The sequence below is a fragment of the Panicum hallii genome, chromosome 8 (genome assembly GCF_002211085.1).
Source record: "Panicum hallii strain FIL2 chromosome 8, PHallii_v3.1, whole genome shotgun sequence".
In the NCBI taxonomy this organism is placed as follows: domain Eukaryota; kingdom Viridiplantae; phylum Streptophyta; class Magnoliopsida; order Poales; family Poaceae; genus Panicum; species Panicum hallii.
In genome coordinates this window covers 36,075,184-36,147,272 of record NC_038049.1, presented here as the reverse complement: position 1 = coordinate 36,147,272, position 72,089 = coordinate 36,075,184, and the positions used below count along the sequence as shown (strand labels likewise).

The following is a 72,089-nucleotide window of genomic DNA, read 5'->3' as shown; positions in this document are numbered from 1 at the left end:
CCGGCGGCGGCTGCACGCTGGAGACAGGTGCGACCGGCAGTGGCTGCGCCGCCGGCCGCCGCCGCGAGCAGGAGCAGCAGCAAATTTGGCAATACAATCCAATGTGTGACTGATACATGATGGCTGCAAATTGCAAGTGCATTGGGCATCTTCTGTTTGAGGCTTTTAAAATGCTTAATGCATATATAGCTAAGTTGTATAGTCTTTTTAGGACGGAGTAGCAAGGGTGTGTGATATGCTATCTGGAGGAGTTAGGTACTATCATCCCCGCAGTTCATATGGATTAGAGCACCAAAATACAAAGAATTGTGATACAGGTTATAGAAAAGGGCTGAGGAAGGACAGAAGCCTGCAAACCTTTATTCTCATTTGCTTGCTAATAATAGTTTACTGGATTGAATCATTGACAATGTATTTGAGCACTTAAGGAACCCTGTGTGATGCTTGTTGATGTTTAGATACAATTGTTATTTGCATTATGCATAGATGATGTTATAAAAATGTGTGCTTATTTTATAATTCTGAATTTTCCATGGTACCAAGGTCGTTGCCAATTTTTTTCCACATTGTGCCTGCTTAACCTTTTGGCGTATGCAAGACTGTTCATGCTACTGCATATTCTTCAGTTTATCTTTGCACACAGATATGGTTTTGAAAAATAAAAGTATAATGGTTTATTTCCTGTTAATTGTCATATCAGTTCTGTTATGTATTGGACTATGCGTACATGTTCTCAATTTTATGTAGAAGAGAGTGAGTCGTGGCACGAGATGTGATTAATCAATTGCATTATGCAATCTCTTTTGCAGGTGGAAGTTTTGGATCTAGAGTTCCAGAGCCTAGCTAAGGGTTAAATAAAAAGTGGAGTGCCTATTTATTACTTAGTAGGCAGTGGAATGATTAAAGTTTGTGACCTAAATGATCAGTCAAAGTAGAATACTATAAATACACCTTCTATCCAGATGGTGCTTTGAGAATCTGATGAGTTTTACCTGCTTTCGTTATCCTTTGTTCTTTCTTTGACTGGCCATTGTATTTTGTTCTAATGGTTTTTGGTGGCGTGCTTGTCCTCTCATTTCAATCGTCGTTAATATTTGCGCGCCTCATGTTCTAGTTGGATAATCACTTCCAATCCGTCATAGTTTAACCGAACAAGCCTCAAGCATTCACTCGGTAACTAGTACATTATAAACCATGATTCGTCCACCAACTTGGCGTATTTCCAAAGTTTACGAAGAACTGGTAGATTCATAGTGAATGCACTGGCACCTGCTTTTTAGTTTTTGTCTCATAGTTATACTTACAAGTTACGCTGCTTTATTTTGTAGGTTGGTTCTATATAGGGCTTGTGCAACCATGACGCAGGCTGAAGGATCTACTAGTTATTTGTTGATGTGGAGATTAATTCTCCAACCACGCAAAAAACAGAAAAAAGTTACAAAAATTTAAAACTAAAAGTAAAAAGAAAATTGTTGCTTCATGAAGGGTGTATTCTGCTAGGTACTTTTGGTATATAAAAACAAAAAATAAAAAGAAAAACTGAAAATTTAAAAATAGTGTAGGTACTTTGATGTGTTTATTATCAAGTTTCTTCATTTCACTTAAGATCAAATTAACTTTCAAGTCTATCAGTTTGTAGAATGATTGTTGTAAGATTATAAGTTCCAAAAAACTAAAAAAAGAAAAATCTTAATTTACTTACCAGGTGGCCAGAACATTTAATATATATTAACGTTACAAGAAAAAATAAAGACATATAATTTTGACCATATCAAGAAAAACGAAAATGATAAAAAATAAATACTCTAAAATCCATAAAAAATATTTTCTTATGTATGCTATCCTTTTTATTTGTACATCTTTTATATTAAAACTCCCTGCCGTTTCCTCGCACAGGAGCGGCCACGTCGGCAGCGGCCGCGTCCCGTGCCGACGCGTGCCTGCGCGCTGGCTCCCGTGGATGGCCGCCCCGGAGCCGGCGATTTCGCAAAAAAGCCCTCACATTTAGTGGGAATTGTGCTTTCCTCCTGGAGGCGCAGACCCAATCCGCATCTCTCTCTCCCGTTGCCCCTCGATTCCGCATGGCCGCCGGCGCCGCTGCCGCTCCGCGCGCCAGCGCCGTCGTCCCGTCCGCGTCCCCGCCACGCCGCCGGTGTCCGCCTCCGCGCCCTCTCTCACGCAGGCGTTTTTCTGCTCCACCCCGCCTGCCGCTCCCCATTGCCCCTCGATTCCGCACGGCCGCCGGCGGCGCTGCCGCTCCGCGCGCCGCTCGCACGCCGGCGCCGTCTTCCCGTCCGCGCCCCCGCCACGTCGCCGGTGCCCGCCTCCGCGCCCTCTCTCCCATGGATGTTTCTGCTCCACCCCCGCCTGCGGCTCCCCTTCGGTCGTACCTCCCAGATCCTGGTCCCGGCACAGCTGCTGCCGCCGCCGCTGCACGCGCTGCTCCCGCGCCGCCGCAGCCGTCCCATCCGCGCGTTCCCGTCCCGCCGCCGATGCCCACCTCCGCTGCTCCTCACGCCGATGTTGGTGGCCTCCGAGCCGTGTCGATCTCCGGCGGCGGGTAACACTGTGCAGGTTGCACGCGGTCCCATCTGCAGTGGCCGTACGCAGGCGTGGATGGTCAAAGCGAGGGGTCGGCTTCACCGGTGATTAGGTCAGGAGGATGGGTAGCGTGCCTAATCACCTCGGCTACTTCCTGTTACGGGTTCCATCGGCGTAGTTGGTAACGCGCCGCCCATTCCTCCCGTACACGCGCCCTTGCTGTGCCCGCCGCCCATTCCTCCCGTACACGCGCCCTTGCTGTGCAGTGGCTTCGGTGACGCCTGCACAGTTCCCCTTTGGAGCTGTTCCCAACCCTCCTCCTTTATCTACCTGTTCTGAGGGCTGCTTTCCTCCTCTCCCTCCCTCCATTGCTTGCCTCCTTAACCGTCCCGTGGCCTGTTTCTGTAGTTTCAAGGAAACTCCTTTTCGCCATTGCCATTTTCTTGCTATATCTAGGTTCGATGCCTCGGAACGTTGCAACCCCTTCTGTTTTGCAGTGTTCGTTCTGGTTCTTCTCGTGATTTGCTGGTATGTTGTTGCAATTTGTAGCCCTGGTGCCACTGAATCATGGCGTAGGTGACATAGCCTGCCTGGACACTCTGGAGTCTTTGTCTCCTTGCTTTTATACCAGGTAGGTTCCTGCTCGCCCTTATCATGCTAAATGGGCGATTGTGGTCTGGGTTGTCTCTTATTCTTAGATGTGGTCCTCTTTTTTGGTATTTTCCATGTGCGTAGAAAGCAGCAGCAGCATCAGCTTCTCGAAAGGGAGTTTGAATATTATTGGTTACTTGTTAGGGAGCACGGTTTATTCTGGTTCTAGCGCTTATCTTACATGTGTAGCCACACTACGGTTTTTTTATCCGTATATTCGATGTATTGGTTATCTTGAGTCTCTCAAGTGTTGCCTTCTTGATGGACTGTAACGCAGATGATGTTCTATTTATGTTCAAACATGTTATGTTGTATCTGCTTGCTGATTTATGTATAATAAAGGGACTCTTGAATGATTAGTAAAATATATTTGTGATGACTGAATGCATTGGTTCTATTTACAGGTTGTCTTTTGATCTGTGACTGCTTACAATATACTAGGTGGGCTGTTATCCAAATGTGTGAGGTTAGTTACATTTCTTGATGAACTCACACATGTAATTTGTTGTCTTCGAAAGATGCAATGAAATCTAATTTAAATACAGATCTTTTCTTCTGAGCTTGTGGCTTCTCTGTTGCGCATTGTTATTTTTTTGGTAGGCCTGGTACAATGGCAGTGGCATCGGTCACGTGAAGCTGTAGAGAACAAGGTGATCTGCATGTACAAGCAGGTTAGACGAATCAGCTGTGTTGGTAAGATAACCAAATGCTTCCTCTTTGCAAATGCTTCCCCGTTTAGTCCTTTCTTTAGAATTGTATGCCTGGCATTTGGATAGGCAGAGTATTTACCTTGTGACATGTAATGTATGACTCATTGTTTTTTTTTATGTTCTTTCTAAAGGACTGGTCATTGTGTGATACACCCTAAAAATAAAGTCCTGAGTCTCTAGAATGTGGTCAAGAGAGGGAGGGTCTATCTGGATCCATTCGTATCCATGAAAATAATGTTTGAAACACCCTGTACATAAGCATGTAAGAGGATGTCTTGCGGAATAATGAACAGAATTCTGACCCTGTACTCCTGTTGCTAGCAAGCATTGGATTAGGTCTTGCTTGGATTTTTTTTTTGGTGTGCTATTTGTTTGCTTGCATTATAGTGGATTCGTGTGGTGACAAGCTTAATCCATTGCTGTGGGCACTTAATCTAGCTTGTCCTATTAGTGCTTAGTAGGTTGATTGCATTCTTGTTTTCTGTTTACATTAGTCGTAGGGCAGCACTTGGGGTCAACTAATTTTCCTTGCTTTGGTCCGGTGCATATGTGTTGAGCTCAATGGTGGTCAGCTCCAGCCTTTTATTGTTAGTGCCATTTTTTTCTTTGCTTAGGTGTTAACATCTTATTTGTGAAGAATTTGACAGATTTAAGCAACAAAAATCTGTTGACAATTCTTAATCTATATTTACAAGTGATCGAGTGAAAGAAAAGGTTACCTTTGACCATTCAAACTTTGAAACTAAACTTGTTGTGGGGTCATAGAAAAGGTAGCACGACCCACATGCAAAAATAGTTTTTTTCTTGAAGCTTGAGCACAGACAATCAAAGAAATACTGCCTTTTCAATCTAGTAGTGAATGAAGTCCTACTGCAGCTTCTTAAAGAGTAATGTTAGCCATGGTTAGTCCTTATGAAATTCACGAATCATTTGACAACCTCATTCACTAAGAGGAAATAATAGAAGTACATCTACCATAGCATTGTGCGCACATGCACGGATCAAATTATAAACAATACAGGTGCTTCATTTGAGTCAGGAACCACAGTTGTTCAGTTGAGTAGGAAAAAATATGTGTGTTTATTTATTGTGGCTTGTGCTTCTCTTTGGAATAATAGCAAACATTTTAGCTAAGCATTGTTTAAATGCATGGGCTAGCTGAACATTTTGAAAATTGTCTACTGAATATTACTAAATTGCTAGCTCAGTACTACTTAAATAACATTTGAATATTGTTGAACTACTTTGTTACTGCACAAGAATGTGAGGATATGACTCTAAAATATCCTTGAAAGGGCTGATATTAATGTGCAATATTAGCTGCAGTTTCTACTGGGCATGGTACGCTAGCTGTATGGTGGATATAGAAAAAGAAACTAAAGGTCCTGCTGCACCTCCACAGAGAGAAAAAAAAGGAGGAATGCTGCTATTTGTCTATAAAAATAGATCAGATCATTCTAAAAAAACTGAACAATAGATCTGAAGAACTTTCTTGTAGATCTATACTATGAAGAATTTGCTTTACTGTAAAGACACCAAGACATTAATAGATTTAGTTTACTGAAAAGTTTACAAGTACAAGTCCAAAGCACTAACAATTGGTTCCACAGTCCCTTGACGAATACAGTTTCGATGAGGTGTATCTGATGGCTGTGTTCCAATCATGTTGGAGTCACAAGGCCAGCATACAACTTTTGCACATGTTCACCTCTTGTAAGGCTTGATGTGATAAAGTTTGATCTGATCACCAAATTCTGCTGCTTCTTGGTCAACTCTGTGCTTCAGCCTTCTCCAGGTCCTTAGCGTATCTGCCTGTATCAGTCCACAATACAGCGTTTCAAAGGTCATCCTCTGGGGAAGGAAACCTTTCTCTATTATTTCCTTAAAAGAATGGCACGCCTCTCTCCATTTCTGGCTGTCGCAAAAACCATGGATCAGCGAGGTGTCCGAACCTTTTTTGATTTTTAGGCTGATAAGTAGTGCAGGGCCCAGCATGTGCCTAACGGCATTTCCTTTATACAATTAGAGACGATGAATCTGCCACTTGTGCTTCCTTATATACCGGTTTTTATATTTTCTTACATCCACTCGGTTGATCCCGTATGGATAAATGCTGTACCCAGTTAGAATTAGAATATAGATGCTTCAGAGATGCCGTTTTCTTCAAAGATGCCACATTATTATGCATAGACAAAACCAGTAAATTATGTGGATTCCTGAATGGCTGACGAATTGTATTTGCGATGTCTAAATACATGAGTTTTATTTACCGGGTTTGTGTCATCATCTTCTGAACTATCCCTGCTTACAAGCTACTAGGTGGTTAGTTATTAAAAAGGTGTGAGGTTAGTTACATTTCTTGATGAACTTATATATGTAGGTTGTTGTTTTCGAAATATGCATTGAAATCTAATTTAAATACAGCTCTTCTCTTCAGCCCTTGCGGTTTCTGTTTCGTTTGACGCTGCTCATACAAGCAAGCTAGACAAGTTGCAACTGAAAAGGTATGTACTTAGTTTCGTAGCTTGCTTCTGCTATCAAACGCATTTGTCCCTTATCGTGTCAATGTTTATCTTGTTGCATAATGTGTTCTTTTCCCTTGCTATGTGCTTGTGATGATGCGATTGTCACCTTTGTTTTGCCTTCGTTTCTTTCTGGTATATGTGCTGCTTACTTGTGGTTGCGCTACGGTCTTCCTTAGCTTTATACGATCTGATTCTTGATGGCTGGAACTCCATCTGAGAGGGTTGCGCGTTGCCGTGAAAAGGCGAAGAAGAGGAAACTCTTGGGGCACGGTCGGTTTTATTCTTAGGAATTCCCTTTTTCTTGAAAAAAAAGACCTTTGAGGGGTAATCAAATGCTCTATTTTTCCTGTCATCAGCCTGCGATAAGCCTTCTTATGAGGCTGGTCAGCCCAGCACCTCTGCTCAAGTAGCGGTGCCTGATCAGCAGACGACGCTCAGTTGGCCGTTTTTTAGTCCAAAGAAAGCAGGTTAGTTTGGGTTAGGCCCCATGTCTCCTTCATTTGACCTTTGAATATAAAAAAGTACTGGAATACCGTATACCATAATTATACCTATTTGCTACTCCCTTGTGCTACACAGGACATAGGTCTCCGATGGACTTCCCTAGGGATGTTGCTAGCTCAAATAGACGTCATCGACTTCACATACGTAGGGTGCATCGTAGGATATGCATCAACCCTTCTTTGACCTCTCTCGGAGGTGGTTTCCTCTGTCCTGCTTTGGAATTTGAGCTTCTATCCTTTCCTACTTTGCCGGCATAACATTGTCTATTCTTAACTATTTGGATCTGTGGCAGCCTCCAGTGCTACACCAGCTGCCCTGCTTCCTCTTAGTACAGAATATATTGAGACTCTTAAAGGTGCCTAAACACTTTCTCTATGTCATACAAGATTTAACATTTCTTTTGTGAGTTGCACACAAACATTTTTCAATTCTATGTTGTAGAGAACTACCCCGACCGGTCATATTATGGTGGCCCTACGCATGAGTGCGCGTACTGTGGAGCTGTTTTTTGGTTCCAAGAGCGTGTTAAGCGTACCTCCGCTGTGACACAACGGAAAATTATTTACAACCTTTGCTGTAAAGGAGGGAAGATCAGGTTGGAAACTTACAAAAAACCGCCAGAGCCTTTGTGTACCCTTTTGCAATTCGATGGTGATGCACGATCAAAGAGGTTCTTGCGCCAGATTCGATCATACAACTCCCTTTTTGCATTCACTTCACTAGGTGCGGCTGTCGATAGGACGATAAACAGTGGTCATGCACCTTATGTGTTCAAAATTAATGGAGTAGTTCATCATCGTATCGGTATACTGTTGCCCCACCAAGGAACACGACCTAGATTTGCGCAGCTCTATATTTACGATACTAAAAACGAGATACAAAACAGGCTTAATTTATTTGAGAGTGATGACAACACTCGTGTTCAGCCAGATCCTGATACTGCCCTTTCTTTGATGAATATGCTAAATGAAAATAACCAACTTGTCAAGGCGTTTCGATATGCTAGAGAACGTATAGAAGAAGAACCTGGTAAGGAGGTTACACTTCGTTTGTTAGGGTGCAACACACGAGATGATGTTCGATACAATTTGCCATCGAGCGGCGAGATTGCAGCTGTAATTATAGGCGATTATTCTGCTGCTGAATACACCTACGATGTTCTTGTGCATGATAAAAAATCTGGACTCAAACGTGTTTCATACCTACATCCATGTTATATGGCCTTGCAGTACCCATTATTATTTCCTTACGGTGAACATGGCTTTCATTTGGGCATTAAATATAATGAAGATGAGGGTGACGGGAAGAAACGTAGATATGTCACAATGCTTGAGTTTGTTAGATACCATGTGCATTATAGGTTGAACGTCCCCAATCCATACACTTGCTATGGACGGCTAAGTGATCAGATAGATGTTGATGCGTACTCGACAATAGAAGGATCGAGATTGCAATTCATTGCAAACCACCAAAATGAGCTACGTGTGAGTCAGTGCAAGGAATAGCCGATGCTATTGATAAGGGTATGACTAGCGCTGATTCTGTTGGTAGAAGGATGATTGTGCCCCCCTCTTTTACTGGCGGTATGAGGTACTATGTCATGAACTACCAGGATGCAATGGCCATCTGTAGAGTATATCGTCCTCCCTGTAACATTACTGTAATTAGAATATAGACACTAGGTATTAGTGTGTTGTATTAAGGTTTGTACAGAGAATTAGGGGTGTATTTGTAAATTATGAATTTTATAAGTCCCTATGTACAATTGTGTGAAAATGTTCTTAAATGTCAAATTCAAATGGCTATAGAAAAGAAAAGTACAAATACTAGGTTAAAACCTAAAAGAAATAAACTTTGTATGAAACCAAGGGCCTATGTGTAATTAACACAAATATAAGGGTTACATTTGAAATAGTTGGAATATAAAAGGTGAATTCAAATTTACTTAAGGGTTAAGGTGTAAATATACAAGTAATCATGACAGGTCAGAAAATTTGTAAACATGCCCAAAATTTGATCAAATTTAGGTGGGCAAAGATAAATTAACTTGAATTCCATCTTGTTTCAAAATATAATCCAAATAGCTATAGACTTTGAGTTTCTGAACCTAAGCCCTAAAACAATATTGTAGAGTTTGAAAAACTCTACAACTTTCATGTTGAACACTTTTTCATTTGACCTTTGTAGCAGTGAGAAGTTTTAGTTTATAGAGAGGCCCCTGAAGTTTTTAGGAATTGCAAACTAGTCCCCCTGACACCTCCCTGCTTCGTCTTCCTCTGGCACGCCGCTTCCCGCTCTGCTCGCTGCACCTGCCACCGCCGGTGCAGGCCCCCGAGCTCCACCTCCAGCTGCAGCACATGTCCACGCGTCATCTTCCCTTGATCCCGACCTCTTTCCTCTCCCCTGGTGGTCTCGCGCGTGCGCGCCACGACACCCCGAGCCATTGCCGGCCGCCACCTCCTCGTCGTCGTGGACAGCTCACTGCCGCGCCTTAACCTTCTCTCTCTCGCGCGCAGCAGCACCACTTCAACACCTACGTGCTGTTCTGCTACTCCCAGCACTCAATTTCGAGCATCTGAGCCACATTTCCCCGCCGCCGTCCTCCTCCGCTCCGGCCGCGCACGGCACGCCCGTGGGCAGCCCTCACCAGCTCACCCCCGCCCCAATCAACACCTACACAAGCTTCCCCGTTACTTGCTCGTGCTCGATGACCAACTGTTCTCCTCCAATTTCCACTGGAACTTCGTTTCCGACGAAGCGCCGCCGCCACCACCTTCGGCCTCACCGTGGGCAGCTCGCTCTGAGCCTCTCCACGCCACCATGATACCCTAGCCAGCACCACATCATCCCTGTGAAGCTCCCCGACCCATCCAGTGACTCTCTAGTCCACCACTGCGCCTCCCCGACGCTCGCCGGCGTTCTTCTTCGTCGCCGCCGCCTCTGTCTCCGTCGGTCACCTCTGATCCAGTACGTTTTCGTTCAATTGGTTGCACGTACACGTTCCCCGTGTCTCACTGAAGCTCGTGCGCAGGCTTGCTGCCGACGTTCACCGCCGGAGCACTGCCGTTGACGGTGACCCCTCCGCCGCCGCCTCGGGTCCTCGTCGAGCTCTTCTGTTCCGGCCCTCCCAGTCCTCGACAAGTAGCGCAACAAGACCACAGTAAGCCCCTGAGTTTTTCCCTGCCCTTGGACCTCGCCGCCGGTGACCACCGTCGCCGGAACACGGCCGCCCCCGCCTTGCTCTGCTTCGGTTCCCCAGCCAAGGACCTCGGTTTAGAAGAATCAAAACTTCAGGGGGTTATGTGCATAGCCTTAGACTCAGAGAAATAGTAACCAGGGACCCCCTTGTGTAAATATTGCTGTCAACTTAGAAATGCTATATCTATTCGAGGAAAAATGATAAAATTGTAAACTAAATTTTGTTGGAATCCTTAGATAAAGATCTACAACTTTACTTAAAGGGTCAACTTCAGTTTCTGAATGTTTGATAATCAAATTTAATTGTTAAGTTCAATGACTTGTAGGCTTAAGAAATGCATAGTAATTTATAGAAAAATGATAAATTAGTGAAACCAGTTGAGTTAATTTTCTTTTTACATGTAGAATTGAAGAAAAATAATTATCATGGTATTCTATTATTATTTCCTTAATGTACAAGTTTTATTAGAAATAAGGTGTAGTTTTCTTTGTATAATTAATAATTACACTTTTAAATGTTCCAAAAATCATGAAAAATATATTAGGGTTCTGTTCTATAATATTATAACATGTTATTAAGTTTCCAACCAAGAATTAGGTGATAAATAAATTGGATATAATATAATTGATCTATAATGTAATAGTAACATAAGTTCCATGTGAATAATTAATATAACAAATAATTATAGTTATGTAAAATAAGTGTTAGGAACCACCCCACTTTGTTGCTCCGTGCTACTAGTTAGATAATTAATGTAATCAACCCCGTTGTCTAATGGGTTTAGATAAAATAACTAGTACTCGATAAATGACTGCCCAGTGCAGTGTAGTTAGATCATTGTCGTAATGTAATGTTCTTTATTTTGGATTGCAACTTTATCGTGAATTAAAATAAAAGTGTATGCACCCATTAAACTTCATTTTGCATATCATGTAGACTCGACCACTCTCGCCGACGGAGATTATCAGCTGATCCCGGAACAAGAAGAAGTTTATTCTGAAGACCCCGGGAATCTCGTCGCGGATTTCTCTGAAGCCCCGAACCAAGGTTCGGAAGAAAATAATTTGACTAACCCCAACCCCATCAGCGAAGGCAAGCCCCGGACATAACCCCTACTTTAATAAACTGCAACCTATATTATTTATATATATATTTTTATGCATTAGGTTCTTAGGAGTTGTTTGGAAACCTTAGTTGCATTATTCCAGGAACCAATGTATTGAACACTAGAACTTGAGTCCGACTAGTTGCTCTGCTTATAGGACCGGTAGAAGTCGAGTGATTTCCTGTCACTCGCGCGATATAGGAATTGTGATGTTTACATTCTTGTTATCATTATAAGGATGACAGATGGGAGTTTGTGAGGTATCATGGTCAAGATGATACCCCGTCTGTATTGTTGAATTGGATAAGGTCGCAGTGTGTGGTAGCGGTGGTTAAGCGTTTGAAAGTACTAGCCACATGCCGTGAAATATGGTAAGCGGTAAGCCTAGTAACCGATCGGCCCGAGGAGTGGACATACCCCCCACCACATGTATTTGCTTCTTTTGGTTACTTAGTTCGACGTGTAGGCATACGTGTTGCTGGGCAACCAGGAGTACGGGTTTTGTAGTCGCGCTACAGACGTACGTCCTGCACTTTGGAAGTGCGTATGACCTGCAGTCGCTTGTGGTGGATCTGATCCACGAGTCGGAATGAAAGGTAAACGGTTGCTTCGGAACGACCCTGTGGTGTTCCAAGCGTGTGTGTTAGGTTTACCTTGCAAGGTTTGAATCTCGATTCAGAATCGTCCGCCTCTCACGATGAATGAGACTGCTTATTCCCTTTACCACATAGAGTAACAAGAGCAATTATGTGATTATGAAAGATGATGTTTGAGTAAAGATTTTACCTTGTTTGAATAGTTATAGGTGCTTACCTAGAATGGTTAATCAACTAGAACCTGAAAGTTAAAAGTTGAAAATAAGGACCTACTCCTTGTTGCTTTTCAGCTGAAAACTCTACCCAAAGCTAAAAGCCATCATGAGTCTAGTTATGGGCTAAGGTATACCCAATTCCGGGTAAGTCTTGCTGAGTATTAGTATACTCAGCCTTGCTTTCGTTGATTTACTTCAGGTAATCCTCCTGACGAGCCAGCGTTCATTACACCGTGGCCCTACCCCTTGCCTGATGGTTGGTCCGTGGAATGGGATCCGTCCCCGACCAACACAGATTCCGCCGAGTGATATCATGACAGGGCTAGCATGATATCTGTAATAACGACGTGTACAATGTCTACGTTTTCCAAAACTCCGCTGCTTGACTGAAAACTTAAACCTGTCTTGTAATAATCTCTCCTCAGTGGGAGCTAATGATACTTTGTATATTTTTGTAATATAACTGCCTGTGGTGTAAAATATTTTTGGCATTGTATCTCTGGACTCACCTTCGTGTGAGGTACCTTGTTGGATCCTGCGTTCGGTGGTTTATCGGGACGTTACCCGACAGACCAATAGTTTTATACCGTTTGAAGTACAAGGTAGCCCTCCGGTGAGGACTCGCGTACTTGAGCCGGTATAATTCAGGTTGGTTCTGCCACACTCCCGACCTCTTTGTTACTTTCACTTGCAACCCGAAGTGGAAAGAAATATCAGATGCATTGCATTTTGAACCTAGACAGCAACCATGTGACCTTCTGAACTGGTTGTTCGGGTTTTCCATATGAAAGTTGAAGAATTTATAGTAGACATTCGAGAGGGGAAGACATTTGGTCCGTGCTGGTATGATATTCTAATGTCATGCCTCATCCCTTTAGTCTACCTCCTATTCTATTTTGACTGATCCTTACTTTTGCCTACTTTATGTAGTTCTATATACCGTTGAATTTCAAAAGCGTGGCCTCCCACATATACACTGCCTTGTGTGGCTAGCGACCAGCAATTCCGAGTTTAATGCCTCTGCTATTGACAATATAATTTGTGCTGAAATCCCCGATGTGAACGCAGATCCATTGGGATATGCTTTGGTCGATGAATTCATGATACATGGTCCCTGTGGTACTTACAATAAAAGATGCCCATGTATGAAAATGACAAGTGCTCCAAAAATTTTCCTAAAACATTTCAAGACGAGACCATCATAGATAACTTTGGGTTTACGATATATAAAAGACGTGATGATGGCAGGTCTGTTTTAAAAAACAGCATTAAATTGGATAACAAGAGCGTCGTTCCACACAACATGTCGCTACTGAAGAAGTATAATGCGCATATTAATGTTGAATGGTGCAACAAAACGAACATGATTAAATACCTCTTCAAATATATTAACAAGGGGAGCGACCGAGCGAAGGTGTATTTTGAGATTACCGCGAAAACACCCAATGCATCTCCAGGGCCCCACCTGGCTCCTCCTAATGAAATTCAGGAATACATTGATGCAAGATACCTATCCACATGTGAGGCCATATGGTGTATTCTTGAATTTGACATTCATTATAGGACCCCTTCCGTAGAGCGATTGACTATGCATCTTCCTGGTATGAACTATGTATGATATGAGCCTAGCGCTACCTTGACAGAAATACTCGAGAGCCCTGCAGCAAAAAGCACTATGTTAACAGCATGGTTTGATGCTAATTCAAAGCACAGCAGGGCAAGGCACCTGACCTATTGTGACTTTCCAAAAGAGTGGTCTTGGGACGCTTCACATAGGTGTTGGCGTCAGAAAACACCCAACGCTAAAATTGGGCGGATATACTATGTGCATCCAACTGCTGGAGAGTTATATTACCTACGCATGTTGCTAATGATAGTGAAGGGAGCTACAAATTATGCTGATATAAGGACGTTTAACAACAAGGTGTACAATACATTTCGACAAGCATGTGAGGCACGTGGACTCCTTGAAGACGATAATGAATGGAACCTTTTATTTGATGAGTCAATAGTATATGCATCGTCACATCAGTTGAGACAATTGTTTGTCATGGTTGTGCTGCACTGCTCGGTTGGTAATGTGCGTGCCTTGTTTGACAAATATTGGCTCTATTTTTGTGATGATATACACCGTTCGGTTTGCCATGCCCTCGGAAACCCACATTACATTGTGCCTCATGAACAGCTTATGTCACTGCTCATAAACAAACTGACTGATATCTTTGCTTATAGTGGCGGCAACATAAATGACTATGACTTGCCAAGGATAGTAACTACATGTACTGATGTGTATGATAATAGATTGATCAATGATGAACTAGATACAGGGCCTCTAATGTTATCTATGCAAGCTGTGTCGTTAGTATCCCAACTAAATTCTGATCAAAAACATGTGTTTCATACAATCATTGCACGAGTTTCGTGCAACTCTCCTGGGTTTTTCTTTGTTTGTGGTCATGGCGGTACTGGAAAAACCTTTTTATGGAATGCTATCATCACACACCTTAGATCTGAAAAGAAAATTGTTCTTGTTGTCGCTTCATCAGGAGTTGCTTCTCTATTACTACCTAAAGGCCGCACCGCACATTCTAGATTCAAGATACCTTTTGACTTAAACGAGGCTGGAACATGTAGTATAAAATGAGGCACCATGTTAGCTGAGCTCATAAAAGTATCTGCACTAATAATATGGGATGAAGCACCCATGACACATCGACATTGCTTTGAGGCACTAGATAGAACCTTGCGAGATATACTTTCTGAAGAGAAACTCGCCAATGCTATTGTTCCATTTGGTGGCAAACCTGTTGTTCTTGGTGGTGATTTTCGCCAAATTTTACCTGTTGTTTGCAAAGGATCACGTTCTGTGATTGTTAATGCATCCATTACAAGCTCTAAGTTATGGCAGCACGTGTCTGTTCTAAAACTACATACAAACATGAGACTTCATAACCCCTCTCTAGATGCAACCCAACGTGTTGAAATTGAATCGTTTGGCAAGTGGATCTTATCTATTGGTGATGGGACTATTGCTGCCGAGCAAAGGGGAGAGGAACGTGAGGCTTCGTGGATTACAATTCCTGATGATCTGTTAGTGCACACCGACGGTGATAAGACTGCTGCCCTTGTGGTAGAGGTGTTTCCAGATTTTATTATGAATTACAAAAATCCTGAATATTTGGCCACACGTGCTATTGTCTGTCCTAACAACCAAGATGCTGATGACATAAACGATTATATCGTCAAACTGGTCCCTGGAGACGATGTTCAGTATCTTAGCTGCGACACAATATCTAAATCAACTGAACATATACCTGATTTTGATGTCTTGTACCCAACCGAATTCCTAAATTCCATCAACACAAATAATTTCCCTATCCATAAACTTGTGCTGAAAAAAGGGGTCATTGTTATGTTACTCCGAAACCTTAATCAAACTATGGGCCTTTGCAATGGCACAAGACTACTTGTGGCGCAACTTGGACAGCATGTATTATGCTGCACAATACTGACTGGCTGCAGAGTTGGTGAAGAAGTTTTCATACCGAGGATCGCTCTAAACACTACAGATGTAAAGTGGCCATTTACACTGCAACGAAGGCAGTTCCCTGTGCGAATATGCTATGCAATGACGATCAATAAAAGTCAAGGGCAGACCTTATCAACGGTTGGCCTTTGCCTGAAAAAACCAGTTTTTACACATGGCCAACTTTATGTTGCTGTTTCAACATCAACATCTAGAAGCGGCCTTAGGATCCTGATTGAAAATGACAATGGCTCATGTGGTTCGCAGACTCGAAATGTAGTTTACAGAGAAATCCTGGATGCCGCTAATACGGCATCAGCTTAGTCCTGTTTATATAGAAAAAATGAAAAAAAAGAAAAAGCACTGTATGTATTTTAGCATGTAAATATGATTTTATCAGAGTTTGGTGATCTCTGTTGTTGGCTCTCATTTTTTCCGTTTCTGCTGCTGAGCTTGGTGTTGCATGCAAAGTATTTTGATCCTAATATGTTAGTGTGTTTAACTAATCGCAATCCCACATTTGCTTCTTTCTGTCCTACTGTTTCTGTACCTAACAGCTCTGTTTCCATACCAACAGATGGGAGACGTTTTGATTGGTGCCCTTATGGTTGGGGACTGCAGTGACTGCTTATGCGTACGTGCCTCTAGGATTTGGGAGTTCAACGATCTTCAAGATGAAACAAAGCTGCTGCATACTGATCTGGTGTTGCTCGATGAAGAGGTACAGTTTATTTTTGTCTGCCTACTCTTGCCTACATGAAGAGATGCTTGCGTATTTTTATTTGCATTATATATCCAGTAACAACATCCATTGGGCAGAGTAATATAACAACACCAAAGTAAACTAGGGATATTTCCAAGGATAGAAGCTGTCGTGTTATCATCTGAAAAAAACATGTTTTAATACAGGCCAGAGGATCCTTTGCAAAATTCTTGTCTTTAGAATTGCCATTATATACTGTGCATTGGTTTGTGATTGCCCAGCCAGATGAATATATTTGTTAGGCATGTTCTCAGTTGATTGCTTTGACTATAGCTTGACCATATTACTTGACACATTAATTTGTGACAGTTATTTTTTTACCAGAATTACCTCAACGCGTTTACAGCACACTGCTTCTCTAGGATTTTGTTTATTCTTGTAGTGACTGATCTTGCTGACTCGTTCTACAACATATGCTAACTCTGATTAATCTATACAGGGAAATAGCATTCATGCACAAATCTACCCACCTCTCCCTGAAAAATTCAAACCTTTGTTAAAGGAAGGAAGAGTTTACAATCTCTCCTTTTTCCAAGTTAAAAAGGTGAACCGACTTTACAAACCAGTTCAAAATGACATTATGATCAGCTTTACAAGATGGACTACAGTGGAGGAGGTTGTTGAGATTCCACCAGCTTTCCCAGAATTCACCTACTCTCTTACTCCCATAGAGAAGCTCCCATCAGTTTTGGATAACAAAGAGTACTTTACAGGTAAGATTCTATAGGCCAATACATTCTACATGTATGCAGGTGAAAAACAAATAAAAAGCTTCTCATGCATTGTTATTCTCCATGTTAGATGTACTTGGCGCAGTCACAAAGATCTCGAATGCTTTGCCATTACGGCCAAGATCCCAGCAAGTTGATACCATGAAAAGAACTGTGACAGTATGTGATGAAAGGTTAGTTTTACATGCTTTATTCTATTTTGCATGGCAGTAGGTTCTGCACCTATGTTTGTATAATATTGTGTGACTGCAATTTCACATGAGCAGTGGTGCTTCTCTAGACGTCGTGCTTTGGGGTGAGCGAGCCACTTCATTCCTAGCTGAACAACTTCATAAAGATGGACAGCATTCACCACAAATTGTAATATTTGTTGGCACTCTTGTGAGGGCTATGCTGGTATGTATATCTAACAACTGTATAGTGGCAAGTGTTGTACCACTATGCTTAAAACCATTCCTTGCTGTTTTAGGAACCATCTCATTGTCTGGCGGGTCATCATGCAAGTGGTATATAAATCCTGATGTCCCTGAAGCAAAAAACCTTATTGCCAGGTCATGTGCCCATCTAAAGCATTATTGATACTCACTAGCAGCATTTGTCTATGTACTAACTAACAACTAACCTCTTTTCTTACCGGCATGAAAAGCGTGCACCAACCAGTTGCACTCGCTCCACAGGTAAAATACAGTGAGCCCAGAACTTCTATTGCAGAGCACAAGAAAGTATCTGATATCAAGTATCTTCACCCCTTCAAGAACAAGGTCATTCCTCTGGCACCACATTCGAAACGATAGACCTAGCTGGCTATATAAGGCTGCTTACTTTCCTTGTATATTTTACAGAAAGTAGAATGGTTGGTTACAGTGAAGATAATGAAGATTGATAAGTCATGGTGGTATGAGTCGTGCAAGAAATGTTTCAGGACAACTAGGCCTCATGGCAACACCTACAAATGCTCTAATCCAACATGTAGCACCATTGGTGCGCCTAGCCCAAGGTACAGGTCATACTTGCTACACTACCATCCATTTTTTTCGTCTAGAGGTTATCTTCTTCACAAGAAAATTAGACGTATACAACTTTTACTAATTGATTCTCTCACTACAGGTACAAACTGGTCATCACTGCTGGGGACGAGACTGGTGACACTGAGTTTGTCATGTTTGGATGCATAGTGCAGCGTCTCATAAAAAAGACAGTCGATGCTCTCATTGCCAATAATCCGCCTGGATTTATCCCTGACGAGATCACTAGGCTACTGGAAAAGGTTTTCACGTTCAATGTTTGCTTCACAGAGAATACAATTTCTTCTGGCAATGTCTCTTTCCAGGTCAATACCATTGTTGCGGAGATTGACGATGGGAATCCTGTTCCACTAACGCCGGTTGGGTCACAATCATCGTCAGCTGTGCTCTCACACCATGCAGGCAGCAGTGTAGAGTGCACACCAGAAAAGGACTCTGACTTCACTTTACCTTCACCATCAGCCGGATCACAAGCTACTCATGCATCAAGCACCACACCTTCTAAGACCGTGATGCCTGACACTGGGCTACCAACTACACCACAGAGCAGCACAAAATCTGATAAGAATAAGGTAGAATAGTTCTCGCAGCCTGATGTGCAAACACATGTTTTACTTCAAGACTTACTCTTGTCAAAATCTCATGTACAAAATTACAGGCAGTGCAGGACAAGGACAGCCACCTTCCAAGTGAGGGCCCTGTTACAGTGTCACCAATTGTACCAACTTATTCAACGCCTGAGGCGCAGCAAAGCACAACTAAGAAAAGGTCAGCACAACATTGTTTGATTCCTTTAGTTATTTCAGTTCATACCACATAATTTTGTGCATCACTAAGGGATAGAATAATGGTTCTAGAAACCGTGCATCACTCGAGAGAAAAACTGCAAGGAAGATTGTTTTGGATGATGGTGGCAAGAATGACAGTGGGGATGATTCCGCTGCACCCCCTACTGGGCCTAGGTATCTCCCACTCTCTGCTTAATTGATATTGCATTGTGAATATGGCTAAAAAATATACAATGTATGCAATCTGGCCTGGTATCCAATACATTAACAAGTTAATCACTAGAATGTGGATGCAGTTCCGACTTGGAATGTTTAGTACTCACACGTGTTAACTATGTCCTGACACTTGGTTACTACGCTGACCTATTTTGTTCTAGCTGCAGTTGCTTCATACCCTATGTTCCATATTAATTACATCTACAAAATATGCCTGGGTTTTGTGTGTTTCCTAAGTGTGTTACCAGTGCTGTATTCAGAACATAGTGAAGTAGTGCCTTAGTAAACCACATGCGTGCATGTTACCTAATTATGCTAAACCTTGTACTCCTGGGGTTGGTAAGCAAAGTTGTAATCTTAGTTGACCATTATCCATTTGTCTCAACAAGAAACAGCAAAGTTTGGAGGAGTAGTAAATTTCTACCTGCATTTTCGTTGTTATGTATATTGTAAATACCATGTTCTGAAAAGGAATATTTAACTTCGTTGGGACATTTTTCCAGAACATCACAGTGTCTCAACTATGTTCTAAAAAAGAATATGGCCAGTGACATACCGTCCCACCATGATAAACAGAAATAAAATCTAGGGCTTTTTGATGTTTTAATACCAGACAGGTCCTCTGATGCTGCTGCTGCTGCATCAACAGCACTTGCCTTTTGGTTTTCCTGTGGGTGTTCTTGAAACTTTGCTTTGCTATTTGGGTGCAACATTCAAACATTTACAAGTGATTTGGACAAGCCATAGTGTGGGTTCATTCTGTTAGTTCATCAATAGAAACGTCAGATATTGAAATGTTTGGACACATAGTACCATTTTTATCTAATCCACTACTACATGTTATTTACATAAACGTTACAAAAAGTGCATGATATATTATATTCAGTTTTTTTGTATGTATGTTATTGGTCCAAGATTTTAAAATTCAAAAGCACGTCTTCTCTAGTTACATATATTTACACCTATACTAAGCTGATACAGACGAAAAGGGTTGTCTGTCTCCATAGAATTTTTAGTATGTGCTCCCTTTGTTCCAAATTGTACATTGTTTTGTCAAATCTAGGTACATAGCTTATTCTATGCATCTACATATACGCCATATCTAGCTACACAACAAAAAACTATCTGCCAGTTTTAATAATTATATATAAAAGATAATTGACAGTCACAGATAAAAGCGGTCTTTGATATCATCACATTATAGAGCTCTATGGATTCAAGTAAATCATGGGTTGTAAAGGAGACTTCCAAATAAGATGTTTCAAAAAGACATGTGACACTGTGTTTAGAGGAGGGATGCACAGCCATTACTTTCAAGTAGTTCTGATAGATGAACAGCCATAGCAATTCTGAACTAACAGATAAGCTGATAGATATACTAATGCTACTAATTTCCTTGTATAAGGAATATCCCAGTTTAGCAACGTAAGCACCCACATATAGCTCTATTATACATTAGCTCAATTATCTTGTTCATGAGTTGAGGCTACACATTCACATATAGCTACCTACGCCCTTATTAAAAATTGCTCGCAGCATTCTGGATTATATGTTTTGTAGGCTTTAATAGATGCATTTTGATTCCAGATATCTTCTTACATTCCATTTGTGATGCAGTTTACCTGTTCTGAAATAAGTACTCAAAATTGTTCCCATCACATGTATTTAAATCTCAGTGGTATATTTGTATTACATAGATATATAGCAACTCCTAGTAGAACAGCGGATCAGTAAGTACTTGCTCTAATATTTTTTTTGATATCCCTATTTGAAAGGCGTTTCTACATACTCATCAAGAATAGGCTTTTGAAAAGGCTAGAAGTAAATGAACGTAATGGACAATTAGTTTCAGTATGTTATTATGCTTTGCCCTTACTATCCTCTATCATTGATTGAATTATCCCTGATGGCCTCTTTTTTCTGTACAGCCCAGCCAAAGGTGACGCCTAACCGAAACAGGGATCGTCCTACTTTTGTGTCATGCTTTTATGTTCATATGGATAGACTGCAACGGATGTGTGTTAATCTACTGCTAGGAGTGGGATTGAACGAAAGGCCGCCATCTTTTTGTGTTTGATCTGAAAGCAAGTAACACGTTTTCATCTGCTGCTACAAACACGCTGTCCAGCGCACTTGCTACTGTGACAGTGCTTGTATTTTGAGAACATAACGTCTTATATGCGCCCATATGAGCCCTCTTTTGTTGGTAGTATCAAAAAACTAATTTACTGTGTTGGTGCTTGCTTTTCAGTCAGTGCTCCGAACAGCCTTAAAGGTTGCAATGTAGTCCAAATATTGTTGTTGCCGCTTATGCATATGTAAATAGAAACTTATGATCGCCTTCTGATGTTTTTAGTCCGTTTTCTTCATGCCTATTGGACTTCGTAGTCACTGTAAGGCGTACGACTTCCAGTAATACTGCTGTAATATTCTGCTGCCTGACTGATATGTGCTCTGAATTTTTTTCTGATTGCTCGTGCAAATACAGAACTAATAATGTGCTGTTATTTGCTTTTTCTGGTCTTTTGGTGACCACCTTGAATTCTAATCATATCAACTCATGAAATGAAAACGGTCGTGAAGAATGCCGTTTAGACAGAAATCATTCCCTGAGGCAATGGTGAAGCTAGGCTTCTTTTTTATATACATTTATTTCTGTTCCTCACGTTATGTTGCGCTTGAGCAATTTAGTTGTCTCGAGTGCCATTGAAACACGCAGTGACGTAAATATTTAAACTAACAGCTTATATTTGATTTATAGGTACTACAAGTTGTCTTCTTAATGATAGGGCGCGCAAGGGACGCCTAAGGTTCTAGTATCCTTGGAAGTGTGTGTGGGGTGGTGTTAGGGGGGGGGTGGAGGGTTGGAACACTGCCTATGCCTTTTAATGGCATTGCCGGTCCCAAGCCTAGGAAAAGGAGGAGGGGCCCACCAAAAATAGGAGTTGATTTTCATATACATTGTTATATTAATATCCGCTTTGAGATTGATTATATTGTCGGTGCCAAAATAAAATCATGGGGGTGTATAGAGAGTTCGAACCCAGCAGTGCAATGCCCAAATATCTCAACGTTGAAGTGGAAAGATACAATGAAGTTGAAATAGACCATGCACGACAATAACAATAATTAGTGCATTGGCCCTCTCTTTCTTCCTACTTAAAGTTAAAGTTCAATACTCGCTTCTAGTTTTCTTAGTTCAATTTAACTAGAATGATAGTTTGTGTACTTTTGCAGGTTCTAGATATACTGGTTTCAACAAAATTTATCCTTAAGAGTTTATGGTGATTTTACAGAACTATCTATGTGCAAGTATTGTGTCTAGTAGATATGGCTCGAGCAATGTAATGCATTTCTTACAGTGATATGATAATTAGCTCCTTCAAATTTAACATGCCATAGTTTTCGAGACCGATGCCATGCTTTCTTACAGTGATTATGCTACATCTGGAGAGGTGCAGGAAGCGGACATCCTCCTGTATGGGAGTCATGTGCACGTACATGCCACCTGCACCTCCACCTCTGTAGTTGGAACTAGTCTGTTTTTTCCGGTCCATCCTCCCGGCCTCTTGGACTGCCTGCATGAACGCAAAACTAGTTTGCCCATTCGCCCATGATGCATATTAGCGTTACGGAGTAAATTAATTCGATTTTGGATATACAGGTTTGCTAGTGAGACCAATAATTTTTATCTAAGAGAGAAATGATGCCTGCATTTTTTTTCCACATGTTCTGTCAAATACCTTTGCTGTGAACTGATGGGAACGATACATGCCCTGAGAGTGACAGTCCATCTAGAATATTGTTTACTGATAGATATCCCTGACTCATTATAATTTACTAGTACTCCTGATTATTGTAGATGCCTTTGCGCTGCATTTTTGGGATCCGATTTCCAATCGCGCGCAGGAGTATACAATTTCATTTTCTGTCATCAAGCATAATTGTGTGGTTTCTGAACAAAAACATCTCAAGGAAAAGTGATCTGACGGCAAAGCAGCCCGGTGAACAGCGTACAGTCATCGGAACCAGCAGCTAAAGCCTCCTCCCAATCCAATCCTGGCAGGCGCAGAAGGTCGATCCTGGCGACCAAGTTGGATCAAGCACTATCCGCTTGCAGTTCCGGTGGCTGAGATGCAAAGCACCGGAAAAGAGGTTAATAAGCACTAGCGCGTCGGAGATGCAAAGCAAGCAGCAGAAAACAGTCTCTCCTGAACGGAGTACCTAGAGGGTTGAGGTGTGTTAGTATGAGAGGAGACTAGCTAGGAAGGAGGCTAGACACAGTGATGGCCATCAATTCGCACCATTATCCGGTCATCAATTATCTATTCTAATCACCAATTGCAACCTAATTATTACTCTCTTCAGTTACCTGGTATTAACCACCTTATAACTCCGAAGCACTAACTCGTGGACCTTTTAATTCTTAATTTATCATTCAAATAAATGAACCTTGCCCAAATATTCCAACAGTTATACTCATGTCATGATAGCTCTGAACTTGTGATTGAACTTTTCGTTATCCAAATGATGATAAAGTGTGAGTACACAAACAGTACTCGTACATAATCTGATTGAATGTGCATCTATTATGTGTGCAATGCATTCGTAACAATGCATGACATGCATACTAGGATGAACGGCGCGCTACGCCGCCCGTACCGAATATATATGTTTTTTAAACAAAGTATAGGCAATATATGTTGTGACAGTAGTTATGTGCTTTTACGTCGTTGTTGTCGGTCAAAACCCACCGGCGAGCAGCGACAGGCAACACGAGGAGCGGGAGGCTTCCGAGACTGCTGGTGGGTCCCGGTCTCTCGGTCAACGGCCCAGAAGTCCGGCACATGCCCTGGCTTGGTGAAGTGCTAGGCATGCCACCTGATCTGTACCTGACCAGGAAGGTATAGAAATTGTTCGTCAGCTATTTTTCTGCATGCACAGCCATATCAAACATTAGTCCGAGCCGTGGTCGGCTCTTACAACGACCCCGAGATCAGCTAAAGAAGCCGAGGGAATCATTGTACTAGATCGGACCTTCGGGTACCTTTTCAGAATCGGCTAAAAGAAGCCGATTGCCACGTTTAACAGATTGGATCTACTAATATATGAACTTTTGTACGAATCCGAAAGAAAAGATAAAAACATGCTCTGTAATTACTAAGCTGATCCAATTTACGACGGTAAAAGCTTTCACCGTATGACCGGAACATCCTACGCGTGGTTAAGCCTAACGAACATGAAAGATAACAATACGCTAACCTGAAGAGAGGCCTAAAAACCAACTTAACAAGTCGATTCCCAGAACAATCCCTCATCAGGTTACCATAAAGCACTAAACACGCAGCCGGAACATTCAACCCATTTGAAGGGCCTAATCATACAGATATTAACCAATTCCTTGTAACACAAAGAACCACCATAACAGATTAGATCTACTAAGCAATAACAGAGCAAGTCGCTGCCCTTGCACCTGAGATTACATACAAGAACAGCTAAACGATTACGAATAGCAAGCAAATATGGATTTACCATTCAAAACCAATGCAACATCATAATCGTTTAAGATAACTAGTGTTACTCGCCATCAAAAATGCTTCAGTACGAGAAACACAAGGATAAACAGATAAAAGCAACGCTGCTCCGACCATGCGGAACATGATCGGAGCAGCATGTCGATTACCTAGAGAAAGCCCTTGGGGAAGGGACGGTGATGCGTCGACAGTTTGTTGTGAATGCTTGATTGATTGATTCATTAAATCTCACGATACATATTTATAGTCCGGAGACTTGATCTTTTCTAACTAACTCTAGCTGATTACAATATAATCTCTAACTTACTATATTTAAACTATCCTTAGATACACGGCCATCCTGGCCCTTGACATGTTCGCACATAAGCCGATTTGCAGACCATTACGATGATTTCCTTCAGTCCATGTTGCTCTCGGCCCATCCCTTGGCCCAGTCAAATTATGACGATAACACATGCCCCCCTGGTTTTGGCAATGATAATTCTAAAACCATCGCCACTTCGACTTCTCAGGCTGGTGTACGCACATACCGCTCCCAATGCCATTGGACGCGGCCTTTCGACTTCCAAGGCCTGTACACGCGCGCTGCCTTCCAATGCCGTCGGACGCGACTTTTCGACTTCTTCCTCGAGAATCACGATAACGGCCATCAGCGAATTTATTTCCATTCATCTCCCCGTGCATTAGCCGCACTAGCACACTCTGCATCCCCTGACAATGGCTTCCTTTTCCTCTGTTTCCTCCAATTCCCCTTCGTCTTCTTCCATAATCTCCATCACTTCTCCTAACTCCAACACCTCTAGAGAGGCGACACCGGAGTTCGATCCAATAGCTTCGTATGAAGCTCTCGCTCCTCTGCATTGGGATGCAGGGGAGTGGGACTACAACACTTGGTCAGAGGACGATGAGCCTCTGACCGATGATGAAGACCTCCAGATTCTCCTTCATGGGGACCTGGACGAAGGCGACGACAATATTCCTGGGACGATGATTTCTTCTCTTTCTCAGAAGAAGATGCCGAGGACACTTCCACCGACAACGACTCAGCGGCAGGCGGGTTCCTGCACCGTGGATCGTTGACTTCAGAAGATGACGGGAACGCCAGCGACGACACCAGCGATGATGGAGGCAACAGCAACAGCACCGGCGGTAGCGATGACGGCAGCGACGATGACCCCAGCGCATCTCCCCTGTACAAGCGCCGCAAGACCTTAGGAACTTACTGGTGGTAGTTCGTAGGGTCTTCCGCCGTTGTGCGCGTAGCCGGTAGATCGGCTTCTTTTGTAATAATTTCTTGTGAATGAACTCTTTTGTTTCAGCGAGCCAATGTTTAAAAATCCAATCCTCTAACGTCCAATGGCATCGCATCGGCCTCTAAAATCCAATCCTCTAACGTCCGATGGCATCGCATCGGCCTCTTTCCTTGAATTGCCCAATCCAATCTCAAACTTTTCTTTATTCCAGATCAAAATCCCAAGAACTCGAATACCCTTCAAATGATCTCCGCCTTTATAACAAGTGTACCCCGCAGTCGACTTCTTTGCTTGTTGTTAAATCTCGATCCCCAATCAAGTCGAAAAATATAAGTACCCAGGAAACCCCGCAAAGGAGTTGAACCTGTTCTTTCAAGATCAAGAGACGCCTGCAACCAACCTTTCTGCTTTATATCGAAACCCAGGATTTGCAAGGCCCGATTATTGCTTCTAAAGTCGATGGCTTAACATCGGCTGTTCAACCTTCCGCTCTATGCACGGACCGGCGCTGCTTTTTCTTTACAGATCTGGTTTGCTCATCTCATTCCACCTTACAGCCTGATGTATTGCACCGGCTTCCAAAGTACCTGATAGATACTGACCTGCAGCCTAGTATACCACGAGGTGCCCGATCAGATCAACTCGATGTACCGCAAAGTACTCGATTATATCTTGCAGCCCAATGTGTCATATTGGCTTTCCTCGCAAAGTACCCTGATTGTATTGGTCCATAGCCTGATGCCTTACATCGGCTTCATTACTCATCTTCCCACATGCTCGGGAAATATTTCTTGAGATGTTGACCATTGACGGCCACCGGAAATTTAACTCCATCCAATTCTTCAAGCATGTATGCATTCCCTAGCAGAGCTTGATCAACTCTATAAGGCCCGTGCCAATTCGGAGACCATTTACCATATGCCGCATCCTTAGTCCCTAATGGTAACACCGCTTCCGACACTAAATCCCCAACTTGAAATTCTTTCGGTTTAACCTTATTGTTGTACGCGCGGGCTACCTTGGCCTTATTTTCCTTGATCTTTTCCAGTGACCAAAGCCTGAGTTCTGTAATGTCTTCCATATTTTTGCCCATTAGTGCTGCATATTCTTCAGCAGCCAACTCATTCTGAAACTCTATTCGTCTTGAACCGGCCGTAATTTCCCATGGCAATACGGCCTCCTGCCCATATACTAAATGATATGGTGAAGTTCTTGTTGCCCCATGGCATGAAACACGATAAGCCCATAATGCTTCTGATAATACTTCATGCCAACGCCGTGGATGTTCATCAATCTTCCTTTTAATCAACTTGATCAGGCTCTGATTAGACGCTTCGGCTTGTCCATTTGCTTGAGCGTAGTACGGAGATGACCTGATTAATTTAATCCCCATATCGGCAGTGAACTTTTTGAACTCATCAGATCTAAATACTGACCCTCCATCTGTTGTAATGGTCTGTGGGATCCCAAACCTATGAATAACATGTTCCTTGACGAAATTGATGACATCCCTAGATGTTACTGACTTCATAGGCACAGCCTCTACCCATTTGGTAAAATAATCTGTGATGGACAAAATAAACTAATGGCCTTTACTTGATGGAGGATTAATCTTACCGATCATGTCCATGCCCCAGCCCCTGAACGGCTAAGGTTTGATAATAGGGTTCATTGCCGACGCTGGTACTATTTGTATCATTCCAAACCTCTGACAGGCCTGGCATCCCTTATAATATTTGAAGCAATCTTCCAGCATATCAGGCCAATAATACCCCGAGCGCCTGATCAACCATTTCATCTTGTGGGCTGATTGATGAGTACTACACGTACCTTCATGGACTTCATGTAAAAGCCAATTGGACTCAATCGGCCCCAAGAACTTAAGTAGTAGCCCTTCTAGAGTCCTGTAGAACAAATCATCCCCCATCAGGACGTACTTCATGGCTCTGTAGCGTATTTTCTTAGGTGCCCCCCGAGCCGGATCCTTCAAGTAATTGAAGATATCGGCTCTCCAATCCCCTGATCCAGCAGGTTTATTGGAAAATCGGCTTCATCCGCCGTGCCCTTGTAACCTAAAGCCATCTGGGCAAGATCATTGGCCTCAGAATTTTGTGCCCTTGGTATCCAGTAGAAATTTATATATCTGAACTGGGCCATTAGCTCCTGGCATTGTCTCCACAAGGGAAACAACAACTCGCTCTCGCATCAGTATGTCTCCGTGAGCTGAGAGATAAACAGCTTCGAATCCCCAAAAACTTCTACTGCTTCTGCTCCAGCTTCGAGAAGTAACTCCATACCATTGTGCACTGCTTCATACTCGGCTAGATTATTGGTGCAAGGTGTTGGCAATCTGATTGAAAAGGAATATGTTGCCCCCCGAGGCGAGACGAGCAAGATACCTATGCCAGAACCATCTCCATAGGCCGACCCATCAAAAAATATTGCCCATGCGGATGGAAAGCGCCGCTATGTCTGAGCTGGTTCTTTCCGCAACGAGGTCAGCAAGCGCCTGCCCTTTGACTGCTTTCGCAGGCTGGTACCGGATATCGAATTCTGATAGAGCGAACATCCATTTACCGAGTCGGCCTTTCAACACCGGAGCCGACAGCATATGCTTGATAACATTTGATTTGCAGATGACAATTGTCTCGGCAGAAAGCAGGATGTGGCAGAGCTTCGTACAGGTAAAGAATAGACAAAGGCATAATTTCTCAATTTCAGGGTACCTTGTCTCTGCATCTAGCATCCTCCTGCTGAGATAAAAAACAACTCTCTCCTTGCCATCTTGCACTTGTACGATGACCGAAGCAATGGAAGTATCACCCACTGACAGATAAACATAAAATGGCTTACCCTGCTGGGGTGGGACTAACACAGGCGGCTTGGATAAATATTCTTTGATTTCTTCGAACACCTATTGTTGCTCTGCCCCCCAGCGGAACTCGTCATTGGCTTTAATTTTCACCAACTCCATAATGGCTCGATTCTTCCTGACAGATTGGAAATGAACCTCCTAACAAAATTTATCTTACCAATGAGTTGTTGGAGTTCCTTCTTTGTAGTAGGTGGCACCATTGTTTTTACAGCTTCTTGACTTTTTAGGCCGATCTCAATTCCCTGTTCATGAACCAGAAAACCCAGGAATTGACCGGTCGATACACCAAAGGCACACTTCTTAGGATTCATTCTAAGCCCGAACTTCCTAGTTCATTCCAGAACTCGCCGTAGATCTTCTAAATGTCTCTCAGCCGATGCAGATTTCACCACCACGTCATCAATATAAATCTCCACCAGCTTGCCGATCAAATCATGAAACATATAGTTCATGGCTCGTTGATATGTAGCACCAGCATTTTTGAGCCCAAAAGTCATGACCACGTATTCGAATAATCCCACTGCTCCTGGTACTCTGATTGCAGTCTTGTGAATATCTTCTGGAGCCATAAAAATCTGGTTATAACCAGCGTTGCCATCCATAAAACTCAACATCTTATGACCAGCAGCCGCATTTATCAATGTTTCCGCAACTGGCATCGGATACTCATCTTTTGATGTGGCTCTGTTAAGATCTCTGAAGTCTACACAAACTCTCCATCGGCCGTCCTTCTTCTGTACAAGCACAATACTGGAAATCCATTTAGCATACCTGCATGGCCTGATGAAGCCTGCTGTTATCATCTTTTCGACTTCTTTCTTGACTTCTTCCAGGACTTCGGCGTTCATTTGCCGTGCTCGTTGCTGGAACAGCCAAAATCCTGGCTTAAGAGGGAGTCGATGTTCAACAATACTTCTATCCAACCCGGGCATCTCTGTGTAATCCCAGGCAAAACAATCCGTATATTCTCTCAGCAGTATTATCATCGCCTCTCTCAACTCTGGATTTAACTTTTTGCTGATAAATGTTGACCGTGGCTTATCCCCAGGACCAATATCGACTTCTTCTAGCTCGTCAGCAGATATAAACCCGTATCCTAGCTTCCCTTCATCCATCAAGTTGATACTGCAAATAAACAAAGAATATGAAGCAGAAGGATTTGGCCGATCGCAGGGATCGGCCGACTTGTTCTTTGCATTAATATGTATTATCTTACAATCACATGGCCGGCTGCTCGAGCAGGCCTCTTTGCGATCATTATAACAACGTAACATGGATGACAAAAATAACTCGATTCTATTTTTTGGGGGCCGATCGCAGGGATGGGCCTCTCCTGTTATTTTCCCCTCTACTCCGTAAGGCCAGTGGATAAGACCAGCCTCACCCCATTTTTTGTAGCTTCCACGCGGTCGCAGCCCTCCAAGCTGATTCCTAAGATTGGCTCCTAGTCCTCTGCATCCCAGACACTCATGGCGGCGTGCGAAACTTCAACAGAATTGTCTGCGTGGACCACCTCTACTTCATCTCCATCCCATTGGATCAGACACTGGTGCATTGTAGAAGGGATACAGCAGTTGGTATGGATCTAATCTCTCCCAAGCAGAATGGTGTATGAGCCCTTGCTGTTGACCACAAAAAACGACGTAGGAACGGTTTTACCTCCTACCGTCAGATCCACGCTGAGGACTCCTTGCGCCTCTGAAGTTTGTCCGTTGAAATCACTTAGCGTGATGTTGGTTTTGATCAAGTCCCCAACAGAATGCCCCAACTTGCGCAGCACTGAATACGGCATTATATTAACCGCTGCTCCTATATCGACTAGCATCCTGCTAACAGGCTGGCCGTTTATGTACCCCTTGAGATATAACGCCTTCAAGTGCCTGTAATTCTTTTCTCGGGGCTTCTCGAAAATGACTGGTCGTAGCCCCAAGTCAAGCTGAGCCACTGGCACCTCCTCATGTCTTGGTGCATGAAACTCTGTAGAGAGAACAAACACCATGTGTGCATCAGCCGATGTCTTCACATCGGCTTTCGACTTCTTGGGTCGCCATACCTTCTTGGAAGAACTCTCTGTTTCCGGAGGGTTGTGAACCTTTTCCGCCAAATCTGGCCGCGCCTTCCTTAATGTTTCTAAGTATTGGGCCTCGGCTTCTTCCAGGCTGCTCAGCCGCTGTACCCTTCGCTTCTAGGACCGGTTGAGCCCATCAGGACACCAGCGTGGTCGGTGATATTTGTCCTCCTCATCTTCTGAATTTCCCGCTGTATGTATCGACTTGTCTTGTTCATGGCGGGGTTGCCCTGGTCCCGAACGCTAAAAAACTGAGGCGCTTCTCGTATCTTGCTTCTCAGAATTGCATTCTGGGCAATCCTCAAGGGTAGGTAGTCTTTTCATACCAGAATCCCAGCAATATTTGAAGAACGGGCAATGCCAATGATCTCGTGTATCCTCTCGCTTCCTGAGGCGTTTCCCAGTGCGTTGCTCGTACTCTTCTTCCTCAGTCTCGCGTTGGAGACGCTATTGATACTGATACTGGTATTTTCTCAGAAGATGAGAGGAAACCGGTCGTTGATTCCTGACATGCCTGACCCTTTCTTCGGTGATATAATCTCTTTCTTCTTTTTGGGGCCGATCGTGGGAATCGGCCTCTTGCCTCCTTGTATGCTGACGTGATGCATGCCCTACCATGTTGATACCGAGCGTAAAATCTAGCTGGCGATGCGTTGATCGGTCGTACCCTTCTACCATTTTTACGTTCGAGAATGGTTGAGTATCGACCTTCATGGCGTACTGTCCCAAAATTAATCGGCCTTGCTCAATGGCCGATTGTATTTGTCACCGGAGTTCCTTGTGGTCATTGGTGCCGTGAGTGAAAGAGTTATGCCACTTGCAGTATGACCTTCCCTGGAGCTCCTGGGCTGTTGGGATCTTGAAACCTTCAGGAAACTTCAACTGCTTCTCCTTCAGAAGTCGAATATCTGTTCGACTTTGCTCACATCAAAATCAAATCCTTTTAAAGGACCCTGTTGTTTCACCCACTTGCAGGGCACAGGCTTTGCCCCCCGTGCCCACTCCACAACTGCAATCTCTTGGTCATCCTCAGAGTCTTCGGAGTCTTCAGTGTCAACCATTACTACTTGATGTTTGAACTTGTCTTGGTATAATTCTGGGTGACGTTGCTCATATATTGTCATTTTCTGCACCAGATGAGCCAAAGAGTTGAACTCCAGCTGGAAAACCAGATCTCTGATCGGCTTTACCAATCCCAAAGTCGCCAATTCAACTACCTCCTTCTCTGAAATTCGAATCGAGTAGCATCGATTCTTGACTTCCCTGAAACGCTGGATGTACTCCGCCACTGTTTCTCCTTGCTTATGGCTGACCCGTGCCAAATCAGCAATCCCAGCCTCTGCAGCTTCTGAATGATACTGTACATGGAATTGTTCTTCTAGCTGCTTCCAGGTGCAGATAGAATTAGGGCCCAATGATGTGTACCATCCAAAAGCTGGCCCTGTGAGAGACAGCGAGAAGAACCTTACTCGCAATGGATCCGACATTGAAATCATCCCCAGCTGCGCTAGATATCGGCTTACGTGTTCTATGGAGCTGGATCCTTTTGCTCCGCTGAATTTGGTGAACTCAGGTGGCCGATACTTGGGCGACAGAGGAATCAGGTCGTAGTCACTTGGATACGGCTTGGTGTAGCCGATCGCTCGCCTTCTTGGGAGAATGCCAAATTGATCCCTCAAAATGGCACTAATTTGATCCACTGTATGAACTCCTGGGGCCGAGTGCGTACCTTCATGACTCGGCCCTGTTGCATATGTAGCCAGCCATGCCTGTTTATCGGCATCGACTGCAGATGTTCCTCCAGTTGCTCTCTGCGAGGGTTGCGCCGGGTTACCACCATCTGGTATGTACGCGCAAACATATCCATGCGGAACCTTCTTGGGGGTTCGCTGAAGAATTGGTGATCAGCAGGGTCACCTCCCACCTTGTATATAACATATGCTGGAGAATTCCGTTGCTCTAGGGCAGCAAATGCGTAAGGCATTGGTGGTCTGGATTGAGAAGCAACTCCCCTCTGTGACTCCCTAATGCAGGTTCTGTTGGAGAGTACTGGTGTTTCATAATTTCCTGTACCACGCGCACTGCAACGCGCTCGAGGGTGTTCACCAAACTCTCAGAGTGTCGATGTAATGAGTGAGCTACCATGTAGTTGACTTCCTGGCGGAGAGCTCGCGTACGTTCTTCTGTAGGAGTAGACAGATCCACTTCATCGAGTGCCCCTTCAGATGAAAATCCCTTCCATCTGATGCCGTGGTATGAGTTCTTTCGAACGAGCCGATGAGATCGGCTTCAAAAGCAGCTTTTATCTCATTGTACCTCTGCTTGTGTTCTTCGGACAACTCCTCAAAGGTAATCGGGTTCTCGTCCGGCATCTTGACAACGGAAGTCGATGAAGCCGAAGAAGATGATGCAGCCGATTGTAGTCGATGTAGTCGAAGTAGTCACTGGAGTAGTCGATGTAGTCAACGCAGTAGTCGATGTAATCGGTGAAGTGAATGAAGTAGTCGATGAGGTCCCACCGGGCGTGCCAGAATGTGTTGTCGGTCAAAACCCACCGGCAAGCAGCGACAGGCAACACGAGGAGCCGGGAGGCTTCCGAGACTGCTGGTGGGTCCTGGTCCCTCGGTCAACGGCCCAGAAGTCCGGCATACGCCCTGGCTTGGTGAAGTGCTAGGTGTGCCACCTGACCTATACCTGACCAGGAAGGTGTAGAAATTGTTCGTCAGCTATTTTCCTGCATGCATAGCCATATCAAACATTAGTCCGAGCCGTGGTCGACTCTTACAACGACCCCGAGATCAGCTAAAGAAGCCGAGGGAATCATTGTACTAGATCGGACCTTCGGGTACCTTTTCAGAATCGGCTAAAAGAAGCCGATTGCCACGTTTAACAGATCGGATCTACTAATATATGAACTTTTGTACGAATCCGATAGAAAAGATAAAAACATGCTCTGTAATTACCAAGCCGATCCAATTTACGACGGTAAAAGCTTTCATCGTATGACCGGAACATCCTACGTGTGGTTAAGCCTAACGAACATGAAAGATAACAATACGCTAACCCGAAGAGAGGCCTAAAAACCAACTTAACAAGTCGATTCTCGGAACAATCCCTCGTCAGGTTACCATAAAGCACCAAACACGCAGCCGGAACATTCAACCCGTTTGAAGGGCCTAATCATACAGATATTAAACCAATTCCTTGTAACACAAAGAACCACCATAACAGATTAGATCTACTAAGCAATAACAGAGCAAGGCGCTGCCCTTGCACCTGAGATTACATACAATAACAGCTAAACGATTATGAACAGCAAGCAAACATGGATTTACCATTCAAAACCAATGCAACATCATAATCGTTTAAGATAACTAGTGTTACTCGCTATCAAAAACGCTTCAGTACGAGGAACACAAGGATAAACAGATAAAAGCAACGCTGCTCCGACCATGCGGAACATGATCGGAGGAGCATGTCGATTACCTGGAGAAAGCCCTTGGGGAAGGGATGGCGATGCGCCGAGAGTTTGCTGTGAATGCTTGATTGATTGATTCATTGAATCTCACGATACATATTTATAGTCCGGAGACTTGATCTTTTCTAACTAACCCTAACTGATTACAATACAATCTCTAACTTACTATATTTAAACTATCCGTAGATACACGGCCATCCTGACCCTTGACACGTTCGCACATAAGCGAATTTGCAGACCATTACGATGATTTCCTTCAGCCCATATTGCTCTCGGCCCATCCCTTGGCCCAGTCAAATTATGGCGATAACAGTCGTTTCATTCTATTTGGGCTGATCTGCACTTACCGAACCACCAAGTGAGTTGGCTCGTTTCACTATTACACATGTTGGCTCAGCTTGACCCCTGGAAGAAATTAAGAATGGAAAGGGGAATGTGTTATTTTTACATTGTTATAGAATTCTTAAAATAGTACTGATATGAAATACATTCAAGCTGGGGTGACTCTAGCGACACCCTTGAATTTGACCTCCTCTCGCCTCTGCTGGTTGTTGCAATCATGTGGACACTTCACCGTACACCCGCCTACAACGCGAGCTATAGGGTGTGGGTGCTGCCTTGCCTTCTTCAAGAGATGTCATGGTCAACGCCGGCATGAGACGAAGGAGGATGCCCGCGAAGTTGAGTGGGACGGCAGGCTTGGAGGCTGGTGATCGCACAGGAGGAAGAAGAGTCAGACTCAATGTTCGCGTAAAAGGCCATTTAAACGGCGTCGAAATATTATTGTTAGTCTAAACGGTAAACATGCTAAACGGTTGGTCACTTATCATTTACTCCCTCCATTTTAAATTACAATTCATTTTGCCTTTTGTTAGATATATGGTTTTCTATATATTTATACATAGTGTACATCTAGATGCCTAGCAAGACATATGGATCTAGAAAATTTAAAATGAATTATAACTTGAGACGGAAGTAGTAGCTATTTATTCGGATTAAATGACCATTTAAACGGGTTACACGATCACTAAACGGGATAAACGGTTGATTAAATTGATACAGCTAGCCACTGTGCAACGTTTACATGACGTCTAAGCTGGCTAAACTGTCGTGTAAGGTGCTAAACGATAAATAGAGGTAAATGTATTATTTAGACTGTAAACGGTGTATTAACTATTAAATGATTGACCGTAAACGGCAACAGATCAGAATTAAATGTTATTAGGTGGGCTACGTGACCGTTTGACACACTGTTTAGTTAAATAAATATAAATCCACTTGCATTCTTATATATGTATATATTTATACATAATTATTTACATGAATAAATATTTATATTGATTTCATGCATGCATAAATATATATACTTAATTTTTATATACATAAATACATATATTTGTTAAAGTACTTATTTTTGCAATCATGAACATGCATATTTGATGATATGATATAAAATAGTTAAACCTGTTTAATTTTGTTTAAATACCATTTAAACCGTCTAAACGCTAAATAAAAAGTTACCGACCGTTAAGCACCAGTGTTTAAGATAAACAATGACGAGAGTAAATTTATTTGCGAGGCAAGGATGACCGTGGTCATGCGTCGAGGAAGCAGAGCCGGGATTTGAATTCCCAATCCCAGCGAGTGATGCACACACGGTGGCAGACGTGTTTAATTTTTTCACGGGACACCAAGGTCACCCATGCTCACAAAAATTGGGGCAAGGCTGGCGGCAGGCAGGGCACGCGACATGCAACAAACAGCAGATGGATGCCCCGGCTGGCCTCCTTTTTCTTTGGGGATAAGAAGGTACTTATATAGTACTCATGGATCTAATGGACATATACTTGTTTCTAGATTCAAAAATATACTATTACTAGGTTTCTATTTTTTAATCAAATGAGGAGATTGCTGACGCAAGGATTTAGAACTCAAAAAGCTTAAAGCCTGTTTGATCGGGGAATTAAACTTTACTTCCGTCACATTAGATATTTGGACACCAATTAGAAGTATTAAATATAGGTTAATTTCAAAACTAATTGCATAAATGAAAACCAATTCACTAGATGAATCTATTATATCTAATTAATCTATTATTAGCACATGTACTGTAGCTAAATCATATACTAATTAGGCTTAACTAGCCTATTAACCCGTGCTGCTAGATGGGCTAATCTGAATTAATATAAAAATAAAGCTTATAGCTAATAATTATATTTATCTATCTCGTGCTCTCTTTTATCTCTTAAATATTCTAACGCATAGTCTAAAATACATATTTATCATTCTCTAGTTACAATAAATTTTATTTTGCATCACACACCTCCATGTCTGTTTGTTATATATTTCATTGAACCATTTATTTGTGAATTCATATTCTTATCTCTTCCGTCATACGTGAATACATGGTGTAATATTTTTATATAACAATAACACAAATAATATATTAATAATGATAGAAATAGTAATTTAGAATTTATATTAGTACACTTTAATATTTTGTTATAATTATATAATTTATATTAAGATTTAGGGGTTACTTTAACTTTTAATAATAATATAATTAGATAATTTATATACAAATTTAGAGGATTATTTGCATTATTTTTATAATGGCATAAGTGGATAATTTACACGAAGACTAGGGATTACTTTAGATTTTTTAAATGGTAGAGATGAGTAATTTAGATACATATTTAGAGGGTTATTTTAGTCTGTTTTCAAAATGACAGAGGTGGTTTATTAGAAAAGATAATAGATTTAGTTGACTATTATGATTAGAGTTGTCAGATTGATAGCTGGATATTTCTAATTTTTATGAGAGTTTCTAGAATTTCTATATTTTTTAAGTGTTCAACTAGAATTCTAGGTGGTTTCACGTGTCACATGGAGCTTTCAAAAGAAGTCTCTCCAATTAGTAATAGTAATAGTAAGATAGATTCGTTTGTATTTATATAATTAGTTTTATAATTAATCTATATTTAATACTTCTAATTAGTGATAGGGATTAAAGTTTAATCCAGATATCAAACGCCACGAACGTGTTTGTGTTTTACCGAGAACTGTCGCAAATAAATACATTTTTATAATTTTTCCCCACTGCTCAGTATGCAGCTGGTCCCTCACGGCCCTCCAAGTCAACGGTCCATTCCCCAGTCTACATCTTCGTTTCCCACCACAGCCCTTGGGCAATCTTGTCCACATCGTTCCTCCTTATCAACACGCTACCGCAGTCAGTCAACCTCCCACCTCGATCTAGTTCCACTGCACCGCAGCCGGCCGCCGGTCAGCTCCACGGCCGTCGTCCTTCTCACTTCTTGCAGCTGAGCCACCCTCCACACCGTCACAGCCGCGCGCTGTCACCTCTCCTCCCTCAGCACCACCACTAGTCACTTCACTACCCCCCATAGCTCCGGCCGCAAGGTTCCTCTGGTTCCCGTTTGGCCACTACTCCTGATGGTCGATCCCAGCAAGCACAGCTCGGATCTGGCTGGCCCTGAGCCTCTGGCGTTCAGTTCCAACCCGATCTAAGCTGTTCCTGCCGGATCTTGGCCGCCTTCGCTAGCACCACTGTGCAGTGGTTGCTCGGCAAGTCGGCATCTCGCCACTGCAGCCGCCGTCACCACCAGCTTTGGTGGTAGTCTCGTCGATAAGGCTAGCTGCCTGGGAGTGAATCAGGGTAATCATGGAGTTCGCCACGAAACCGATGATGGAGTTCGCCTGGAGGTCAATGGGCACCCTCCTCCCCAAGCTGGTCCGGCTCCTGAAGGAGGAGTACCACCTGCAGAAGAGCGTCAAGGATGGGATCAAGTTCCTCATCTCCGAGCTCGAGAGCATGCAGGCTGCCCTCGAGAAGGTGTCCGACGTGCCGGCCGACCAGCTCGACAAGCAGGTGATGCTTTGGGCCAGAGACGTCCGGGAGATGTCCTACGACATCGAGGACAGCGTCGACACCTTCCTGGTGCGCGTGGATGGCAAGAAGCCAGCTAGGCCGCTCAGCATCAAGGGGATTATAGACAAGGGCCTCAATTCACTGGCCAAGATCAAGTCCCGGCACAAGATAGCCGCCGACATCAAAGAGATCATGGGGCATGTCCGGGAGGCGAAGGAGCGGCGTTACAGGTACAATGTTGATGGTGTTGTTGCAAAGCCTCCAGCAACGTCCATTGATCCTCGCTTATCCGCTCTGTTCAAGAAAGTGACCGAGCTCGTTGGCATTGGGAAGACAAGGGATGAGCTAATAAGGATGCTATCTGAAGGAGATGATGGGTCCAAGAAAAAGCTCAGGGTTGTCTCTGTCGTTGGAATCGGGGGATTAGGCAAGACAACTCTTGCCAAAACAGTGTATGACAAGCTTAAAGTGGAGTTTGAATGTTCAGCTTTTGTTTCTGTGAGTCATAGCCCTGACATGAAGAAAATCTTCAAGGACATTCTCCTTGAGCTAGACAAGGACAAATACGATAATATTCATAACACAGCAAAGGATGAAAAGCAGCTCATTGATATCCTCCGTGAATTCCTCGGCAACAAGAGGTACACATCAGTACATCACCCACATAATACTAATAATCAGATGAACATTCATTGGTTTTGCACTTTCTCTACATACTTTCCTCTTTGCAGCAGTCTCAGTATGTTATTTCCGAAAATTTGCTTTCTGCCACTTATATGTATGCCCATTTATGCTATAACTTCTCAGTGATATCTAAATGAATTTGTAAATAAAATAAGTTCAGGAAGGCTCAGCACATTATCATTTCAAGTAAACATTCAAGTGAACATAAATTTTGATTTTGCAATGGTACTTGATTCCTGAAGATCTTATGATAATTCTTTATAAGTTAAAATAAGTTGCCACAGGTTCCCCAAAACAATATTTTTTTAAGCAGATGCATTTCTTTTTAAAATGTTCAAATGACTCACTGTCAGTCCATGGAGTGTTGATATCTAATTCATCAAATTAATCAATCTTGTTAGTGTCTCGATACAGAAGAGGGATAAAAAAGAAAACAAAACTCAATAAAGAAGCTTGACTACTCCTCTGTCCACTTGCAGTGTACCTTGTTGTTATCCATGATTTATGGGATAGGTGTTGATAACACGTCTACAGTTAGTTTTAATACTTTCATCTGTTGCATGCTACATGAATAGGTACCTCATTGTTATCGATGACATATGGGATACACAATCCTTAGAGACAATTAGACTGGCTCTCGAGCGGAATAGTTGTGGAAGCAGGATAATCACAACTACTCGTAAATTTGAAGTTGCCACAGAAGCTGGTGATGTCTACCATCTAGAGCCACTTTCGTACAGTAACTCCAAAAAATTATTTTATACAAGGATATTTGGTGGTGAAGGAAAATGCAATGAAAATAAACCTGATGAGGTGTTGGATAAAATTTTGAAGAAATGTGGTGGTGTACCATTAGCTATAATTACAATGGCTAGTTTGCTGGCTGGTAAACCCACAGAGGAGTGGTCTGAGGTCTATACTTCTATTGGTTTCAGCCGTAAAGATAACTGGCATGCAGAAAATACTATGAGGATATTGTCTTTTAGCTACTACGATATGCCTTCTCACCTAAGGACTTGTTTATTGTATTTAAGTGCTTTTCCAGAAGACTACGTGATCGATAAGAATGAATTGATATGGAAGTGGATCGCTGAAGGTTTTATTCAGAGGGAACAAGGAGTTGGGTTATTTGAGCTTGGAGAGAGATACTTCAATGATCTCATAAACAGAAGCTTGATACAACCATTGGGGACTGGGGACTATGGCACTGTAAATGGTTGTTGTCTTCATGATATGATGCTTGGACTAATCCGTTCTTTGTCGCATGAGGAGAACTTTGTTACTATATTGCACAAAGGGCAGGATGACACAATAGTACAAAGTAGTACACGAAGGCTATCCCACCACAAAAGAACTGTGAATCACAATTCTGAGTCTCAGATGTACTTGACACATGTCAGGTCATTCTCCGCATTTTTGTGTGATATTGAAAAGATGGTACCACTTTCAAACTTCCAAGTTTTACGCGTATTAGCCTTGGAAGAGTGTCGATTTATGGAAGGTTACCGTCTCACTCATCTTGGGGAGCTCCTTCACTTGAGGTACCTTGGACTAGCATATACACCGATATCTGAGATCCCAAAAGAAATAGAAGCACTTCAATTTCTGCAGACACTAGAATTGGCAGGCACTGGCATTAAAGAATTGCCATCCAGCATTGGCTTTTTGACACAAATGGTGTGCCTGCATGGTGATCGTTCCACAACAAGAATACCAGGAGATGGGATCATTGGCAAGATGACATCCCTGGAGGAGCTGTGGGTACGCCCTGCCGCTAACAATGACAATAACAAGTCTGCAAAGCAATTTGTGAAAGAGCTTGGGAACCTGAAGGAATTGAGGGTACTTGATACCGTTATTGATGGGCTGGATGAGAGTATGGAGGAAGCTTTACTCGAGTCTCTACGTTATCTAAGGAAGCTCCGGTATCTGGAGATCAGTGGTCGACGATGGGGAAAGTCTTTGAGATTGGAGGCTCCTGGTTTCATACTCCCTCGGAGTCTGCAACATCTGTGGTTGTCAGGTTTAAGGTTCTCCAACCTGCCTACATGGATAAACTCCTCTCTTCTTCCAAACCTCTGTGTGTTGTGTGTGGTTGTCGACTCTATGGACTATCGGGACATGAGAATCATTGGGAAATTGCCAAAGCTCCACTACCTCCATCTGTACACAGAGTCGACATTTGTTGTATATGGTGGTGATGGCTACTTCCAGAAGCTTAAGTATTGCAAGTTGGGCACAGGTGTTACTGCCATGTTTAGAGAAGATAAGTCTGGAGTACCAGTCATGCCAAGCCTCGAAGTCCTTGACTTCAGTATCTCTATTCGGCGCTTGATGGATTTCTGTTTTTATCATGGTCAGGGGATAAAATTCTTACCTGTGTTGGTTGGGTTGCATTTCATCCCTTCATTGCTAGAGGTGAAAGTTACAATCTCATGTCAGGATGCTTTGCCTCGAGAGGTGGATGACACAGAGAAAGTTCTGAGAAACACAGCCTTCAAGCATCCTAAATGGCCCTACCTTGAAGTGGAAAAATTCGGCAAAGATAAAATGATCACGTCTGTTGAAGACCAATCCTGGGTGAGTTCGTGATTTCTTTTCACTTGTACTACAATATTTTTATAGTTTCGCACTCACCTTATGAAGAGGCTGCAAACATCATCTTTTCTAAAAAATATAGTTTACTACTCTTGATCCCTATTGTTTCATACTTTTTAACTTGGATTCCCGGAGTGCGTACATTTTAAGTTTGTAACCACAATATATTGAAAGTAGTAATGTGTGATTGTCCAGATGGCAAGTAATTCATCACTTTGTGGTTAAAATATTTTCGTAAACTAAGGGTTGCTACAACTAATTCAATTTAATCTGTAAGGATCAACTAGACTTGAACATGAACACCACATCCTCATTCAAGAATAGAAACAACAGAAATGACTGGTGCTAGTACAGGCCATTGGCCTACATATTCAAGTCACCCTGCCTGCTTGATGCAATGATGTTCATGTTGGTACATCATTGTGTTATCGTGTCCTTGCTTGCTAGCAACTGATGGCCAATGGTGGCTCATCGCACGCTAGCCCTGATCGGTAGGGTATAGGTGACTTGAGACCAAACCAACAGGAAGAGTTTCCCACCAATCAAGGGCCTAAAATAATTAGTCCAACTACCTTTTTTGACAGCAATTAGAAGAGTTCAACTTTAAGAAGGGCCACTACTCTAGATTCTACTAACACTAGCTAATATCCATGGACCTGAAAATTTTCCAGAACTTCCGGTTTTACGACAGTAAAAGTTAATATTTTTAGTACGTAGAACGTAGTGTTTAACTGAATTTAGTGTTAAAAGGGCAATATTTTTCATGCCAAGTACAACAAATATTGATTTTGCATTCAATTGTTGGTGAGCCTAAAATGCTTTTCAAAATATGTGCATCGAATCCCCATGTTGGTAATGAAACTTAGATGGCGGATGATGGCCATATAGATAACAGGAATCAAGTCCGTTACCAGAGCTGGGTTACTAATGATGACTCGGTATAGGTTACGGACAAATTCTTGTGAACTGTAAGGAGTCATTGGTAATGGGCAATAAATAATGAATGTTACAAGTGTGGCATCACGAGTGTCCCACATGAAGTTTTAGGTAACAAGTAAAGAATGTTGCCTATTACCTATAATTGGGAAAAATGTAACAAACTTCATTCTTCAACCTTTACCTATAATTGGGAAGTTTAATACTTTTTTGAGAGAAATTGGGAAGTTTAATAACGAAGTGCTGTTATGAGCTAATGCTAACTAAGATGGGATATGGGGTCGAATATATCTTAAAAGCTGTTAGCAAGACCTAGTTGGGCAGGCCATATGGGCCTTGGGTGACTTGCCTCCGTGTGCCTCCCCTTGGGTTACACACATGATTTTCTACAAGGCACTAACCTCCATTCATTGGCTTTACTTTTATAAGCCAAACCCTAGGACATCCTTACCCTATATATGTGTATATGCTTTACACGCCATAATTAATCTATTATTCCTGAGCCATACTTTCTTTCATGGTATCACGAGTTCGGGTTAACACCATGATTCCCCTTCCGCTGCCCTAGCACGCCATTCTTGGTTGCGCACCCTGGGTGTACAGGCTTCCCTCTGTCGCTGCTTTCAGAAGTGACTGAATAAGATCTATACTAAACAACCCTAACGACCATGTAATCATCCAGAACTGCGGTACTATGGTCCTAAGGCCATATCTCAAAATTATATTAGCACAAGGCTGTTTCCATTTGGAAATTAATTATAATACTTTTCAACAATAATAAGAAATTTTATCATACTTAGAAAAATAGTTTTGCATCGGTGAAACATTTTACTTCTCGTGTTTGAATAGTATATCCAAATCCCACAGCTATTGCAAATACCAAATTGCAGGGCATGTACTCATTTCAATTTTCTTCTCAGGCTATGATGGACTTCCGTGACGTAATTGATTACCATGTCCATGTACGGGAATTAAATGATATTGGATCTGCATTGGACTTTACAAGTTTGGGAAATTTCCCTATTCTTGAGAAAGTCAATGCTTCTATCAACTGTGAGGATGCTACAGCTGATGAGGTGGAGAGAGTGGAGGCTGCGATGCGGGACGCAGTTGAAGCTCATCCGAACCATCCGGTGCTTCAAGTGGAAAGGCATGGTGCAGAAAAAATGAAAGTATCAAATCAGAAAGGCCAAAAGGTACGGGGATGTTCATCTTTCTCCAATCTTATGTAGTCTAATTATGCAGTTATAGTATGAACTACTTATGGTTGTTTTTTACGATTGAAGCCGGTGGATCACAAATTCGTGATGCTGCCACAGAAAATGAGGATGATCTTACCACCTCCAACGACACCACCAACATCAGTCATTATTGCGAACGAAGAAAAAGAAGAAATGGTGGAGAATTCCATGGCTTAATATGAGATTTTGGATCAGTTCCATGTGATTCAAAGCATCAATTCGTGCATGTAGGTATGAGCAATATGCTCATAGCATTTTGTTTCTTTTTGGGAATATGCAGACACATGAGGTCTATATATGCGACTTACTGCATGTAACAAATTATATTGCCATGAGTCTCGAGTCAGGTCACGACATTTTTTTAAAACTAGTGTGAGATACAGCAGTTTTTGCCCGTTGCAAGGCATATAAGATGGCGTGGAAATTATGGTTATGTTCTACCTCAATTGCAGTCAGAGAACACTGAGACTCTCTCTTGTTGCTTCATTTGAGTACAAAGCAACTCTCAACACTGCTGTTTTTGACTTTCTCAATTGCAGTTTTTGCCCGTTGCAAGGCATATAAGATGGCGTGGAAATTATGGTTATCTTCTACCTCAATTGCAGTCAGAGAACACTGAGACTTTCTCTTGTTGCTTCATTTGAGTACAAAGCAACTCTCTCAACACTGCTGTGATGCTTAATGAGTTAATGCAACTATTACACAGCGTAGAGTTAGGAGGATTCTGTTTCTGCATAGTTTTACTCTGCTTCTGCTATCAAGCAAAACCAAGTGCAGGATTGACATGGCATGGATGGGTGCTGGTAATGCTCTGCCACCTGGCAGTAGTTTATAGAATAGTCAGTTGTTTGAAATTTCTGATATCAATCTACAAATATTTTGTTAAATGCTTAACAGCACTATTGCCTAAAAGTTAATGTGACGTTTCATCTGATATCAATCTGATATCAATGTTAGGTACTCCATCTGTCCTAGTCATTTGGCTTTTCTAGTTTCATAGTCTTTGCTATGCACCAAGATATAAATATATACGTAGATGTATAGAAAAACTATGTATCTAAAAAGCTAAAACGACTAATAATTTAGTACGGAGAGAGTAGTGTTTAGCATGCCTGTCGACATAATTAAAGCTAGAGACAATCTCAGTTTGGTAGTGGACTTGACCTCACTTGTCAGTTTTCACTTACAGTGCAATTTGGTAAAGAAGGAAACTCGTTCAATAGAATTACTGAGTGTGGTTACCATGAATAACTTATGTAGTTGTAGAAAGTTCACTCGTTACTATTATTGTTTGATGAATAGAAGCTTTCTAGTGCCCATATGTTGACCAACTTTCATTTTGGAACACGCTGTCAGTCTTTTTAGTGCTTTGCCTACAAGAACATCCAAGGACTACATAGTGAACCATATATACCGAACCACGCATTCTGCATAGAATGGTAGCCATGGATAGTGGATCCTAACTATCCTCGAGGTTTCTTCTCCTCCTTGCTGATTCCACAATTCCAGTTGAATGCTCAGCAACCTGAATGATCTGAATGCATTTATAACTGCATCTTCAGCAATACCGGCACACGGCAAACAGTAGGAGACGACGCAGAGGAAACAGAGATGCATGATGAGGAGGTATCACCTAGTGGCCAAGATGAACAGGTATCACTTAGTGCTTGCCTCTTGGGTCTTGTCCCATTCCTAATTCCAGCAGTACGATCATGCTGCCACACCCACACAGAATAAGGAGAATACCGCGGCCCCAGCCTCTGCCAGTGCATCAGCAGATTCTTCTGCAGCAGCCGCAGCAGTGACATTCTCCCCGTTTTGTTTCGTGACAACATGATTGGCCAGCTGGAATCGTGAAAATGACGGCAAATGGCAAGAAGAATTAGCTTCTAATCAAAGCTGCGTGATAGCTGCCACGAGGAGAAATAGTAAAAGTAGTATTAGCTAGTATTGAGAATAAGAAGATGATTATGTCCCTATCATTCTGTTGTATTCAACAAAACGAGCAGGGACATCGACTCGTGCCTCAGTGGTGCCTCTGTGGTCTTCTCCTCTCCTCCTCTAGCCTCTGTGTTACTTCAATTTACCACCGAGCTTGGATTTTCTCGCTGCCCTCACTCACCACGCAGTTTAGTCGCTCAGTACTGGTGTTCTCTATTTCTTACAATGGAGTCGCAGCGAAACTAGAGCTGGATGGTATCTGTTTGTGGTCAACGTTCAACACTGTTTCCATTGCAAAACCAAATCATCATAGCAGTAGTCTTCGATTAATTCATCATTTATCAATTCTTTCGACTTTCAGAGTACTACCCCATGTTCGGAATTTCTACGTGATTTTCAGCGTAACCATTTTTAAAAATGTTTAGTTTATTAAACTTATGTAAATAGTTTTCAGTTTCACTTGCTAGTTGGAAAACATGGGAAGAAACTGCCGGATATTCCTTACTTTTATTTGGCTGAGGCTTGTCCAATCTGCAATTTTAGTTGGTCTTTAAATTCTGAATCAGGTATATCCACGGAATCTCATTGTGCATTAGGAAACATTGCAAATTTGAGGAAGCATTGCAAATTAGCTTGCAGCATGGGAAATCTATTTTCTCTTGCATTTGTATCAACTTGTTACAAACTACATGCGCGTGGTTTGTCCAAAGGTACATACTCCTGGTTAAAATGATCCTCACAGATTAAAGACGATGCCACCCTTGATATGACAATATTCACTATGGAGAATAGACAGGATGACATTGTTTCTTTGTAGATGCTTTATCTAGTTGCTTGGCCATATATGTTTTGCTATGCCTCCAACATACATTAATTTGGTATGTGAACTCATTTGGCGTTTTGCCCCTATTCATGTAAAACTTATTTTGTGAGACATATATTTCAACTTACTATATCACATCCATAGAAAAACCGTGTTTTCTTACTATGCTTCTGGTCTTACTTTTCTAGAGTATTCATGTAAAACTTATTTTGTGGCATATATTTCAACTTACTTTATCACATCCATAGAAAAACCGTGTTTTCTTACTATGCTGCTAGTCTTACTTTTCTAGGGTATTCATGTAACACCTGTGATGTATGACATATTTATTAATTTTCTAATATCTGCCATCATAACAATTTATAACATTGACCGAGCCAGGAAACAGTCTCTTTGGAGAGGAAGTGACATAAATAAGAAGGGTGGGAATCTAGCAGCTGGGGGCTTTCAAGCCCAATAGAAAGGGTGGTTTAGATGTGCTCAACCTGGGATTAAAGAATGATGCTCTTCTCCTCAAGCGTCGGTACAAGTTCTACACTAAACAGGATATACATTATCCGTGTTTAATCTCCAAGCCCACGAAAAAATACCCCCAAGGTGGTAGATTGTAGGTAGGTTGTCGCCGAGATTAGGAACTCAAAGGTGCAAGGAACAAAAAAAACTTTAGACAGGTTCGGACCACAATGTGCGTAGTACCCTACATCCTGTGTGGTGGTTTGTATTGTCTTAGATTGATGTGTTTTGAAGAGGGTCCTTGCCTATCCTTATATAGTTTGGTGGGACAGGGTTACATGGAGATCATAACCAGATACGAGTTTAGGAGTCGTACCTGAGTACCAGTTCTACTCATGTCCGAGTAGCTTATATTAGGTATAAGGTATGGGACATGTCCCATTCCTCTTTCTAGGAAGTCTATGCCAATTGTGCAGTCTCGTGGCTCCGGGTCTGACAAGCCCCCGAGCTTCGTAGTCGAGTGCTGCAGGCTTCCAAGTACTTCTGAATGCGTCTTCGAGTTCTTCCGAACTTCATCTTGAAGGTGTCTTCCGAGTACTTCCTTAGCTGCATCGAGGTTGTGAGGTGCTCATGCCCCGAGTAGTTTTCAAGTCTTCTTTTATATGGGGTGCGATTAAACTCGCACTCCATATGGAGCAGCCTCCGAGCCTTAGGTTGAATCGAAGAATCAGGCTGAGAGTCAAATTCGTCTTGAATCTTCCATCCTTATCTACCAAAAATTTGAAAAATAAGCCATCGATGACACGTGTCCCGCAGCCCCCGAGCTTTGAATCTAAATTTAAAGGTTTGGAAAAAAGGATCCAAAAAGTCGTGGCATGGGTTGTGTAAAAAATTTAAAAATTTGATTTTGATGAGGACATCACCAAGGTGGATACGCACGAGACATGGCCTTCGCCAAGTTACAAGTCGTCATCAACTTGGACTCCGCGTTCGGTTCGGATTCAACAGACCGTCCTGGACGGAATCGGCCATATCTCCCTCATGCAACATCGAAAGGAGGCGTTCTTTGATGCGTTGAAAAGCTAACAACGAAAGCTTTCTTTTGGGTCTAGTCCTCGCTCTAGAATGTTTCGTGAATCATTCTATGTGACCATGACAAGATGCTGCATCACCTATTTTAGGCCAAGTCGGCCTTGTATCGTGTCGGGCCTTAAACCCAGGTTGAGGACGCCCCCTCCAGGTCGCCCTCAACCCTAGGACGTCCCCCCCTTCGGTATAAACTTGGTAGCAGCCGCCACATTAGGGTTTGGATTTTGTTTAGTTCTAGTTTTCCATTGATAAATAGGCATCTTCATTATAACTATTACATCAAGTCCTTTTGCTGTGAATTAGGCCCCCGTTCTTGTTCTTCACCACTGTAGTGATTAGTCCTTTTGTGATCAGAGCTTGAACCCTATACTTGTCTTTGCTAGATACACATCTACAATTTTAGATTGCGTGCTTATACTTTCTTGCTTATGTTCTTCTATTCGCTTGCAGGATTAGCCTTCTTGGTGAGGTCAATCAAGTTGTGCTTGGTTGATAACCAACAGAGCAGCGGTGTAATGGTTGCAGTGGTTCGAATCGTGACTGATTAGAAGCTCGGATCGCCAATGTCGTGACTCCACCAATCGAATTTACCATACCTATCGGAAGATCGGGCCAGTGCTACATCAAGTGATATCAGAATTCAGGTTAACCGTGAGGTATACCTTCGTGTTCTCTTTTAGATTCATCTCATTTTCATTACATACAGTCCAAAAAATACAAAAAAATTACACTTTCCGTTGTCCTATCACCTGTTTTAACCTTTGCAATTTCATTTGAGATTCGTTTTGTTGAGTTTGTGTCTGCGGTTGAGTCATTGTTGCTGGTTTAGTGTGTTCGTGGTCGTAGCTCAATCGCCCGTCGCTGTTTTCGTTTCCGCCGCTATCCCATCCACCTTTACCCAAACAACAAGTCAAGCCCTCACGTTACTTGACTTGCCCTTGCTAGCCGCCTTATTTGAACTCTCGCCGTGCAAGCCCTAGATAGGTTGCAAGCCGCCGTATGTTTTTTGCCTTGCAACGCAGCCCTCCTTATTTAATTTGGCGATACCTATTGCTGCATACACCAGGAAGCTTTGCCCTAGGTTGTTCGCTTGCTGAGAGGCTTTGCTCAGCCGTGTTTCTGCATTAGCAAACAGGGACACTTTGCCCTAGCTGCGCCGACGTGTTCTACATTGTTTTTGCCCTCCAAAAACCCTGATTCGGAGGTCCTTGCTTAAAACAGGCATAACTTTTCGCTCATAACTCGGATTGGGGCAAACTTTTTATTTGAAATCGTGTGAAATTTAATTTTGCATCTGTTTTTCCCTACTTTGTCAGATTCGCCTCTCACAAATTTGCAAAATTCGACTTCTAAGTGGGAGAACTCAAGCTCCAAAGTTGCTGCACGCTGTTCTTTGAGTCTATCCATCGTATTTTGTTCCAACTTGTTGTCCTACGTCTAGGGACATCTCTTAGCCAGCAACTGTGACTAGTACTTTGGATACTTATTGAACTTTGCTAATCTGCTTTCGATACTTGCTGTCTCCTTGCTATCATATTGTGCCTACCCCAAGCTACACATATACTTCTGTCAGTAGAGGTTCACCTTGCAATTGTTACACTCAAGCTTGACAACAGATTGCACCGTCCAATTGGCTTTGGTAAGAACACTTGCAAGACGATGGTAAGCCACTTGTGATATTGCATTCCACTTTCTCCACCACCTGATAGCTGCTAGTTGATAGGGATAATACTTTGATGTTATCTTTTGTTGTCTTCTAACAATGTCAGGGTCAGGGAAAGGAGGGGAGTCCCCTTCGGACTTCAACGAGTGTGTGTCCAAGGATGAGCTTACGAGGCTTCTTGATGACCAACGCTCTTATATGAATGGGAAATTTGATGAGTTGATGCGCACTATCAACAGTCTGGTCACCTGGGTTGAACATGTTGAACAATGACCTCCTCTATGGTGGCCGCATCAAGTACCACCTGAAGGTGAGGAGGATAAGGAGTACGATGATGATGATGCCGACATTGATGCTGATGCACGCAATGAGGATCGTCTTCGACGTAATCGTCATGGTATGGGAGGTAACCGTAATCATGGTAATAATGATCCTTTTGCTAAAACAAAGTTTACCATGATTCCTTTTGCTGGTAATGCTGATCCCGAGGCTTACTTAGATTGGGAACTTGCTGTTGAACAAAAATTTAATTCTCATTTGGTTCCTGCTGAGCATAGAGTTAGACTTACTACTAGTCAGTTTATTGGTTTTGCTCTATTTTGGTCGAATAATTTTTGGACTGCACCTAACAATGCCAATGCTATATCTCAGACTTGGAATGCTTGAAAACAACGTATAAAATCTCGCTTTGTGCCTCCTTATTATCAACATGATTTGCTTGTAAAGTTGCAAACTTTAAATCAGGGTGATAAAGGGGTAGAGGAATATTATTAGGAGCTAATCTTTGGTTTAGCACGTTGTAATATACATGAGGATGATCAGGATACTTGTGCTATAGTTTTTTATGGTTTGCATCGTGATATACAGGATATCCTTGATTATAAAGAATGGACCAGGTTCAGCCAATTGTATCATCTTGCTCTCAAAGTTGAAAGAGAAGTATAGGGATGACGACGACAACTGACTTTCAGATCCAACACTGGAAGATTCTTTCAGCAGCGTTCCGACTTTGAAAAGCCTAAGGCACCTGTTGCTAAGCCACCAACAACATCACCTACTGCTACTGCTACTGCACCTACTTCTGAGGTGAGTAATGTGTCTTCTGTGCAGCCCCAACAACTGAAGAAGGTTGTTTCTACTAGTGCTTCATTGAGCTGCTCCACCAACATCGTGCCACCGCTGCAAGGGCATGGGACACATCATGAAGGATTGCCCGAGTTGTTGTGCATTCATTGCAACCAATGATGGGGGATATGTAAGTGCTAGTGATGTTAAAGATGATTTGGTTCCTGCTGCTAACCATGTTGCAGATTCGAAGAGCGAAGGAGAGGCCATTGATCCTATTACTGCTGCTGCGGGTTACAAATCTATTCTTGTGCAGCGTGTGTTGAGTACACAGTTTGAGCATGAGCCGGAGAAGCTACAACGCTATAATTTTTTCCACACGTTTCTCATTGTGAAGGATTGTTGTGTTCATACAATAATTGATAGTGGGAGTCACAATAACTTGGTTAGTTCAGATCTGGTCAAGAAGCTTGGCTTGACCACACGTGCTCATTCCAAACCTTATCATCTCGAATAGTTAAACAATAGTGGTAAGGCCGAGGTAACTCGATCAGCTAGAATACACTTTTTTATTAGCTCATATCATGATTATGCTGATTTTAATGTTGTATCTATGAAAGCATGTTCGTTTTTTATTAGGACATCCATGGGAGTATGATTCTGATGCTTTATACCATGGTAGAACTAATAAATATATTTTGATGCATAAGGGCAATAAAATTATTTTACTTGCTTTAACACCTACTGAAATTGTGAAACATGAAAAAGAGCTTGCGAAAATTTCTAATAATGATCATGCTTTAGACCCATATGGTGCAACATCCATGGAAAGTAAGTTGAAAGGAGGTGCTTTTCTTGCTAAAATATCTCTGAATGCTGAAAATTTTGTTGATGGTGCACCACGCCGTACCATGCTTTGCAGACACATTTCGTTCTCACATGATGATAATCCTATGTCTTGCAATTTGTGTCCTTCTGTCACTAACATTTTGCAGGAGATTGATGGTGGGATGGAGTCAAGGACGACTCCAATTCAAGAAGGTGAGGATGATGAGGACATCACCAAGGTGGATACGCACGAGCCATGGCCTTCGCCAAGTTACAAGTCATCATCAACTTGGACTCCGCGTTCGGTTCGGATTCAGCAGGCCACCCTGGACAGAATCGGTCATATCTCCCTCATACGACATCAAAAGGAGGCATTCTTTGATGTGTTGGAAAGGTAACGATGAAAACTTTCTTTTGGTTCCAGTCCTAGCTCCAGAATTTTCATGGATCATTCTGTGTGATCACGACAAGGTGCTGCATCACCTATTTTGGGCCAAATCGGCCTTGTATCATATCGGGCCTTAAGCCCAGGTTGAGAACACCCCCACCTAGTCGCCCTCAACCCTAGGACGTCCCTCCTTTGGTGTAAACTCAGTAGCAGCCACCACATTAGGGTTTTGATTATGTTTAGTTCTAGTTTTTCATTGAGAAACAGACATCTTCATTGTAACTGTGACATCGAATCCTTTTGCTGTGAATCAGGGCCCCCGTTCTTGTTCTTCACCACTGTGGCAATTAGTCCTTTTGTGATTAGAGCTTGAACCCTATACTTTTCTTTGCTTCATACACATCTGCAATTTCAGATTGTGTGCTTATACTTTCTTTCTTGTGTTCTTCGATTCGCATGCAAGATTAGCCGTCTTGGCGAGGTCAATCAAGTTGTACTTGGTTGATAACCAACAGAGCAGCAGTGTAACAGTTGCAGAGGTTCGAATCATGACTGATTAAAAGCATGGATTGCCAACATCATGACTCCACTAATCGAATTTTGTTTCAGATTTGTTTTGTTGAGTTTGTGTCCGTGGTCGAGTTGTTGTTGCTGCTTTACTGTATTCGTGGTCGTAGTTCAATCGTCCGTCGCTGTTTTTGTTTCCGCTGCTATCCCATCCACCTCCATATTCAGATCCAGGCCAATCGCAGTTGATCTTCTCCTATTAGGAGTAGTCGCCGAGACCTTCCTCCTTCTTTAGAGCGCTGCTCCATCACCCGAATCCTCAGCCCCCGAGCGCATGCGAGTGAAGCGGCTCGTGACAACAAGGATGGCCGACAAAAAGGGCGCCACCAAGACGAAGGGTAAGGACTCCAAACCCGTCACCACAATGGGCAATGGATGGAAAACAAGTAAGTGTTCTGAGGCTAACCTCAAAACGCTAGTAGATGAGTGCCTTCTGCATCCCAAGGAGATTATCCAGTGGCGCCTTGCCATCGGTGATAAGAGGCCGTATGAGAGGGTTAAGGAGATAGTCTTGTTTTAGCATTTTGTTGAGCGCGGATTAGCCCTCCCGCTTCTGATTTCTTCCGTGGTCTTCTTTTCTATTATGGCATCTAGCTCAATCGTCTCAACCCCCACCCGATTGTTCACATCGCCATCTTTATCCATTTCTGTGAAGCATTTTTTGGGATAGAACCCCATTTCAATATTTTCGGCTACCTTTTTCATCTCAAGCCATAGCCCACCGAGAAGAAAATGTATGAAGTTGGTGGAGCCAGAATCCAGCTGAGGCAAGGGATGGAAAAAAATACATCCCCTAATGGTTTCCGACTAGTCTGTCAGGCTGGAGGGAGCGATGGTTCTATGTTGGAAACCATGAGCCCTCGCGTCCCGAGAGGACCGCTGGAGCACTCAAGATTGCTGGCGAGAGGACCTTGCCATGTCGGGACATAAGCCAAATTGAAGATCTGCTTGGCATGATCAAGGAGCATAAAGATGCAGGAGTCACTGGAGTATTGGTGATGTACACGTGGCTAGGCAGGCGGATCCACCCATTGCAAAAGCGCACACGATTTGGCTTCGTGTACCTTGGCCTTTCAGATCCGTCTCGGTTTTCTGCAGAGCGCATTGAGAAAGATGAAGCCGTGCTGCAAGTAAGCCAGGTACTCATGGGTGCTGAGACTGTGTCATACGTGCCGAGCCTGTATTCGGCGAAGAACCCTCCCAAATAGGTAGGAGTAACAAGTCGTATTCTTCTATCGAGTACTTCTAATATCCTTTAATCTGATTTTGTACTGACACATCATGAAATCTTGCTACATGATAATGTGAATGTATATAAGAGCTTGCCTCTGATTCCGGACCTTCACCCTTTTGCTTGCCCTTTCACTACTCTAGCCCTTCATCTTCCTCCATCTCGCAGCCGCCGCCGCCTCCAGATTTACATCCAGGCCAATTTCAGTTGATCTTCTCCTATTACGAGTAGTCGCTGAGACTTTCCTCCTCCTCTAGAGCACTACTCCATCGCCCCAATCCTCACCCCTCGAGCCCATGCGAGTGAAGCGGTTCGTGACAACAAGGATGGCTGGCAAAAATGGCGCCACCATGACGAAGGGGAAGGATTCCAAACCTGCCGCCACAATGGGCGATGGGTGGAAAACAAGTTATTGTTGTGAGGCTGACCTCAAAACACTGGTAGATGAGTGCCTCTTGCAGCCCAAGGAGATTATGCAGTGGTGCCATGCCATTGGTGATAAGAGGCCGTATGAGAGGGTTGAGGAGATAGTCTTGTTTCAGCATTTTGTCGAGCGCGGATTAGCCCTCCCTACTTCTGATTTCTTCTATGGTCTTCTTTTCTATTTTGGCATCGAGCTCCATTATCTCAACCCCAACTTGATTCTTCACATCGCCATCTTTGTCAATTTCTGTGAAGCATTCTTAGGGATAGAATCCCATTTTGATATTTTTTGCAACCTTTTATATCCCAAGCCACAGCCCACCAAGATGAAAATGTACGAAGTTGGTGGAGCCGGGATCCAGCTGAGGCAGGGGATGGAAAAGAAATACATCCCCTCCAGGTTCCCGACTAGTCTTTCGGGCTGGAGGGAGCGATGGTTCTATGTTGGAAACCATGAGCCCTCGCTTCTCGAGAGGACCGCTGGAGCACTCAAGATTGCTGGTGAGTGGACCTTGCCTTGCTGGGACATGAGCCAAATTGAAGATCTGCTCGGCATAATCAAGGAGCATAGAGATGTAGGAGTCACTGGAGTATCAGTGATGTACATGTGGCTGGGCAGGCAGATCCAGCCGCTGCAAAAGCGCACATGATTTGGCTTCAAGTACCTTGGCTGCAAAAGATGAAGCCGTGCTGTGAGTAAGTCGGGTACTGATGGGTGTTGAGATCGTGCCATACGTGTCGAGCCTGTATTCGGTGAAGAACCCTCCCAAACAGTTAGGAGTAAGTAGTCATTTTCTTTTGTCGAGTACTTTTGATATCCTTTAATCTGATTTTATACTGACAGATCTTGAGATCTTGCTACAGGATACTGTGAATGTATATAGGATCTTGAAATCTTATTGACAGATCTTGCTGCATGGATATGCTGCTGTAGCACTTCACCTGGAGAGTATTCAGGGTATCGTATATTTCTTGAGGAATGGAGGTGTAATGGTCTACTAGCTAGTTTACCCAAGGAAATGAAAAGATAGGATGGTTCTGGGTAGTGTGGTTGATTAAAGATAGAGGTACATAGGAAAGATAAGCTGAGCTATCACTTGCTTGCTTCGGGCACCGGCTTACTCCTAGTCTGCCAAGAGTATCCGGCTATTAGCTCTACGCCCAACCCGAACGTGGGGGACTAGGAAGGACGGACATGGCTGTCATCACCTGCCGCCTACCCCAACAGACTGTGGGGAAGGGTAGCAACCAAAGGCAACTTCAAGCCTAGACACCATGTCTATGCTATCGATCACTGCTTCTAACCCTGGCCAGACTCCATCTTAAGACTCAAGTCCTTAGGCTAGAAACAAATGTTCAAAGAGTGAACAACGATCCCACAACCAAGAGATACCAAAGACTTAACTTCGATAAGAGCTCACCACCGTAGATGAACCTGAATACTTACTCAAAAGAGATTCGTATCCGCTGAGGTACAAGTAGAGGGAGGCCGACAACTCCGGCTCTCCTCCTAGACTTCTCCACACACTCCCTAACCTACTCTACAAAGTAGCTCTACAAGGTGGAATCCTCCTCTCTTCTTCTTCTCCAAAATTGTGTTGTTTCATGAGTGAGAGGTCTCCTCCTTATATACTACTCCAAGGGCAGTTTCCGGGTGAACTATACAAGGAAACACTGATAACCGACATTCAGACGGTGGTGGAGTCCTTCCCGCCAAGCTGCACCTGGATGGGAACTAGGCCAGGGTCGGTCGGCCCCTGGTGTCGGCCGACCCCCCTGGTGGGGCCTCTGGCCACCGCCTTCGGGTCAGTGGCTGGTAGGTGGGCCTTGATCTTATCTTTTGGGTGCTTGCCGCCTTTGGACGTCGGTTTGGCCTATCATGTGGGTCCTCCTTGTAAGTATAATACAAGTTATGATCTTTTGTGTATTTTCTGGTGTTCCGTGTATGCTACTTTGGTGTATTTGTTTATGGTTGCCTGCAAATCATGATTCACCAAAACTCATGGAAATAGTTAGAGTTAAATTCTTTATTTCTATTTTTGGTAATTTATTCGAAGTTAATTGATGCAGACGTTGATGGCTGATTTTTAGCTTAAGGACCGCCAACAACACCCCTACACCTGGTCCTTTGCTCATCCTCGAGTAAAGGTTGAAGGACCAAGGTGGATGCAACTCCTTCGATGTAACTTGCATGCAAGTTATTCCAAGCTTTCCCTGGACCTGTGAACGTTTTGAGTTTCTACCAAGATAATCTTAACATTTGAAATTTGGAATGGTTTGAACTTGAGTTCCCCTCGCCTTCCTTGCTTAGAAACTTGAGGTTTTTATATTGTTTCTTCAAAGGCAAATATGGCTTATCTCCTCAACTTGTCCTCTCGGATCACTCTTTTTGTTTGTATCTTTCTCACCAAGGCAAAGTGATGCCTTCTTTCCTTCCTACCTCAAACCAGTCTTATGTGGAGCTCAGAGTAGGGAAAGACTGAAGGCATACTTGTTTCTCGTATATTGCTAAGTCAAAGACCAGATCCCAAGGAGAAGCAAGTCATAGTCCTTGATCAAGATGTGCATGTGTGTGGATATTTTTGGTGGATGATGCATGAACTCCTTTTTATGAGCCATCTCTCTCCCTTTTATTTGGACATGGGCTATATTTCTTCTCTCTTTTTTTTCATCATGCTTACTTGAGCATGTCTTTTATTCCTTCTTGCATATCCCATGTCTTCTTGCATAGCCTATGACAATACCACAGGCCATGTGTTATGATTTGAACTCTGGTTACCGAATGGATTTACATCATCTGTGCTCATAGCGAACCTAATATTTCTGCAATCATCAGCAAACCATGAATACTGCACATTTATGTGTCCCCATTGAGCAGCAACAGCGGGCTGCCGCATCATACCATCATTCTTCTTGCAACCTTCCTTATGCCAACGCAAGAGCTCGGCCTCCTTTCTAGTGGCAAACATGCATTTCAAGCGGGAAATAGCGGGAAAATACCATGCTACCCTCCTAGGAGCCCCTCTGTTGCCTTTGATCTTCTTGGGCTCATCCCCGTCCCCTACATTATCTCCACCATCTTTTTTATGCTTGTACCGTGATAAACCACATTTAGGGCAATTATCCAGGTGTTCATACTCTCCACGGAATAGAACACAACTCCTTACATGCATGTATTTTCTCAATTTCCAATCCCAAAGGAGAAATTATCTTCTTAGCCTCATACATGGAGTTGGCCACGAGGTTCCCCTCCAGTAGGATTTCCTTTATCAGAACCAATAGTGCCATGAAACTATGGTTGGTACAACCATGAGCTGCCTTCAGTTGCAAAAGCTTGAGGTCACCTGATAGGCGTGAATATCTATTACAAATAGGATAGAGGGGTTTTTTTGAGTCTTCAACAAACTTTCTCAATCTAACTAACTCAGCAATCGTGTACACTCCTTGATGCTCAGCATCCCTCACCATCTGGTCCACATAATCCACACAAACAGTGACATCGTCACTATTCAAACCAAGTATGTCCTCCTCGCTCATATCTTCAGGTTGCATAAAAAAAGGTGGGAATGCTTCCCTTCCCCAAAGTCATCGTTCCCACCTTCGTTAATGCATCCCGCTTCTTCTTTGTTGCGGTAATTTGTTTCACCTTCATTAAGGCATCCTGCTTCACCTTCATTAAGACCTTCCTCACCATGTTTATTCCAGCATGTATATTTCTTTTTGAATCCACGCATGATCAAATGGGTGAAAATATTATCACATTGCGCGAACTTTTTTTAATTGTTGCAATCAACACACGGGCAATACATTGTCGGTACACCTCTGTTTCTCATATCCGCCTCTACGTCAGCAAGGAAACCCTTCATCCACGCAAAAACTCATCCCAACATCGAGGCTCCTTGTACATCCAATTTCTATCGGCCATCCAGAAATAAATAAAAAAAGATTGATTAACCAATAATCAGGCCGAGCTAAGATTAATAAACATACCCTATTTAGAACAAGTCATTCTAGGATTTAAATTTAATTTGTGCCAAAAACAAGTCATCTTACCCTATTTAGTAAGTGCAGGTGCATGCAAGAATCAGTTAGTGCTAAATATGGGTAAAAAAATAGGGGTAAACATGGACCATTTGATAACGGGCCTCAAACTAGTAGATATGGGCCATTTGATACTAGATCAAGCAAACCTATAACAGGCATCTAACATAACCAAGCTGTTTGCACCCACATATATCATAAATATGTAAAATTCAACTTTTGCTACTTTCACTCAAAAATGCAAAGAGGAGAATGGATGAGGAAGGGAAGAAGAAGAAGAATGATGACAAAATGCATACCTCTAACACGAAAGCAGTAATCCCAAAGCAAAACTGAAAAATGGTAAAAATCACCCCAAATAGCCATCTGCTGTCCGCCAACATGGGCGAACATAGACTCTGTTCGCGGGCAACGGTCACAGGCTGTAATAAAGGAGCTAGACAATTGGTAACGGGCCTCATATGAAGCCCATTACCATTGATCCCTCATTGGTAATGGGCGCAAAATGCAACCCGTTACAAATGTCCTATGCCCCCATTATAAGGAGTTAGACAGTTGGAAACTGGCGTCATATGAAGGCCATTACCAATGATCCCTCATTGGTAACGGGCATCTAATGCTGCCTGTTACAAATGTCCTATGCCCCTGCCTGATGACGGGCCCACCTACAGGCTTAGTTCGTACGTCCTAACGGATAAGACGTGTAACATCCGGGTTTTTCCTGGAACGTTATATGTGCAAAAATGTGAGATTTCAAAAAGTTTTTCGTGCATGTGATTATAGCTAGGATCTCATATAAGTTTGGACTCTTCCCATCCCTAATTCCTAGTAATATTAAATAAATCTGAGTTAAGGATCCTTGAAATGATAGTGTGATCCGATTTGGAGTTATTTGGAGTTTGTTCTCGGATTGTTTGTTTAAGTCATTTGAATTTATTTTGTTGGGATTTGTTTTGATTGACTGAAATTGTGTGGAATTCAAACTCGAAGTGTGCCCTTTGAGTTTGAATTCAAAAGCTAACAAACCTACCGCTCCAGCCCTAACCGGCTCAGCCCGCTAACCTGACCCGTTACCCTAGATCCTAACCTGAACCGCTGCTCAGCCCAGCCCAAATCCCGGACCAAACCGTAACCCTAACTCGGCCTGCTAACACGCCACCATAGCTTGCGGCCTGCTCCGGCCCGTTACCCACGCACCGGCCAACCATCAGCCCAGCCCAGGTTGGCAGCCAAACCACCGATGCCTCCCTCTCACTGCACGCCCCTCGCCCCTTCCTTCAACCGGGTCCCTTACAAGCGAGCCCGCCTTGTCAGCTTTACCCCCAAACATCCACCTGCTCCCGCACCAGTGCTGCTCCCTCATCGTTCTGTGCCTCACATCCTTCCCCGTATCACAACAGGATAGTAAATCAGCCGCGCCACACCTGCCTACGTCACCCACGTGCTTTGCTTGACCGCCCCGCGCGCCCCGCGAACCCTAGCGCCCGCACCATAACCCCGAATGCGAGCCACATGTCCGTTGCATGGACGCTGAAAATCATCGGCCGTTCGTGCCACGCCTGAGTGTGACAGTCCATATACTTGTAATGCTAGACATATATTTGTTAGTGTGAAATATATGTTTGTTAGTATAAAGCGCATGTGTGCTTATGTGAAGCTTTTGAAAATTTAAAGTGCAAGTAAAAAGGGTATTTTTGTAATTACAGAAAAACCTAGGGTTGTTTTTGTTAAATGTATTTAGATAAGGGTAATTTCAAAATAAGTGAAAGGTGGTTTTGTAAACATATTTTTCTTATTTTATTCCCTGTAAAAAAATATATTTATCCAAAATTTGAAATGTGTGTGTTGAATTGTGTAAAAATTTTGGGTAAAGTGGTGAAAATAAGGGTGTTTAGCTAATTTTATAAAAGTACAAGTCCTTTTATGCAAATGTTTGATTTACAAAAGTAACTTTCAAATTTACTCAGGACTAAAGTGTAAAAGTGCAAGTCATCATGACATGTCTATCCAACCATTATGACGAGTCTATCCCGTCATCATGACGTGTCATAAATGCTTGCATTTAGGTCCTGAATTTTATAAGTTACGCTCTTTAGACAAAAGCAATCCAAATCCGACTTTTGTTCAAAGATTCACGTGTAAAAATATAAGTTTTGAGTTTTTGAACTTGGGCCCTAAAGCAATGTTGTAGAGTTTGAAAAACTCTCCAACTTTCGTTTTGGGCATTTCTTCATTAGGGTTCTAAATCAACGGGAAATTTTGTTTTACAGACAGGCCCTTGCAGTTTTCTATAATTACACATAAGTCCTTGGAAAATCCTAGTTCCCTTCCTCCTCTGCTTTTCCTCTTCCTGTTCTTTCTTATCCTCTACTGGTGGCGCTTCTTTCTCCTGTCTTTCTCCCCTCTCTCTTCTCAGCACAAGCAGGCAAGCGGGCCGGCGCTCGGCGGCTGGCAGCGGCGGCTGCGGCGCGAGCCGACAAGCGCGCGCGTGAAGCGAAGCGGGCGGTGCTGCGCTAGGCGGGCCCAGGCAGGGAGCGGCGGGCCTGGGCGAGTGCGGGCATGCGGCGGCAGGCGGGGCGCGCGCGGGGGAGCGGCGCGCAGGCGGAGAGCGGCTCGGGCGCGTGCGGCTCGGCCAGGTCCAGGCGGCGCGCGCGCGGGCATCGCGGGAGGCGGGCGGCAGTGGTGCGCGGCTCGGTGCGTGGGAGCAGGCGTGGCGAGTGGTTGCAGGCGGCGCGGAGCGGCGCCAGCGAGAGCGGGAGCCGGAGCGGCGGCGCGCAGGGGCGAGCGCAGGGCGGCTCAGGCGCGCGTGAGCTGGCGGTGGCTGGGCAAACGGTGCCAGGGCAGGAGCGGCGCTGCGCAGGCGCGGGGCGTGAGCGCGCGGCTCGGCTGGAGTGAGGCGCGTGAACGGCTGGTGTGCGCTGGAGTGCAGGGAGCTGGCGCGTGCGCAACAGAGCAGAGCAGGCACAGCTTTTTGGCAGCACTGGAACAGGTGGCCCGAGCAAGCAGTGGCGCGCGTGCCGAGCGAGCTGGTGGCGGCGTGTGCTGGAGTGGCGCGGCGTGGATGCGCACAGGCGCGGTGCAGGAGCGGGTCCGACGGTGCGGGCCACGACGTGCGAATGGGCGCGGCCAAGGGCGCGCGGCTCGGCTGATAGCGAGCGAAGTTGGAGTGGGTGCAGCTGGTGACGCGGCCGCGCGGATGGAGTGTGCAGGTGGAGTTTTGGCGCGGCAGTTTGGCGTGGACCAGTACGAGGACAATAAGGCCCCGTGTGTGGAGTATCTGGTGGTAGTTTGGCACGGGCGGCCGCAGCAAGACGTGACGCGGACCAAGAACGTGGGAGCGATGCGCCAAGGCCGAAGCAAGCGACGCTGAGCTCCTGCGCAAGAACCGGCGGCGCATAGCAAAGTTTCTGCGCAAGATCTTTGGTGGTGCAGGAGTGGCCGTATCGAAGATGCAGTTAAGGTGTTCGACGAATGCTGGCCGCGGGAGAAGTGATGCCAACTGCGGTGATATACAACGCATTGATCAGAGGCCGTCGAGGAGAGGGCAACGGAAGGCATGACCCTAATGTAAGCAGACCACGGTCCTCGCGAAGGCGGAAGTGTGAGTATGGCGTGGCGAATCAGAAAGAGATGCCGTGAAGCGAAGACAGTGGTCGGGCGTGACGAGCTCGGAGGAGATGCGGTGCAGTCAGGTCGAGGTGGATTTCTTCTTGTGCGAGCAGGGGTGTTCGGTCGGCCATGCTTTGGCATCGCATGTGCGTGGGCAGAGGAAGTTCAACTCGTGAGCAGGAAAACCCTAGGGTTCGCGAAGAAGTCGGTATAGCAAACCCATTCGGCTCCATCATCTCGTCCCATGATCCACGACATCCAACCATTCTTACCCTCGTGGATCACTCAACCGCTATCACCACGAGTCACCGCGAAGACTACTTCTTCGGCCATTCTCTAACCACTACAATCCCCGGCGAGTTTCTTCATCACTCATGGAATCCCGTCATCGTCGAGCTCTTCTCGTCGTCGATCCTGTTCACCGCGGGAATTTACTTTCCGCGTGTTCTCCTTCATAACCAAGGCTACCCCAAGGTTTGCCCTGATTCACTGAATCTTCTTAATGCCGGCGACTCCTTTGCCGGAATATCGTCGTTAACTTCTTGTTATCTGTTTTCCCCGACCAGGGACTTAATTACTTTGGTTTAGAAAATTTTAGGGTGTTTTCTATAAGATTTCCAGAACTTTCTTTATTTCGAATCGATGAACTTCTAGATTTCATAGATTTTCGTAGGAAGTTCATGAAAATGTAAAATCAGTTTTGTTTGAAACCGTAAGTCAAACTCTACAAGTTTTATGTTATGATCTTGAGTTGAAGTCTTTGATGTGTGGTCTAGGTCAAATGTTAGGGAATGAATGTTGTATTGTACTTTATATTGTATGCTTGTATTATAGCTAAAGAGTAAGCTATAGAATATATGTCTTAAATAGAAAGGTGTGATATCTAGTTGATCCTATCACCCTGGTGCTTATATCCTTGCCGTCAAGACGTTATCCTTGTTTTGATTGCCGTTTCCTTAAGTTTCTCTTCGTGTAAAGGTCTTTGTTAATTTATGTGCATCTATTGCTTAGCTTGTATATCTCTGTAGCTGCGTTTCTACATCAGCTTTTGGTTCAGCTGCTAAACATCCGCTTTCCTTGAGTCTAGGATGTTTCTGTGTCACAGCTGTCAGTCGATACTTCTACCATCGGCTGGTTAGCTGATACGGTTGTTACCTTTCTAGTATCAGCTACTGCCGATACAGTTCTTTTGTTCTGTCCTACATCGACTGCACAGAGTCGATGTATCGGAAAGACACCCACGATCTTAGGGTTCTTGCCATCGACCGACCCAAGCCGATTTTGGTTGCTTTTCCATATCGGTCAAACACGGCCGATCGATCCTTAGTTTCCCCATCCTTATCCACACACTTCTATCAGTCGATTTATCGACTGAGAGGTCAGCTTTATACTTATCGGTCACATACCCTTAACCACACTCCAATCGGCTGTACGTCACTCAATTGATGTGCTGACGTAATCAAGCCGATACAGCCACACCTAGTTACCCAGGATAACACTTAAGCACATCTCAGTTAAGACACAAATGCTTTAGGAATCACCCCTCTGCTGAAGTAATCGATGCTTTCATCGATCATCTAGGAATCCGATACACCTTTCAATCAGCTAAACCCCTGTTGTTCCAATCGGCTCTATTGTAACCCTCAACAAGTAGCTGTTTCTAATTGGTTGTTCCCCTATAGCTCTGTCTAGGTTTAGTTCAGATCTTTTTGGTTGTTATATGAATAGTGTGTTATATGAGTGCTGGATTGTAACTGTATTGAGAAGTAAGGTAGTTTTATGTGCACACTTTGAGTGTAATGTCGCATTACATGTAGATACGACTACTTTGGCAACGGTACCTACGAAATCTCCCCGGAGTCTACGGAGGATGTTTCTGAAGACCAAGTGAGCGTCACCAAGGGATTAACTGAAGCCCCGAACCAAAGTTCGGAAGATATTGACATTTCTGACTTCAGCCCCACCAGTAAAGGCAAGCCCCGGACATAAACCCTACTTTATTTACACTGCAACCTATGTTATTTATATCTATCTCTGCATTAAGTTCTTAGGAATTGTATGAAAAACCCTAGTTGCATTTTTCTAGGAACCAATGTATTGAATGTTAGCACTTGAGTCCGACTAGCTGCTATGCTAATAGGACCGGTAGAAGTCAGGTGATTCCCTGTCACTCGCGCGATATAGGAGTTGTAATGTTTACATTCTTGTTATCACTATAAGGATGACAGACGGGAGTTTTATGAGGTATCATGGTTGAGGTGATACCCCGTCTGTGTTGTTGAAATTGATAAGGTCGTGGTGTGTGCCGATCGGGGTTAAGCGTTTGAAAGTACTAACGACATGCCGTGAGTTTTGGGTAAGCGGTAAGCCTAGTAGCCAATCGGCCCGAGGAGTGGACATACCTCCCACCACTCGTCTTGCTTCTTCTGGTTACTTATGTTCGACGTGTGGGAATACGTGTTGCAAGGGCAACCAGGAGTACGGGTTTTGTAGTCGCGCTACAGACGTACGTCCTGCACTTTGGAAGTGCGTATGGTCCTGCAGTCGCTTGTGGTGGATCTGATCCACGAGTCGGAATGAAAGGTAAACGGTTGCTTCGGAACGACCCTTTGGTGTTCCAAGCGTGTGAGTTAGGTTTACCTTGCAAGGTTAAATTCGATTCAGAATCATCCGCTTCTCACGATGGTTGAGACTGCTTAATCCCTTTGTCACATTGAGTAACAAGAGCAACCTTGATGTTATCAAAGATGATGTTTGGTTAAAGTTTCTACCATGCTTGCTTAGTTATAAGTGCTTATCTAGAATGAATAATCACATAGAATTTGAAAGCTAAAACTTGAAATTAAGGATCAACTCTTAGTTGCTTTACAGCTGAAAATAAACCCAAAACCTTTATAAGACTTCATAAGTCTAGTTATATGGCTATGTATACCATCACCAGGTAAGCCTTGCTGAGTATTAGTATACTCAGCCTTGCTAGTTATATGTTTTGCAGGTAGTGTCTCGAAGACCCTACTCTTCCCTTGCCTTGGCCCTGTGCTCTTCTAGAAGGTTGGTCCGTGGATTGGGATCCGTCCCCGGCCAACACTGATGATCCTGAGAGATGTCGTGCCCGGGCTTAGCATGACATCCATCTTGACGACGTGCTGTAATCATCGCGTATGTTTTCCGCTGCTAAAAACCCTAGCTTTACAGTTTGTAATGTCTTCTCTAAATTTAGAACTTCGCACTGCTTTAAGAAACTCTTGTATTGTAATTTTCCTATGATGTAAAATTTAATGGTGACTGTATCTTTGGACTCACCTTCGTGTGAGGTAACCTTATTTGATCCTGTGTATCGGTGGTTTATCGGGACGTTACCCGACAGGCCAAGGGATTATACCGTTTGAAGCATGTTGGAGCCCTCGGGAGTGGACTTGCATACTTGAGCCGGTATAATTCAGGTTGGTTCTGCCACACTGAGCCCGAAACCCTAGCGGCCACCCCTATAAAGACTGCGCGACCCCGCCGCTGCAAAACCCTAGAACCCTGGGGTCTTTTACCCTTGCCCGCCGCCACCACGTAGAGCTAAGAGAGGAGGGAAGGAGGAGAGAGGAAGAAGAAGGAGAGGCGAAAGCCAAGGAGGAAGATGGTGTCACCAAGCGGTGGAGGAGGAAGCTGATACTGACGCCAAGCCGCCAAGAGACATGATCGGGCCGAAGAGGAGGAGAAGGAGGGGAATGCGCCGGTGCCGCCGCGGTCGAGGAATCGCCGTCGAGCCTACACCCTGTACGATGACACCGACGTTGCTGTGCTCGTGCACGGCCTCAACCCACCTGCGTTGACCCACCACGGCACTGCCCTCGTCTTCCCTAATCCTCGTCGGCAGGCCACTGCCGCTTCTAGCCCTCTGACCTCCTGGCTACCGACATTCCTTGCACCATCAATAAGCCTACAGTAGCGAGGCCCTAGGACTCCAACCCGCTATCCAGCCTTCACGCCGCCGTCTCCTTATAGGAACCCTCCGCGCCACTTTTGTTCCCTACTGCCGCCGTCGTATCTCGCTGTCACACCGTTGTTGCTTGGAATACCGGTGCCTCACGCACGGTACGGCCATGCCGCGGGGGAGTTCACCAACCATGGCAAAGCCACTGTGCCGTTCGGATAGGGCTGTCACCACCTACTGTCTACCCCTCGACATCATGGGGCTCGGAGCAAACAAAGGTAGTCTAGGGCCTAAATACCATGTCTATACCGTCGACTACTACTCTAGCATTGATCAGGGTTATCCCATCTCTATCAGGGGCCCTCCACTAGAGTATCCGCCACAAGAATGGACAATGATCTCATAAGCAAATAAAGATTAGGGCTTACTTAACCAAGAGACTCACCACCATAGGAGATCATGAATACTTACTTTAGAAAGGAAGCATCCGTCAAGGTACAAGGCCGAGGAAGAGTGTCGAAAGGCCAGCACATTCTCCGAACTACCCCTCACTCTCTTCCTATTTCTAAGCATTACAGAGGTAGGGCATCACCTTGGAGTGGAGCTCTTCTTTTCTCTTCTTGTTGTGTGTTGAATGGGGGGGGGGGGCTCTGCTCCTCCTTTTATAGGTGGGATAGGGTGGTTCCCAGCATCTCTAAGAATGGAAACTTTCACAACCGCCTTATGGGGAGCATGGGAGATCTTCCCACCAAAACTGGTGGTGCCGGGAAGACGTCCAGGTTCGGCCGAATCCCCAGTTCGGCTGAATTCCAGGTAAGGCCTCCCTCCACCGCCTTTCACTCGGTATCTGGTGAGTTTATCCTAAGAATATTCCCTAGGGTCTCGGGGTCAATTGAGCAGACTTTGACTGACATGTGGTCCTTCAATCTTTGTGCTTTCACAGGATAGGCTGAAGCTGCGTTGCGTTTCAATTGTGATTTTGAGCATCTTTTCCTCCGTATGCAAGCGTGGTCTCTTGTAATGAGTGATTCACCAAAACTCGTGGAAATGATTAGTATTAAACTCCTATCTTTATTTTGGTGTAAGTTTTGACACTGTTCTTTATAGGAGCTGACGGTCAGATATGGTACTTAAGGACCGTCAACAACACCCCTACACTTAGTCCTTTGCTTGTCCTTGAGTAAAGGTTAAGGACTAAGGTGGACCTTCTCCTCAAAAGGTATGATGCCTGCATATAAGTTATTCCAAGCCTCACCTTTTACTCATGAACTTTGAAGTGTCTACCATGCCTATCTTGAGTAGTTGAGGAATGGAACGGATTTGAATCAAGTCTTCCTTACTTCACCTGCTCAGATAACTTGGGTTTTTGAAAGTTTTTCAAAACAAACTTAGACTTGCTCCTTAAATGATTCTCTCAGATCGCTCAATGTGTATGGTTCCTTACCAAGGCATTGGGTTTCCTCTTTTTCTTCCTACTTCTAATAAGGCCTTTTGTGAAGCTCAGGGAAGGGAATGAAAAGGAGGCACACTTGCATTGCATATGTTGCTTAGTCAAAAATCGGATCCAAGGAGAAGTAAATCTTGCAATCTAATCAAGATGTGCAAGTGTGTGGAATTTTGAAAAACTTTAACTCCCTTTGTAGGACTCTTTCCATGCTTTATTTCTTTTTTTGGATATGGGCTATCTTCTCCTTTCTTTCTCTTTCTTTTCTTCTTTTTCCTTTTTTCTTTTCTCTTTTTCTATCTCACGCTTTTAAGCATGTACTTATTTTTCTGCCCATATCTTTTTGCAAAAGTGATTGGAGAGAGTCGTAACACACACGGAGCATTTGTTTGATAGAAGGATGGCATGTTTTTGCGTAACTTCCAGTGTAGAAGTCAGCATATGAAGGTGGTGTGTACAAGTTCTTGATCATGAAAGCATGAAATGAATCTCACAAGGGTCACAAACAATTTGACAAAGCTCAATGCAAAGACATGTAGCATATGTATAAGGTTTCCAATGAGATCAACATATGGCTTTGGTAGGAATTTAACATCATTAAGGAGTCAAGCTATTGATTTTGAATTTTGGAAGATAAAGTTCCCAAGTACTTCGCAGAGAGAAGCAAGGTTGCTTTCATCATACCATATCTCATTCATCAATTACTTAGATGACATGCTTTCCCTATGATAGATTGTTCACAAGCAATAGGAATATTGGCGAGGAATAAAGAATATGCAAGCTAACCATAGGAAGGGCATGTTAAACATGAGGAGATTGGCACGTTTCGTCGAGTTTTAATTTTAGTGATCATTATAAAAATTGTTTAAAACTCGAGCAATTAGGGAGATAGAGGGTTGAGTTGTGCAAACTATCGTATGAAGAGGAAGAAGAGGTAACTGAGGGGAGTGAGAGGTGGATTGGTTGAACCAGTGGTTTGGCCATCTCTCTTTGGATCCCATTTGTCTTGTTTTTTAGTGTGCTGGATCGTCCGATGTTGTGCAACATTTTGTTGGGAGATCTCGAATGAGTTTGCACTTGGTGAGTTTGAGAGATCTCCCCCACACTTATTCTTGTATCTATTTTTATTCAAATAGAAGAATGAAGGTGGAAACAAATAAAGACTACCGGTTTTGAATATCGGGGAGTCTAAGTTTTTTTAGAAAAATAAGTCATAGCGCATGAAGTGATTGTGGTGCCTCAAGTTTTTTATTATTATTTTTGTTATTTATATTTTATTCTTTTTATCAAGGCAAACTAGGCATGGCAGGGTGGAAACATAAGGCGAGGATGCATGAATTGTGTGGGATACTTACCTAACCAGTCTTCCCAAGCGTTGAATAAAAATGCAAGGAGCTTTATAGGCATGGAGCAAAGCTTTGCATTTGTTCCGCTTGGTTCCTCCTGCTTCTATCTTCCCATGGGACCAAGGAGCGTTGTATGAGTGTTGGAGTTATTGCCCCTTGGTTTTCATTTTATTCCCTGCAAAAGGTTAGTGGACAACAAAAATTCAAGGAACGTTTAAGGAATTTTGAAAGGATTTCATTTTTTTAGATTTGTTGTTCAAATCCAACACTTAAGGAAAATCAAATTCAACAATTCTAGTAGTATGGATCCCAAAGTGCTTGCCATCAGTTTTATTTTATCATTTATTTCCTTTTTTTAGAGAGAGGTTCTTTTGTTTCAAAAAGGTTTTTTTATTGTTGTTTTCACCATTTTTTTAATCTTTCCAGCGTAGTCAATTAACGCTGAGATAAAAACTGCATGAACATAACAAAGGGACATTTCGCAATATACTCACAGTGAACCTCGAGAGGTGATCTGTGCCTCCCTTGCATGTCGTGCGATCTTTGTTGAAGTGTGTCCCGGGTCTTGGTTTATCTCCTATATGAATTGAACTTGAGGACTTGCCCATTAATTTAAGTTTTCCTGCAGGGGTTAGTCCGGAAAAGACATGCATCCAGAGTTTTATGATTGTATTAACTCGATGGTTCATTAATCAAACTCGACACCATGTCTTATTTGATTAAAGATGGCAATTTTAACCTAACCACCATACTTAATTTAAAAATTCTATTTATGTACCATATGATAACATCCAAACCAAAGCATACGAACATAAACAAAGGGAGCATGATTTTGCATGATCAAGCCATGTTCGAAAGGAGATAATTATGAGTAAGGGATTGGTGAATCTTACCTTTGCATACCTGAGTATTCTCACCGGCATCATATGCAGATGGATGATCCGAAATCACTGCAGGGGCGGCGTGGTCACATACGGTGGTCGATTGCTCCTCCACTTCGATGTAGACTGTAATGGAGGAAGGCACTTTGACCACGCCAACTCTGGCGAGTGGTACTCATGCCTCGTGTGTGGGAACCATGTTCCTTGGAGGCATGATCCGTTGGCACAATGTTGTAGGATCCTTTTATGCATGCAAGCAAGTGTCAATTGGAGTGAAGTAGCAAGGGCCTAGAAAGGAAGAGGAGCGTTGCTCTTGCTTTATGCGCGCAGGAGATGCTAGAGCAAAACTACGCAAAGCTGGGAGTAGATGAGGATTATACCAAGGCTTTGCAAGTTTAAGCGAGAGCAACGCTGGGTGGAGCTAGGCGGCGAAATGATATCTATCAAGGTGCAATGCCATGGCTTGGAGGCACTCTCATGTGAAGGTCACTGGCTTTCTCTCACTCTTTTCCGCCTTCCTTTCTTTCTCCCTTATTTTCTCTCCTTTTTTTTCATCTCTCCTTTTTTTTCATCTCTCTCTTTTTTTATTCTCTCTTTCTCTCTATTTTTTTCTATTTTTTATTTTATTTTTTGTGTTCTTTCTTTTTCTTTTTTTCTTTCTTCCACTTTTTTTTCATAAGCAAGCCAGCGTTGACACCTTTCTTTAAACCAGGATACTCCTTGGTAAGACTGGAGCTTGCAGCGAGACGCTCACCGGTTTTCCCCACACTTGGACTTTTGTGTGTCAGGACACCAAGAGTCAAGTGTATGGTGTTGTGTTTACTTCAGAGTGTGTTCCATCACCAAAGAGGACCAAGTGTACAGCTGTTGCAGCTCCCATGTTCTCAGGCATCGCATGCCCCTCGTTCTTTTTAATCTAAACCTGAAATGGTTAGCGACCAAAAATATCCAAAGGTGCATGCTATCCTAAAAATATATTCTTGCTATTATTGAATGAAAGGAAACTTCATTGGAAAGAGAAATGAAAGTCCAGGCCATCTCCCGGCAGTGCTTTGTTTTTTGTCACAAGCTCAACCATGGGGAACTTCTTCTTGGAGTTGTCATTGGTGATGTAGTTCCCAGCTTCACCACCATTTGTTAATTTCTCATCGTCGCTCAAGCTGCAAGGTTAGTGCCACAACATGTCCATGAAGTCTGGAATGCTTATGGTAAACATACGCATCTACAACCATCTGACTAAACATTTTGCAGGGGAGGACCTTAGGGTGGTTGTAGTCCTCGTGTGCACTTGCGGCACAAAGTGTGGCTGACTCTAGAAAGGCATTATGCGAGCATAGTTCTTGAGGTGTTTCAAGAATGAAGTTCTAATGCTCGTCTAGGGAATCTTTTTCTTTGGGTTCTAGAGTCAGTTCCTCACAAAGTACAGTGGCCCATGAGTTCTCCATGTCAAGAGAGTCCTCGTGAAAGGCCGATGTTGGGCCAGAGGAAAGAGGCTCAAATTCGATCGAGGGTGATGATGGTCGTTCACTTTCAGAAAGGTCTTCCGAGTCGTCCTCTTTGGGGGCAGAAGGTTCTGAACCCTCAAATAAAGCTGGCTTGGATGATGTGAACGGAGATACACGCATCACCATCTCAAGCAGGTTTTGCTTAGGATGAGGCTTCACCATAGGATTTTCCAAGCAAGCGGTAGCGGTGGAGGAAGCGGTTTGCCTAAGCTTTTCATCTAGGCTCCCTTGAGATGTGCCAAGAAGTTACTTCTAATGGGTAGCCTAGTAGAAGATCGAAATCGATGATAGGATAGATGTGGATATCTAAGCTTACCTCAGTTCTATCCATGATGATTGGCATGGCTGTTGCGATCCTGTGACATTCGAATATAAGTCCCGAGGGACTTGTGAAGAGTCTGTCGGTCGGGGCTAGAGGCATGTCGCCCAAGAGAGTTTTTGCTAGGAATTCAGACATGATAGTAGCCTTGACAGTTGGGTCATGAAGGGCTTCTACGATAGTTCCCTTTATAGAACAAGGTATCATCATGGAAGGAGAACAAATCTGAATTGCTTTGGAAGAGCGTTTCACTTCCATTAACCATTCTTTTGGTGGTTCCTTTCTAGGGAGAGCCTCCTCAGATTTGAAGGATGAGAAAGAGGACGTGTCATAGCCTTCTTGTGCCAAGAGTGGTTCGAGGTGTTCCCAAAATCATCAAATTCGATAGGGAAATCCGAAGGATAGAGTACTACTCGTTCCTTCGGTGCTCGTGGTTTGGGTGAATGCTTAACAGATGAATCTATGGATGGAGAAGGTATGGGTTGGATTCGACTGATGAGGACTTTTCAAAACTTGACATGTTTTTCTCTTGGAGGGTTTTGGTTTCTAGGATGTGATCCAGGATTTTCATTCCTTCTGATGGGGTTTTGTATGCAAATGATCCTCCGGCGGCGATGTCAAGATCTAGAGTAGAGATCATGTCTAAACCCACGCAAAAGATGTGCAAGGACACTTCATCGGGTAAAGGCATGACTGGGCTAATTGCCATAAGGCATGAAAATCTAGCCCATGCTGGTCCGAGGGACTCCTTCTCGAATTTCTCAAATGCGAGAACATCACTCCATGGAGAAGGTGTGAGGGATAAAGGAGAGAACGAGAGACAAATGTCATCTCGGAGCCTTCCACAATCACTATTCACATTTCCCATGTTGTGGGTGTACAATTGCTCCGCCC

The 72,089-nt window shown here is 43.4% G+C and overlaps 2 protein-coding genes and 1 pseudogene across 4 annotated transcripts; all 3 read left to right on the top strand.

The window, feature by feature from the left end:
* Positions 1-14,696: 14,696 nt before the first annotated feature.
* Positions 14,697-16,755, top strand: LOC112903745. Its single transcript, XM_025972961.1, has 3 exons — positions 14,697-15,376; positions 16,221-16,293; positions 16,660-16,755. The coding sequence occupies exons 1-3, from the start codon at positions 14,697-14,699 to the stop codon at positions 16,753-16,755; spliced, it is 849 nt and encodes a 282-aa protein (XP_025828746.1).
* A 160-nt stretch (positions 16,756-16,915) lies between these two features.
* Positions 16,916-19,075, top strand: LOC112903744 (annotated as a pseudogene).
* An 18,424-nt stretch (positions 19,076-37,499) lies between these two features.
* On the top strand, positions 37,500-44,541 carry LOC112902270 (putative disease resistance RPP13-like protein 3). 3 transcript variants are annotated; one of them, XM_025971253.1, is made up of 4 exons: positions 37,500-38,836; positions 39,914-41,459; positions 43,334-43,609; positions 43,700-44,541. In XM_025971253.1, exons 1-4 carry the CDS (start codon positions 37,989-37,991, stop codon positions 43,829-43,831), a joined length of 2,802 nt encoding a protein of 933 aa, XP_025827038.1. In that variant the 5' UTR covers positions 37,500-37,988; the 3' UTR covers positions 43,832-44,541. The 3 variants fall into 3 exon arrangements, with proteins under 3 accessions (XP_025827038.1, XP_025827037.1, XP_025827036.1); XM_025971252.1 differs by having other exon boundaries at positions 39,455-41,459; positions 43,733-44,541; XM_025971251.1 differs by having other exon boundaries at positions 39,455-41,459.
* Positions 44,542-72,089: the final 27,548 nt, after the last annotated feature.

Bases quoted from the DNA above. Each gene is read 5' to 3' on its own strand.
- LOC112903745 (XM_025972961.1), top strand. From the start codon at position 14,697: ATGTTAGCTGAGCTCATAAAAGTATCTGCACTAATAATATGGGATGAA. The intron at 15,377-16,220 runs GTACCCAACCGA...ACGTGCCTCTAG, and splicing joins ATACCTGATTTTGATGTCTT to GATTTGGGAGTTCAACGATC. The intron at 16,294-16,659 runs GTACAGTTTATT...TTTTTTTACCAG, and splicing joins TGGTGTTGCTCGATGAAGAG to AATTACCTCAACGCGTTTAC.
- LOC112902270 (XM_025971251.1), top strand. From the start codon at position 37,989: ATGGAGTTCGCCACGAAACCGATGATGGAGTTCGCCTGGAGGTCAATG. The intron at 41,460-43,333 runs GTGAGTTCGTGA...TTTTCTTCTCAG, and splicing joins CTGTTGAAGACCAATCCTGG to GCTATGATGGACTTCCGTGA. The intron at 43,610-43,699 runs GTACGGGGATGT...TTACGATTGAAG, and splicing joins CAAATCAGAAAGGCCAAAAG to CCGGTGGATCACAAATTCGT.